Source organism: Bos indicus, chromosome 8 (genome assembly GCF_029378745.1).
Source record: "Bos indicus isolate NIAB-ARS_2022 breed Sahiwal x Tharparkar chromosome 8, NIAB-ARS_B.indTharparkar_mat_pri_1.0, whole genome shotgun sequence".
NCBI lineage: Eukaryota > Metazoa > Chordata > Mammalia > Artiodactyla > Bovidae > Bos > Bos indicus.
In genome coordinates, this window is record NC_091767.1 from 43312353 (window position 1) to 43384441 (window position 72089).

Sequence of the window (72089 nt, forward strand, 5' to 3'; positions counted from 1 at the left end):
ATGGTAGGAAAACCATTTAAAGTGTAATCTAAGTCTTAGTTTTGAATGCAGGTCCTGCATTTGAGTTAACAAGTGCATACAACTCGCAGTCAAGTCCTATCGCTTCTCTAGTCTGCAGCTTCCGCAGCTTTCAAAAGTTAAAATATGACTGGAGGATTGAGGTGAACAATAGATATAAAAGTACATGTTACATAAATGTATTTTTTTTTTCCAACACAGCTTTTGGAAACAAGAGACTGTGAAAAAGCTGAGCTGCCTTGAGATAAGTAAGGGGCTGAAAGAGATTTGGTCTGTGAGCCACTTGGCCAAAGCAAGGGCACCACATCTGCCATCATCCATAAATTAAAAACTCCAGCAAGGAGGGGGATGGTTGAAATTTTGACAACTCAAGAATAAGAAGTAGAAAGCATACATTAATTCACAACAGGAAAAGAAGTGTAATTCATGGCAGAAAAAAAGAATACTTTAATATTTTTATTTAATTTAATATTTTTATCTATACATTAACACCACATTGTCACTTACGAAGTCTAACTTGCAATTTACTCCAAGGCCTAGAAAAAGAATTGCAATATAAGATGCCTGTGGAGTGCCATTCTCTTTGCCCAAAGATGGTTCATGTCCATCAACAGCTTCTGGTGTCACTGATCACAAGGTTTTGGTGATTCATCTGCTAGTTTTTTTAGGGGGTAGATGAGTCACCTTTCTGAAGCCCTTGTCTCTTCTCTCTTGGGAATTTTCAAAGGACTTGGAATGCAACAAATGCTTTCCTGGGCCCTGTGTGGTGAGTTTCCATTTTATCATCACTCATTCAAGATTCAACATAGATAGGCACCCAATGCAGGAAACCAGAATATAGATTCATGGCTGCAGAGTCATCAGAAAATAGAAAGCACAGCTCTTCCTGTCCTTTCTGTTGTATCCAAGTGGGAAGATTTGCTCCCTAAGCAAATCTTTTTCATCAGAAAGTAGATATCCAACTAAACGGAAAACTGCTCTCAGATGGCACCATTCAGGAGTGGAAGATCAGCATATTGGAATTCCAGGATCTGATCTATAACTCTCTGCATGATCTTTATAAGTCCCTTAATCATTCTGATCTCAGTGTTCTTATTTGTGAAATTACAGGATTCAGTGAAATGGTTTCTATCTAACCCCATGACCCTATCCAGTAACTTTCAGGGTAAACTGGATTGGGCAAAGCTAAAATACTGATTTTTTATTAGACTCATTACATTATTTACTCCAAGAGAAAGATTCCTCCTTTCTAAAAAGTAGAGTAAGAAAAATCAACTGTTAGCTCTGGAGATGTAATGTTATTTTGTTTTTCATATGTAGTCCACGGTGGACTTTAGGATCAGAATGGTGAGTGTAATCTTAAACCTACAATTAAACATGGATTTAAAGCACCTAGCCTATGGTCAGATCCAAGCAAATTTTATTTCTCCTTATATGACCTTTCCCAGGGTCTTCCATGTGCTGCTGAAATTGAAACAGTGAAAGCTGCTCAAATATCTGCATCCAAAAACACATCTTACCCATGTGATGCCAACAATAGCAAAAGAAATCCCAGTTTTAAGGCAGATGTTGCAGACACTCATTGCTTCTTTGCCTGCTGGCACAGGAACTGAGATCTGATACTTAGGGCTTCATTTTTCCTTTGCACAAGAAGAGCATTAGGTCCTTGCTAAGAAACAGCTCAGTTGATTTGTCTCCAGGATGACATGCATGATAAAGAGAAAAATAATTTAAGAGAGGGGAGTTTCTTCTTGTCTCATAGTCTTGGAGTACTTCTTTCTGCTCAACTTCATTTCCCTAAAGGTAGGGTAGGAGCGTGGAATGTGAGAATACTCAAAATCAGGGCTACTTTTGGAGACCCTATATTAAAAACTAAGCCCTTCCTGCTGTGCCGTGAGAGAGAAGAACACAGAGGGGAGAAATCCAGACAGGGTTTTCTGATAGTTCCTGCACTGCAGTAAGAAGATAGCTCAATATCTGAATCTTTACATCAAAAAGTTCAGTTAAATAGGATAACAAAGCACTGATGCCAGATTTCATAAAGCTTCTCATTCCTGGACTCAGATTTAGAAGCAAAGACCCACAGTGCTGATGAAACCAGTATCTAATAAACAATACAATTTTAATAAGAAACACTAGAGACCAATAGAAAAGAATCCAGCCTCCGGGTGCAAAGACACACAGCCCCAGGCCAGACACAATCATTTACAACAAGGGTAAAGAGGTTCAAGCTCTCCCAACGTGTCTGATAAGGAAGCCCAGATCAGCTGATGAAAGATGACAACTAACTAAGGGCTCCTCTCCTTGGCACTGAGCAGAATTTGAGGGGCTGCCTGTCATCTTTGCAGCCCAGGCCTACTTTGGGCAGTTCAATTCAGTTGCAAGAGGCTGCTTGCTGGACACCAGAGGACACAACAGAACTGGCTCTGCTCAACACCCCACAAAGGTCACGACCACAAAGCATTTGAGGAAAACCCAGATGTCAGTGGTCAAAGAAGACCAGGGAGTCACTTGCTAAGGCTGCGCCCCTGCTTTTATCCAACATAATCTATGTTTATTATAGAAAATAAACAGGCTGACACTTTGAAAAGCAAAAGCACCCATATCTTCACTGTCCATAAATAACCATTTTTGCAAGCTTATATATGCCCTTGTAGAATTCATTCCCACAGAAATATATAAGCAAACTTGCATTTTATAAAAATAGGATTATATTATATGTATAGACTGTGCTACACTTCTTTTTCGGATTTAGTAATACACAACAGTCTATACTTTTTAAAACATCAAATCCCCTACTTGGCACATTTAAGATGCTTCCAACATTTCTCTGTTAAAATGTGAGACACGCAGATTTGCATAATATTTAATTCGCTAAAGGATATGTATTTTTTAAATTATACTATGATAAACATCTTTTAACATGTATGTTTTCAATGAATATCCTTTTGCTGATTTTTTTTTCTTTAAAGTATTCCAAGAGGGAGAATCATGGATACTGAATCTATGCACGTTTTTAAAGCTACTGAGACTTCTCCCTAAAGTGTAGCACATTTTTCTTCAAGGGGAGCCCTCTGCTTAGTCAGGTGGCATGCAGGATGCCCAGGATTGGATGTTAAGTGGCATACAAATCCCAACTGCCAAGAAGCCAGTGGGAAACAAATTGGAACACTTTCTAAAGCATTAAGGTGATTACGGCTTAGTACCCAGAAATCTTTCAGCAATTTCATATAAAATATTCCTCCATGTCAGACCCATAATCACCTTTTCAAAACTGTGCCGTGGAGAGTCGTCGATATGTGTTCAGCGTGCAGGGCATAAATCTCTCAGATCTGCACTGCAACCTGCAGAGCCTCCCCTCCCACAGGAGTAGAGCTGCTCCAGGGCCGGCCGGGGCAGCTGAAAAGCATATGTTCTGGTCCTCCTTTCTCACCTCCTCTCCCACACCCTCCCCCAGCTTCCTTCTACCTCTGGGCTTGCACATTGCTCCTGTGCTTTCAGGAAAATATTTCTAAGATGCTTAACTATGCAAATCTGTCTTTCAAAACAGTACCAACACCCAGACCTGAGTACACAAAAGTCTACATTCATTGGCCATCAAACAAGCATGACAGGATGACCAAAGAGGTGGGGATTTGATGAGAGCCAACAGAGAGCCCAGAGCCTTTCTGGCCTGAGTTATTTGTCCAGAGGAGGGGAATGCAGATGCTATGCCCTTCCATTGAAGAGCTGCACACACAAACGGGGACCCAGGAACACATGGATCAGGCACGTGTCATTTCCTACGAAGGTGGTGTGAAAGTTGACAACAGAATCTTTGTCACAGTTCTAGGGTGTTCACCATCAGGCTTGTCATGCTTTACTTCACTAAGAAAAAAATAATCCCTCTCAGCTCAGTTTCCCAAGCCCTGTGCTAAGGAGTCCAGCTTGTCCCAAAGCTGCCGAGAGTCCCATTCATGTTTCCCACTGTTCTCTGTGTGCAGGTAGGCTTGGCTGCCCTTCCTTTGACACCCAGGCTTACCCAACCCTGGCTTGTGTGCATGTAGTATTTACTAACATTCCGACACATCGAATAGCTCTGCTGACCAGGGTGGAGTGGGAGAGGGATAAACTGGGAGACTGGGATTGACATATACACACAACTATATATAACATAGATAACTACTTACAGCACAGGGTGGAGGTTTAGTCACTAAGTCATGTCTGACTCTTTGCGACCCCACAGACTGTAGCCCACCAGGCTCCCCTTACATGCAATCCTCCAGGCAAGAATACTGAAGTGGGTTGCCACTTCCTTTTCCAGGAGAAAACACACCCCTGGTGAATGAGTATCTTTCTCCAACCAGGCTCTCAGGAAGAGGTGAATGCTTTTATCTCAGCTCAGCAGCCCCAGAGTGATGACAAGTTTATCAGCCAGATCCCCACACCCAGAATAGTCTCAGTCTCTAAGTACCATCTCCTGTGAGTCTCTAACTCACTGATGGGTCGACAGCAGTGATAACATCAACAATAACAGCATCTGTGATGCGTGGAGTAATACATACCACTGTACACTTCTTTGTAACTAAAACTGTACCCAGTTTTATTTAATCCTAATATCTTTGTAATCTGGGTATTATTATTCATCCCTTTATATGTAATGATCCTTGGGCTAAGAGAGGTTACATTGACTGCTCAAGTCAAACAGCCAGTAAATGGCAAAGTGGGGTTGGAATCCATATCTGTCTGACTTTGAAGCAGTGCTCTTAATCTCTGTGCTAGGTACACACCTATCCATTCACTCAAACCATACATACACCAAGGGCGTGTACTAAGAAGACAAACACATTCACAAGTTATTCCCATTGGCATTTTACCCAGTTCATATATCCAAAAGGCTCACTGGGCCACATCACTTGAATGATGCCCCCAAACCCACACCACCACCCAATATGGTCTCAAACAAAACCATCCTCTTTCATCCAAACATTTATTCAGTTCTGACCATGGAACCACCATTATCCACATAAAACAGGTGTGAAACTGCAGTCACATTTATCTAACCCTTCTTCCTTATCTCCACGCAGTCAAGTAAGTCTTGTCTTTTCTCCTTCAAAATGATTCTTCAAGTCAGATGATTGCTACATCCTTAGTCCAACTGCTTTGGAGCTGTGCTCCCTGCCTCCAGCCTCTAGCCCCTCTACTCTATTCCAAATACCAATTTCAGACTAGATTTCCTTCAGCAGTGCTTCTGCCATTTCATACTTCCCTCTACACCTACAATCTCAAGGCTAAATTCCTCTGTCTGAATACAAAGGCCCCCATGACTGGGCCCATCCTGCTTTCTGATATTCCTTAAGGACACCCTTTGTTCTGCATAATGAGATCACCTCACCTCCACCAGTCTTCTCACCAACAAGACGACCAGTCAATCTGTACCAGTCAAACCCAAACCACTGTCTAAGCCCCATTCTCTTGATTCAGTTCAGTTCAGCTACTCAGTTGTGTCCAACTCTTTGCAACTCCACGGACTGCAGCATGCCAGGCTTCCCTGTACGTCACCAACTTTCAGAGCTTCCTCTAACTCATGTCCATCGAGTCAGTGAGGCCATCCAACTATCTCATCCTCTGTTGTCCCCTTATCCTCCCCACTTCAATCTTTCCCAGCATCAGGGTCTTTTCCAAAGAGTCAGTTCTTCACATCAGGTGGCCAAACTATTGGAGCTTCAGCTTCAGCATCAGTCTTTCCAATGAATATTCAGGACTGATTTCCTTTAGGATGGACTGGCTGGATCTCCTTGCAGTCCAAGGGACTCTCAAAAGTCTTCTCCAACACCACAGTTCAAAAGCATCAATTTTTTGGTGCTCAGCTTCTTTATAGTCCAACTCTCGCATCCATACATGACTACTGGAAAAACCATAGCTTTGACCAGACGGACCTTCATTGGCAAAGTAATGTCTCTGCTTTTTAATATACTGTTTAGGTTGGTCATAGCTTTCCTTCCAAGGAGTAAGCGTCTTTTAATTTCCTGGCTGCAGTGATTTTGGAGCCCCAAAAAATAAAGTCTGTCACTGTTTCTATTGTTTCCGCATCTATTTGCAAGGAAGTGATGGGACCGGATGCCATGATCTTTGTTTCCTGAGCTTTAAGCCAACTTTTCACTCTCCTCTTTCACTTTCATCAAGAGGCTCTTTAGTTCTTCACTTTCTGCCATAAGGGTGGTGTCATCTGCATATCTGAGGTGATTGATATTTCTCCCGGCAATCTTGATTGCAGCTTGTGCTTCATCCAGCCCAGCATTTTGGATGATGTACTTTGCATATAAGTTAAATAAGCAGGCTGACAATATACAGCCTTGACAAACTCCTTTCCCAGTTTGAAACCAGTCCATTGTTCCATGTCCAGTTCTAACTGTTGCTTCCTGACCTGCATACAGATTTCTTAGGAGGCAGGTAAGGTGGTCTGGTATTCCCATCTCTTTCAGAATTTTCCACAGTTTATTGTGATCCACACAGTCAAAGGCCTTGGCATAGTCAATAAAGCAGTAGTAGATGTTTTTTTGGAACTTCCTTGCTTTTTCGATGATCCAATGGATGTTGACAATTTGATCTCTGATTCCTCTGCCTTTTCCATAACCAGCTTGAACATCTGGAAGTTAACAGTTCACGTACTGCTAAAGCCTGGCTCAGAGAATTTCAAGCATTAGTTTGCTAGAATATGAGATAAGTGCAATTGTGTACTAGTTTGAACATTCTTTGGCACTGCCTTTCTTTGGCCAAATATTTCTTAAAATATTTACTCTTTTACAATTTATTAGTATATCCACTTCTGCTTCCAATAAAGGATTTGAAGGTAAGGAGTCAAAGAAATTTATTTCTCTAGAGATTGTAAACCTCAACCTCCTCTTTGCTGGATTTCTTTCCTTCTCCAAATTCACTGCAAAACTTCAAAGCTAGTGTTGGTATCCATTTCTTCATCCTGCTTAACAGTTTTGAAGTCTATATACATTCTGACTAAATGACTGCTTCTTCTGCACTTCAGTTCAGTTCAGTTCAGTTGCTTAGTCATGTCCAACTCTTTGTGGCCCCATGAACCACAGCACACCAGGCCTCCCTGTCCATCACTAACTCCGAGAGTCCACCCAAACCCATGTCCATTGAGTCAGTGATGCCATCCAACCATCTAATCCTCTGTCGTCCCCTTCTCCTCCTGCCCTCAATCTTTCCCAGCATCAGGGGCTTTTCAAATGAGTCTGCTCTTCGTGTCAGGTGGCCAAAGTATTGGAGTTTCAGCTTCAGCATGAGTCCTTCCAATGAACACCCAGGACTGATCTCCTTTAGGATGGACTGGTTGGATCTCCTTGCAGTCCAAGGGACTCTCAAGAGTCTTATCCAACACCACAGTTCAAAAGCATCAATTCTTCTGCACTACTCAATATCTATAGAACAGTTTCCATTTCTTAAAGTCTCTGGGTTACTGTCATACTTCTCTAGGCCAAACTGTTAGAACCACTGTGCTACAAGTTGTAGGGGACATAACAGTAGCATAAGACAATGTCCACTGACTGCATGGAGCTCACCTCATCCTAGAGGAGCCAGATCTACACTCCTATGGAGTCAGAAGTTAGAATTCACAACCAAACTCTGTGACCTGACAGGTGATCTTAGAGCCCTTCCTTCATCTTGACATTGACTTTCTGCTTTGCATTTTCAGTAGAACAGCTTAGAGGAAAGATGAATATATTTCCAAGGCAATAAAAACCTTCATCAGGGATAAGCTGTGGGTACATCATACCTGTAAGTATCAATGATATGGTTGAACCTGAGCTGTCTGTGACCTTAAGTAGAGAAATGTGGAACATTTCCATTCTGAGGGTCTCTATAAAGAGCTTACTCCAAGTCATCCAAAACTTGTGTTGTTTCTAGAAGAACTCAGAGGAAAATATTTTAATTAATGACCTGGTCTAGAAATCAACTGTGGTCTAATTAGCTTGGAATTCTGAGTTTGGAGCAGTTTGGGGTGGTCTTGATCAAGTCTGGAGCAGTCCCCATTTAGGTCAACCTGTTAGAATCTCTGTGTTTAGAGTGTAACTTTGGAGGTTGGTGGGGTGGCAGGGGTTGAGGGTGAGGGAAGGTTCTTTCATGAGTTAAAGTAAAGAGCAGATCTAGGCCCTGAAACACCATGTTCAGCAAAAACTGCAGTTCAGTATATGAAGATGTAGTTCACCACTACAGGCGAAGCTGGGAAACAGAGTGGAAGGAAGCCAAGAATAAGAAGACCCAGGGACCTAGTCCCTTCATTTTGAACAACTACTAAATCAACATCTGAAAAGGTGTTAAACAGTTTATGAAACAGTATCACATGAATTGTTTAATTCTCACAAGCGTCTTTTGAACTGGGATCTCTGTCTCCTATTTATAGATTGAAAAACGACAACTCAGAAGTAGAGGTTAAAATGGTTTTTCCAAGATCCCACAGTTCTTAAGTGGCAGAACCAGGACCCAAACAATACTCATGGATCCAAATTCCACATCCTTTTCCTCTTCCTACTATTGCTATCTCTACTCATTGGGTGGTAGCAAAGAAGTCCAGTCAAAAATTAAAGGTGAAAAAGCAGCAGCAATTTTATGCTAAACCACCATAAGGGCCATTACAGTGTCAGCAGGCTGCAGAAATAGCCCACCTGCTCCTGACTCATGCAGTCCTCTAGGTCTGTGCCATCCCTTGCCCCAAAGCAATAAGCCCACTATTTCAAATTCACATAGCAGTGGTACATCCAGACAGTGGAGTATTATCCAGCACTAAAAAGAATGAGCTATCAAGCCATGAAAAAATGTGGAAGAGTTTTAAATGCATGTTACTAAATGAAAGAAGCCAATCTGAAAAGGCTGCATACTCTATGATTCCTTCCACGTAGCAGGAAAAGCAAAGCTAAGGAGACAGTTCCAAATAGGAAAAGGAGTACGTCAAGGCTGTAAATTGTCACCCTGCTTATTTAACTTATATGCAAAGTACATCATGAGAAACGCTGGGCTCGAGGAAGCACAAGCTGGAATCAATATTGCTGGGAGAAATATCAATAACCTCAGATATGCAGATGATACCACCCTTATGACAGAAAGTGAAGAAGAACTAAAGAGCCTCTTGATGAAAGTGAAAGAGGAGAGTGAAAAAGTTGGCTTAAAGCTCAACAATCAGAAAACAAAGATCATGGCAGCCAGTCCCATCACTTCAAGGCAAATAAATGAAGAAACAGTGGAAACAGTGGCAGACTTTATTTTTTGGGCTCCAAAATCACTGCAGATGGTGACTGCAGCCATGAAATTAAAAGACGCTTACTCCTTGGAAGGAAAGTTATGACCAACCCAGACAGCATATTAAAAAGCAGAGACATTACTTTACCAACAAAGGTCCATCAAGGCAAGGATGACTACTACATCCAGTAGTCATGTATGGATGTGAGAGTTGGACTGTAAAAAAAGCTGAGCGCCGAAGAATTGATGCTTTTGAACTGTGGTGTTGGAGAAGACTCTTGAGAGTCCCTTGGACTGCAAGGAGATCCAACCAGTTCATCCTAAAGGAAATCAGTCCTGAATGTTCATTGGAAGGACTGATGTTGAAGCTGAAACTCCAATACTTTAGCCACCTGATGCAAAGAAGTGACTCATTGGAAAAGACCCTGATTCTGGGAAAGATTGAAGGGGAGAGGAGAAGGGGATGACAGAGGATGAGATGGTTGGATGGCATCACGGACTCAATGGACATGAGTTTGTGTAAACTCTGGGAGTTGGTGATGGGCAGGGAGGCCTGGCGTGCTGCAGTCCATGGGGTTGCAAAGAGTCGGACTGAGCAACTGATCTGAACTGAAGGAGACAGTAAAAAAAAAAAAAATCAATGGTTACCAGGGTTTGAGGTGAGGGAAAGGATAAAGAGGCAGAACAAAGGATTTTAAGGGCAGTAGAACTATTCTGTATGATACAATGGTAGATGCATTTTATTACACATTTGTTAAAACCCAAGGAATATACAGCACCAAGTAGTGCAGCCTAATGTAATCTATTCACTTTGAGCGATGATGCATCAATGAAGATCGACCAGATGTGAGAAATGGACCATTTTGATGGGAGATATTGATAGTGGGAGAGAGTAAACTGTGTGGGATCAGAGGTTTTATGGGAAATCTCTTTTCCTTCTCTTCAATTTTGCTGTGAACCCAACACTCCTCTAAAAAAAAGTCTGTTTTTCTTTTAAAAAGTTCACATATCCAAGTCATTTCAAACATACTTAAAAATTATCCAGCAACTTACTTGCTTAAGTTAGTTAAAAATAAATAAAATTTCAAATTTAAACGAAAATCCTATGGAAATCACCTCAGAACCCCATCCTCATTTTTTTTTTTTTTTTTTGGTAATTAGAGACTTCTTACAGTCCAATCTTCCAGAAGCAATACACCATTCTGAGAATCCATTACCTAGATTTGGAAAGCCTTTCCCCAGTCCAGGGGATGTACATGAATATCCTAGTGAAAGTGAGTTGTTGACAATTGGAACACTACCAAAATATGGAACCATTCAGAAATGGAAATAAGGAACCATCCATGCTCCCTCTTCACAGCATCATCCTTATTAGCAAGGGGAGTCTGTGGAGGCGTCTGATGGAAGTGGAAGCACATTGCCAGGTTGCATGAGTCATCCTAGTCCAGCTGGCATCTACTTCTCCCACCAGAATAGGGCTTCTTCTGCCCCATTCACTCCTGAAAAACACCTCCTAATGATTGTGGATGGTGCCCATGAGAGGAGGAGAAGTCACCTTCCTGACCCGACAAGCAATCTGTTCACACCTGGCAGCGTGAGCTTTGATTATCCTCAACTCAGGTTGTATAACTACAGATGTCTCTAATTTTCACAAAGCAAAGGAGCTCTTGTCTGGAATAAATGAGATAGATAAATTAGACGGGGAAGGGAAAGAGCCAAAGGTGCCCCCCTCCTCCACTTTTCATCTGTGGTGTTCTGGGCTCTCTAATCTATTGTACAAATGTCTGCACACAGCATGCCAACACTTGCTTGTAAACTCACGAGAGAAATATCACCTGGAGACAATGAATAATGTCTGCTTCATGCCGTTCTCCCCTAATATACTTTTTGTTTTGAAGGCATCATATGGATTAAGTTAGTAACACCCATCCTCACGTTTTCAAGCCGCTATCTCCCCCTAAATCATCTCTCTTTGGAACTTGACAGGTTATCACACCTTGTCTCATTTCATGCTGCAGCTTCCCATGAGCAGATTAGTCTTGCTTCACAAATCACAGGCTCCTTTCCTGAGTGAAACACCTTCAAAATTACAGCAGCCTTCCCCAAGGGGTATCAAAATTCTTTTTTCCAAGGTTTGTGGTGTTCCACTTGGGGGCTTCGTTGCTCTGAAGCACCGTGCCTTGGATCATCTCCTTGGTTGAGCGTATTATCATAAAACAGCAAGAGAAGAATTCGCCAAGCCCATGATAACTTCATCTCTGCATTTAACAGGGTGTCCTCCGGGCAGGGCTCCAGGTGGCCTCAGCCTTGTGAACCTTCAGAAGGGCAGGCAATGCCTGGAGCTGCTCTCCCAGGCCCAAGGTGTAGAGGGAGACAGGAGACAGACCATAAGCAGCATCCCAGTGGTTCCATGGTTGATGAAATACAAACACAACTGCTTGCAATTTGCAACTCATTCCAAACCATGGTAGACCAAACACAACCAGATGTGGCAGATCTATACAGACAGACACCATAGAAGCATCAAAGAACGTGCTTCCGCCAAGTACTCCTATGATATTCTTCATACTTGTAGTGGCTATCTACTGCTTCTACCCACTCAATATGCATTCCTTTTCTTGTGCTACTGGTACCTTAGTTTCTCCTGGGGAATCTTAGTTCATAAAATTTGGTGGGGCCTACCCCTTGGTCCTAGCACTCAAGGTGAACATTTTACCAGATCTAATCAATGAGAAGACTCTATTACCCTGGCCACAGTGAATGATTCAGTGACAGCTGCGTGACCCACCTTTAAGAACTTCTTCAAGAACTATTATGAAAGAAATGATCCCTTTCCACAGGAGTTGCTAAGCTGGTAAGATGTAACTGCATCTGAGAGTGACTATCTTGCAACCACAGGATGAGGGTTGGGGAGATTCTATGTGAAAATGTTGCCCTTGAAAAAGGAAGTGAGAGAAATACATGAAAACACTGTTTGACACCTGGATCCAACCATACCTGAAGTCACTGCCGCAGTCTAATCACAAGAACAAACAAATTCTCTTTCTCTCACAAGATAGTTTCAGCTGGTTTCTCACTTGAAAACAAGAGTTCTGATAAATATACTACCCCATAACTTGAAGAAAATAAAATATATCAGCCATCCCAAATGATTCATGCATTGATTTATGGTAAAAGATAAAGTGGACATGAATGTGAGCAAATCCAGAAGGTGGTGGAGCACAGAGAAGCCTGACAAGCTACAGCCATGCGGTCACAAAGAGTCAGACATGACTGATCAACTGAACAACAACTAAAGATAGAATGAACAACTGACCTACCTCAAGCTCTGTGTTTGGTATTAGGGACACAGTGGCAAACAGGATACAACCCTTGCCTAAAAGGTGTTACAGTCCTTGCCTAAAAGGTGTTACATTCTAGTATCCAGTTTAGCAACAAAATCCACAATTTCAATAGCCCAAGGGAGACTAAAGATTCTTGACTTAGTTTTTATTAAGATAAAAAATAGCATGGATTAGCACAAGTATCTAGCAACTTCATATAATCCAGGTGAGTATGCCTTAGTACCTAGAACGTAACTTACTTCTATTCTTTTTTGAGAAGAGATAAATGCTTATCTAAACAGTTCTGGAAAAAGAAATATGGTGGCCACAGGTTGTTTATGTTTGTAGAGAGGCCATTCCTTCTGATAATGAATTTGGGAAACCATCTCTACCACTGCCTGCAGTATGGGTGAGTCTGTCAACTTCATAAGACTTTTCTTACCACAGGTCAAGTCACGGCCACAAAACATAAGTTTGTCCAATCAGTGAGACTACTCGTTTCTCAGTTCCCTTTTTAAGTCCTCCCTTCCCCTGTATACCTGCCCCAGGCTCCTTCTATGTTCCATCTGCCTTCACTCCTAAGTTGATCTCAACCAACCTCATGGCTTTAAACACCATTCACATACTGCTATCTCCTTTATTAACATCTCCATCACAGATCTCTCCCCTGCACCCCAATCACCTACTTTCAAGTCCAACTGCCTACTCTTCATGCTCCCACCTGGTCTCGCCCTTAACATGCCCCAATCACATTCCTGAGTCCTGCAGGCCAGCTCTTACTTAATCTTTTTCATCTTAAAAACGGCTCAGATAAAAAAAACCTAGGTGCTGTCATTGATTCTCCCCTTGCTTTTCACACTCCATATCGAATCTGACAGCTCTTCCTTCACAAGAGATCCAGAAACTGATCACTTCTTATTATCACCTCCACTAAGATCACTCTTGCCCAAGCCCAAATCATGTCCCCCCTGGATGACTGCAGAAGCTTTCTTATCAGGGACCATGATTCGGCTTTCAGTATATTCGGTATATTATAAACAGAGCAAACAGCATGATCCTAAGTCAACACAATTCCCTTTGCCAGGAAAGCTCATCTCCCAACATTCACTCAAAATTCCAATCTCCTTTAGGTCTTGACTCAAACATCACCCTCTAAGGTCAGGAATTTTCTGGCCACTCTATGTGACATGCTATCACCCTCCTGCTGCAAGTCCCAGTAGCCATTCCCTTCTCCAGGGGATCCTCTTCACCCAGGGATTGAACCTGGGTCTCCTGCATTGCAGGCAGATTCTTTAAGTCTGAGCTACCAGGGAATCCCCTTATCCCTCTATATCCTCCTTCATTTATACTCCATAAACTTATTGCTACCTAACATACTAAATATTTTAGTAATTTTGTTAGTTTATTATCATCTCCCTCAACTTGAATGCAAGCTCCATGAGGGTAGGGCTTCTGTCTGTTTTGTTCATTGCTGTAACCATAAAACCCAGAAGAGTGCCTGGCACTCATTACATAATGAATGAATGAACAAACGAACAAACAATGAGCACAGTGTTGTCTTTAGAGGAGATCCAGTGATGGAAAACAATGCAGGCTCATTCTGGGACAAGATCTTCTGAGCTGTCCTTCTATCATCACTACCATCAATCACTACAGACCAGTTCTTCTTTGATTCTATGAGCTGCTCCTATCCAACCAGTAAATTTCCCATTTTATATAAGCCAGGGTCAGTTTCTGCTACTTGCAACTAAAGATTCCTAGTTGACTCAAGAAGCCAAATATCTAGTCTTTCACTATAACACCATTTATTGTCGTAAATATACAGCGATGTGGTGACCTGGTTCTGGGTGTCCCTCTATTCCACAATAAGTGGTAAGGCTTTACCTGAAAATGACACAAGAAGAGCTGCTTATAACTTCAGTTCAATTCAGTTCAGTCGCTCAGTTGTGTCCGACTCTTTGCGACCCCATGAATCGCAGTACACCAGGCCTCCCTGTCCATCACCAACTCCCGGAGTTCACTCAGACTCACATCCATCGAGTCAGTGATGCCATCCAGCCATCTCATCCTCTGTCATCCCCTTTTCCTCCTGCCCTTAATCCCTCCCAGCATCAGAGTCTTTTCCAATGAGTCAACTCTTCGCATGACGTGGCCAAAGTACTGGAGTTTCAGCTTCAGCATCAGTCCTTCCAAAGAACACAGGACTGATCTCCTTATAACTTAGATTTACACAAATTATTCACTTCTGAGTCTTTTCTAAAATGACTAATTTGCTTATTTTAAGCCAGCAAGACTTCATTCCTTTATTAAGTATATCTTAGTGCTGTTATTCATGGGGTCGCAAAGACTCGGACACGACTGAGTGACTGAACTGAACTGAACTGAATAAAGCAAAAATATATGCATAAACATTCTAGAGAGGTTTTATAAGGTAATGGTGAACAGCAGATTCAAGAAGACAGCAGAGCACCTTCACTTCCACATTAGCGATCAGAACCCTGACAGCAGTAAATCTGAGATGATAAAACATGAAGGATATGAAAAACAGCATACAATTGAGTCCAACTTTTGTCGAAAGAGAGCTAAGAAAAAGAAATATACTGAAACACTAGCAACGGTCCTAAGTAGAAGAATGGTGGTTATTTGTATTTTTTCATTTAACCCTTCCTGAATTTTCACAAGCTTAGTAGTTAATAAACATGATTATTATTTTTAACAAAGATATTTGTTAAATATAAAATATTTTAACTATTTAACAAATAAATAGTATTTCTTTGGAATTTTAAAAAAATAAAAATATTTAAGAGGTAAGGGAATCTGAAAACCAGTGTACCTTTTGGCGACACCTTCCAGCTACTAACATAAAGTTACAGGAAATGAAATAAGATACTCACCTTCAGAAACTCCTTTCCTTCTACAAATCACCAGAACACTGGAGCCTATTATACAGCGTGAAGCAAGTCAGAAAGAGAATAATAAATATTATATATTAATGCATATATATGGAATCTAGAAAGATGGTACTGATGAGCCTATTTTTGCAGGGCAGCAATACAGATGCAGACATAGAGAACAGACTTATTGACAAGGGTAGGGGAGAGGAGCGAGAGGATGAGATGAATGGAGAAAGTAGCATGGAAACATATACATTAACATATGTAAAGAGATAGCCAATGGAAATTTCCTCTATGACTCAGGGAAGTCAAACTGGGACACTGTAGAAACCAAGAAGGGTGGGAAAGGGTGGGAGGTGGGAGGCAGATTCAAGAGGGAGGGGACATATGTACATCTATGGTTAATTCATGTTGATATATGACAGAAATCAAACCAATATTGTAAAGCAATCATCAATCAATTAAAAACAAATATTTTAAAAAAGGAAGGAAAGGAAATAAGGGAACAGAACAAACTATGAATCAGTACTTCTCAAACGACACTTAGAAAACCATATGTAACAGAATCACCAGAGGATTTGTTAAAAATAGTTTCCCAACAGCCATTTCAAACCTGTTGCACCAGAACCTCTGAGGGTCATACCCAGGAATCTGCATTGAACAATCTGCCCAGTAAGTCTGACGCCTGCTCAAGTCTAAGAATCACTGGAAAGATGAAGGAAGCTACCTGAAGCTCCTTGGGGATTCACCCAGCCTCTGCTTGAATGACTTCAACTGAATAATAAAACTTAAGTCAGTAGAGAAAAAGAATTCCATCAGTCAGAATCATCACCAGGTTTCTACTTTGTTTTCTGTAGTGTGGACACAATCTATATCATATGCCAGTAGCATAACATCTGCAGGCCCAACCACTCCATAAATCCATCAGCCAGTTGCTGGATCACATAGTGGAATCTTCATTATGAAAGCATATTGACAAGTTCTGCTAATTGAGAGCTAAACTGTTTTTCCCATTAAAAAAGCTATCATCAGTGAAAGCCCAATCTAACCCAATTGGCCTCAAACGTATTTGTTAGTCCTCTTCTCAGTATTTTAAAAGAACAGCACTGTAATATTTAATCAGTTCCATAACTTGCCTGGTCGTTCCCCATATTTTCACTAGAGATTTTCCAGCCAGAATAAATAAACTCTTCAGAATGTTCTACACCTTGCTCCCTGGATATGCCACAACCATTCCCACCTCTGTGCCTCTCCCTGAATGTCCCTCCCCTTTCCACTCTGCTTTTCTGGTTCCCCTCTTTATAAACACCCTGTCATTTAGGACTTGGCTACCTAGAGTACAAACCCAATAACCATGGCTTAACCCAAGAAGCAATGGCTTTTCTTACCATTCAGGGCCAGTACAGGTGTTCAAGATGTGATCGAGGGCCCAGCCCCCTTCCCTCCTCTGTCCACCCTGCTAAGCATGTAGCTTGTATCCTCTAGGCTTTAAGATGGTTAATCCCACCCATGAACATCACATGTGTTTTACAGACAAAAAGACAGAGGCGAGGACTAAAGGCCAAGGTCTTTTAAGCTTAACTAAAAGACTGGCTCTTTTTTTCTTCAAAAAAAAGAACAAAACCAAAAACGGATCCCTGGGAACTCCACCTTGCTCATATAATAGCCAGAAATATGCAACTTTATCATTTAAGCTGTAAGGGACTAATTTTTTAGCTAGAGTTGACTAGAACAAAAGACTGAAAAGACAACTAGCAGTTTCTGCCACAAATATCTGTAATGAAGCTTTTGAAATACCTGATTTCTCCCACTGTAAAATTTCTTCATCATTTACTATCTGCGTTCTTCCCGTTGGACGTACAACCATAATCATGAATCTAACAGTGATTTATTTACATATACAGTAGATGTAAATTTCAACCTAGAATCTTGATGCATAACATGGTAACTCCCTTTTCTTGAAGTCAGATTGACTTTGACTTTTTGGCTTTATCCCTATGGACATCAGCCATTACGTGAAATGAAGGACACTGCTAGGCCAAAGACAAGACATTTGCATGTTATCATAAATCATCCAGCCCATCACTGTTCTCACCAGCACCCTTTTGTCTGAGCCCAGTCTATTCCATTGAAGTTGGACGCTCTGAATACAAGTTACATGTGGGCTACAGGGATTCTTGGAGATAGGAGTTCTAGGACACAGAGCCAGCCTCACTAAGGGTGCCATGCAGATATTTCCCTCTGACATTTCCATTGCCACAGACCTAGAGATGAGCCCCACTGTTTATTCACTCACCTCTGATTTTTTGGGTGAGACAGGGATCTCAGAAATCCCTGTCCCCTACTGTTTTCTTCAATGTCATAATATATAAAATCTTCCCCATCCACTCCAATAAGCCTGGACTAAGAAAAGTCAGGAACAGATGTGTCTTGAAGTCAGTCTATGCTTCAAAACCTATAAAGGGGATCCATGAAGGCCTAACTACCTTTGTAGATCAGGGAAGGGAGAAATACAATATGGGATGAAAATATGTCTCCTACTATGCACATGACCTGTGTCCTCATCTAGGGAGAGGCTCCCAGGCCCCTCAGAAGACACTTTGGTTTTCCATACCTAATTTTTCATGAGCATTGCATGCACAATAAATGACTTTCCTATGATAGTGAAAAAGTCACCCAAAACAAAGTTTTGCTCAGTCACTTGAGAAATAGAGTACCCACAGTGTCTAAAGATAGTATAATTAGCTACTGACTTGATGTGACTGGGTTCTTGAAGCATATTTTCTCGGACTTAGCTGTAAGTAATAGGCAATGTCCGAGGTCAGGGGCAGCAGCCGGGAGGAGATACCCCACGCCCCAAGCCTGAGGCCAGGGGCGGCCGGCTGGAGGAACTACCCCACGGCCCTAGGCCTGAGGCCAAGGACGGCGGGCGGGAGGAGATACCCCACGCCGGAGGCCAGGGGCGGTGGCCGGGAGGACCAACCCCATGTCCAAGGAGCCGTGGCTGCGTGGGCGCAGGAGGGCCTAGAGGAGCTATCCCATGTTGAAGGTCAGGAAGGGCGGCAGTGAGGAGACACCCCTCATCCAAGGTAAGGAGCAATGGCTGCTCTTTGCTGGAGCAGCCGTGAAGAGATACCCCACACCCAAGGTAAAAGAAATGCAAGTAAGACGGTAGGTGTTGTAAGAGGGCATCAGAGGGCAAACACACTGAAACCATACTCAGAAAACTAGTCAATCTAATCACACTAGGACCACAGCCTTGTCGAACTCAATGAAACTAAGCCATGCCCTTGGGGCAACCCAAGACGGGCGGGTCATGGTGGAGAGATCTGACAGAATGTGGTCCACTGGAGAAGGGAATGGCAAACCACTTCAGTATTCTTGCCTTGAGAACCCCATGAACAGTATGAAAAGGCAAAATGATAGGATACTGAAAGAGAAACTCCCCAGGTCAGTAGGCGCCCAATATGCTACTGGAGATCAGTGGAGAAATAACTCCAGAAAGAATGAAGGGATGGAGCCAAAGCAAAAAGGATACCCAGCTGTGGATGTGACTGCTGATAGAAGCAAGGTCCGATGCTGTAAAGAGCAATATTGCATAGGAACCTGGAATGTCAGGTCCATGAATCAAGGCAAATTGGTAGTGGTCAAACAAGAGATGGCAAGAGTGAATGTCGACATTCTAGGAATCAGCAAACTAAAATGGACTAGAATGGGTGAATTTAACTCAGATGACCATTGTATCTACTACTGTGGGCAGGAATCCCTCAGAAGAAATGGAGTGGCCATCATGGTCAACAAGAGAGTCCGAAATGCAGTACTTGGATGCAATCTCAAAAACGACAGAATGATCTCTGTTCGTTTCCCAGGCAAACCATTCAATATCACAGTAATCCTAGTCTATGCCCCAACCAGTAACGCTGAAGAAGCTGAAGTTGAATGGTTCTATGAAGACCTACAACACCTTTTAGAACTAACATCCCAAAAAAAGATGTCCTTTTCATTATAGGGGACTGGAATGCAAAAGTAGGAAGTCAAGAAACACCTGGAGTAACAGGCAAATTTGGCCTTGGAATACGCAATGAAGCAGGGCAAAGACTAATAGAGTTTTGCCAAGAAAATGCACTGGTCATAACAAACACCCTCTTCCAACAACACAAGAGAAGACTCTATACATGGACATCACCAGATGGTCAACACTGAAATCAGATTGATTATATTCTTTGCAGCCAAAGATGGAGAAGCTCTATACAGGCAGCAAAAACAAGACCAGGAGCTGACTGTGGCTCAGACAATGAACTCCTTATTGCCAAATTCAGACTTAAATTGAAGAAAGTAGGGAAAACCACTGGACCATTCAGGTATGACCTAAATCAAATCCCTTATGATTATACAGTGCAAGTGAGAAATAGATTTAAGGGCCTAGATCTGATAGATAGAGTGCCTGATGAACTATGGAATGAGGTTCGTGACACTGTACAGGAGACAGGGATCAAGACCATCCCCATGGAAAAGAAATGCAAAAAAGCAAAATGGCTGTCTGGGGAGGCCTTACAAATAGCTGTGAAAAGAAGAGAAGAGAAAAGCAAAGGAGAAAAGGAAAGATATAAACATCTGAATGCAGAGTTCCAAAGAATAGCAAGAAGAGATAAGAAAGCCTTCTTCAGCGATCAATCCAAAGAAATAGAGGAAAACAACAGAATGGGAAAGACTAAGGATCTCTTCAAAAAAATCAGAGATACCAAAGGAACATTTCATGCAAAGATGGGCTCGATAAAGGACAGAAATGGTATGGACCTAACAGAAGCAGAAGATATTCAGAAGAGATGGCAAGAATACACAGAAGAACTGTACAAAAAAGATCTTCACGACCCAGATAATCATGATGGTGTGATCACTGACCTAGAGCTAGACATCTTGGAATGTGAAGTTAAGTGGGCCTTAGAAAGCATCACTACGAACAAAGCTAGTGGAGGTGATGGAATTCCAGTTGAGCTATTCCAAATCCTGAAAGATGATGCTGTGAAAGTGCTGCACTCAATATGCCAGCAAATTTGGAAAACTCAGCAGTGGCCACAGGACTGGAAAAGGTCGGTTTTCAGTCCAATCCCAAAGAAAGGCAATGCCAAAGAATGCTCAAACTACCGCACAATTGCACTCATCTCACACACTAGTAAAGTAATGCTCAAAATTCTCCAAGTCAGGCTTCAGCAATATGTGAACCATGAACTTCCTGATGTTCAAGCTGGATTTAGAAAAGGCAGAGGAACCAGAGATCAAATTGCCAACATCTGCTGGATCATGGAAAAAGCAAGAGAGTTCCAGAAAAGCATCTATTTCTGCTTTATTGACTATGCCAAAGCCTTTGGCTGTGTGGATCACAATAAACTGTGGAAAATTCTGAAAGAGATGGGAATACCAGACCACCTGACCTGCCTCTTGAGAAATCTGTATGCTAGTCAGGAAGCAACAGTTAGAACTGGACATGGAACAACAGACTGGTTCCAAATAGGAAAAGGAGTACGTCAAGGCTGTATATTGTCACCCTGCTTATTTAACTTATATGCATAGTACATCATGAGAAACGCTGGACTGGAAGAAACACAAGCTGGAATCAAGATTGCGGGGAGAAATATCAATCACCTCAGATATGCAGATGATACCAGCCTTATGGCAGAAAGTGAAGAGGAACTAAAAAGCCTCTTGATGAAAGTGGAAGTGGAGAGTGAAAAAGTTGGCTTAAAGCTCAACATTCAGAAAACGAAGATCATGGCATCTGGTCCCATCACTTCATGGGAAATAGATGGGGAAACAGTGGAAACAGTGTCAGAATTTATTTTGGGGGGCTCCAAAATCACTGCAGATGGTGACTGAAGCCATGAAATTAAAAGATGCTTACTCCTTGGAAGGAAAGTTATGACCAACCTAGATAGCATATTCAAAGGCAGAGACATTACTTTGCCAACAAAGGTTCATCTAGTCAAGGCTATGGTTTTTCCTGTGGTCATGTATGGATGTGAGAGTTGGACTGTGAAGAAGGCTGAGCGCCAAAGAATTGATGCTTTTGAACTGTGGTGTTGGAGAAGACTCTTGAGAGTCCCTTGGACTGCAAGGAGATCCAACCAGTCCATTCTGAAGGAGATCAGCCCTGGGATTTCTTTGGAAGGAATGATGCTAAAGCTGAAACTCCAGTACTTTGGCCACCTCATGTGAAGAGTTGACTCATTGGAAAAGACTCTGATGCTGGGAGGGATTGGGGGCAAGAGGAGAAGGGGACGACAGAGGATGAGATGGCTGGATGGCATCACTGACTTGATGGACGTGAGTCTGAGTGAACTCCGGGAGTTGGTGATGGACAGGGAGGCCTGGGGTTCTGCAATTCATGGGGTCGCAAAGAGTCAGACACGACTGAGCGACTGATCTGATCTGATCTGAATAGGCAGTGTCAATAGGCATTGAAAGTCAAACCTAGTGAGAAATTATTAAAAGACCTCTGGATGTAGAAAGGCCATTAAAACCACAACTGAGAGATAAAGACAAATTGAGGCTAAGCCAACCATAGAGTACAGAGAAAAGCACATGGATCTCAGAGGTCTAGGAGACCTCGCTTTCAATACTACCCTGTGAATGAGTTGCTAAACCTATCTAATCCTCTCTCTCCTTACCTGTGAAGTAGGGATAAAGCCTTCCTGAGCCTTCTAACCTGTATATCCTAACCTAAATTTAAAAAAAAAAAAAAAATGGTGAAGTGTCATAAAGATGAAGATGAGAAAGCATGCAAAAAACACATGGCTTATTGTCCAGGAGTTGGTAGAATCTTCAGGAAATAATGTTTCTCCATCTTCTTTTTTTCCTCCAGCAACTCTAACCTTGGGCTCCTAAGCAGTGCAAGACACTGTCAAAACGATTGCCTTTCAGTTAATATCCCAGCTGATTAATATTTTAAGCATCAAACCCCACATACCACTGAGATGAACCTAAGAATCATCAATGATTTATTTCCTCCTACCTTTGGGCACTTTCCCTGTATATTCCAGAACCTTCATAAAACCTCCTTTTGTGAAATTAAGCTTGGCATCCTCTTTCTTCATCAAAACCCTCTCCATGGAATCCCGTTTCTGCTGGCCCCAGCTGAGGCACTAGTTTTGCCAGCTTTCCCTTCTCCAGATCTCTCCTAATTATCTGCTCTGTTCATTTCCTTCTGGTAACTCCTGAGTCTCAGTTCCCTTCACCTCACACCCAGAGTTGCCAAAGCTTCTCAAATGCTTTGCTTGTAATGATGCCTGAATTCGCCAGCAATCTTTTCACCATCTTTCAAGTATTTGAGACTCACCAGAATTAAGCAAAGTGTCTCTTCTGCATTAACCAAGTGCAGACACAGAAGGTATCCTCAAGAAATACTGGCTGTGTTGCACACATGTTCCTCAGCTATGCACTTCCATGGGGGAGCTGCACTTATATTAACTGGTGATTTCCCTTTGTACGACATTTGTTCCCGAAATTTTTTACTAGGTTACAATCTTACCTTCCAAAGATGCATTCTTTTAAAAGTAAGTGTACCTTCTCACTGCTATATTTAAAATGGATAATCAACAAGGACCTACTGTATAGCACATGGAACCGTGTCCAATGTCACGTGGCAGCCTGGACGGGGAGGGCAGTTTGGGGGAGAATGGATACATGTATATATATGGCTGAAACTGTTAACCTGAAACTATCACAACATTGTTTGTTAATCAGCTATACCCCAATATAAAATAAAAAGTTTTAAAAATATAAGCATTTTATATTTTATTTAACAATTCACATGAACTTAAAAAAAAAAAATCTCTTGGCATCTTCTTGGCAAAAGTCTGATTTAAAGGAGTCATATCTTATTTTACCCTTTGAAAATGCAATTGCAATTATATTTTCTCCCTCACAAGCATATTATTTCTCTTTGTTGGTAAGGTTTATCAATCCTATATAGGAATCAATGTGGTCAACATATTTTTTTTTCTTTAAGCATCTTAACAGGCCAATCCAACAGCCTCTATCTAAAGGTTGGGTGTTTTTAAATGCTACCAGTGGATCTTATGTTGAAGGTTCCCTTTTCCATGATCTGAAATGTGAAAATGTAATTATTATCTAAAAATTCGGTTTTCCCCAAAATATAGGCAAAGCTTCACTGTTCATCTCCCTTTCCCTCTCACTGTTGTCTGACCAACCCTGTTACCTATTTTATGTAATGTTTCAGAAAAAAACAAGATGTTTTGGGATGTTTGCTCTGTAAACAGCACTTGGTGAATAAATTTTAAAAGAGCTTAATGTCTATCCATAAACACCTCCTCTGTGATTGCAACAAGAGTCATGGTTGTAAACAGTTTATAGTCAATTACTCGATCAACAGTTGCTAAAATAAAAGGTATTCTGGGTTCTCTTGGTGCTTCTGCGTTCCACACTCCTCCCTTCCCCAGCAGAAAAAGGCCTTTAACCAACTGCAGAAGGACTTGTTCACAAGTGTTTCTAATTCAGCTAAACATCTTGATAGGAAATATCATAAATTATACATATAGGCCTGTCAGTACAATTTTCAACAGGAGTAATATGAGTTCAGTCTGAAATAAAATGAAAACTTCAGACCAATTTTTGAACTTGCTACTTTAAGTTTTAATCCAAAACCTGACTGAAGAGAAAGAGAAGGCAAAAATTCTAGACCTCTTGGATAAAAACCTACCACTGAGAAAGATACTTACAGTATCTTGAATTTATTTTTTTATACTCTTCCGTGATCTGGAGGGAAAATATGCAAAAGCATAAAAATATTAAGGTAGAGAACCAGACCTCACAAGACCTTTGGTGCACTTAATGCCACTGCACTACCCAAGTTCATGCTCAGACTCCACAGGGAGTCTTGCGGATTTCCCCATCCTAAACAATTAGGAAAGGGCCTCCTAGGGGCAACTGTATGTGACCGTACTTGACACTAAAACTGAAGAAAAGAGGAAAGGAGAAGCTAGATTAGGGTTGACGATCCTGAATATTAATCACTTGTAATATGCACTTTTAAAAGTTTATTTGCACAGACTAACACAACATTGTCAGCATACAGGAACATCTCCCTTTGTTGTGGGATTGTCTAGAAAGAAAAAGCATATTAAGAGCTGCTTTAAAGAGCAAGTTCAACTTACTAGAAAATCAGTGCAATATAGAAAAATATAAAATCCACATTTTTTTCTTTTCTTAGTGCAAGCACATGTGTACATGTGTATTCTGCCTCTTTTGCTTATGTATACGGTGAAAAAATTTCTTTCAATGCCCCATTCCTAGAGAATAATCCTATACTATTTGAAATAATTTTTGTTTTTAAGATATAAAGTGAAGAGAAAGGTTTAGGCTGACAGATTATGACCGTAAAAGCAAATTTTCTTCTCAATTTTCACTCACAAAGAAACCTACCTTAGAAACCATTTCAGTTCAGTTCAGTCACTCAGTCGTGTCCAACTCCTTGCGACCCCATGAATCGCAACATACCAGGCCTCCTTGTCCATCATCAACTCCCAGAGTTCACCCAAACTCATGTGCGTCAAGTCAGTGATGCCATCCAGCCATCTCATCCTCTGTTGTCCCCTTCTCTTCCTGCCCCCAATCCCTCCCAGCATCAGGGTCTTTTCCAATGAGTCAACTCTTCACATGAGGTGGCCAAAGTATTGGAGTTTCAGCTTCAGCATCAGTCCTTCCAATTAACACCCAGGACTGGTCTCCTTTAGGATGGACTGGTTGGATCTCCTTACAGTCCAAAGGACTTGAAAGAGTCTTCTCCAGCACCACAGATCAAAAGCATCAATTCTTCAGCACTCAGCTTTCTTCACAGTCCAACTCTCACGTTCATACATGACCACTGGAAAAACCATAGCCTTGACTAGATGGACCTTTGTTGGCAAAGTAATATCTCTGCTTTTGAATATGCTATCTAGGTTGGTCATAACTTTCCTTCCAAGGAGTAAGCGTCTTTTAATTTCATGGCTGCAATCATCATCTGCAGTGATTTTGGAGCCCAAAAGAACAAAGTCTGCCACTGTTTTCACTGTTTCCCCATCTATTTCCCATGCAGTGATGGGACCAGATGCCATGATCTTCATTTTCTGAATGTTGAGCATTAAGCCAACTTTCTCACTCTCCTCTTTCACTTACATCAACAGGCTTTTTAGTTCCTCCTCACTTTCTGTCGTAAGGGTGGTGCCATCTGCGTATCTGAGGTTATTGATATTTCTCCCGGCAATCTTGATTCCAGCTTGTGCTTCTTCCAGCCCAGAGTTTCTCATGATGCATTCTGCATATAAGTTAAATAAGCAGGGTGACAATATACAGCCTTGACGTACTCCTTTTCCTATTTGAAATCAGTCTGTTGTTCCATGTACAGTTCTAACTGTTGCTCTTTGGAGGCTATTAAAAATCTAAATTTATATAACAAAAAAAAAAATCCATCCAGGAAGATTCAGTATAATTGACACCAATATTTTCTTCCTTTCTTAGCAAAAGCATTTTATACTAGCTTCAGAAACACAATCCCACAAGTTTAGTGTATAGATATGGATAACAGTATAACAAACTTAATTCCTTGCCCAGGTAACCAAGGAAAATTAAGAGTGCACTGGCATGTAAATTTCAGTTGCAGGAACTGAAATGTACTTTAAAATATCTATTACATCCTGTACAATTTCATTTCTGTGACATTCTTAAAAATGTAAAACTGCAGGAATAGAAAACACATCAGCCAGAGTCAAGAGACCAGGGAAGGGGACTGACCACTGAGGGGCATGATGGGACCTTTTCAGGTTATGCAACAGTTCTGTATCTTGATTGTGGTGGTGGCAAAATAATCATTTGTGTCAAAACTCAAGAACTATAAAGTTATATAATATATGAAAATTATACTTCCATGAAGCTGACATTTAAATCTACTGAGGCTTCCTGGTGGCTCAATCGGTAAAGAAACCACCTGCAATGCAGGAGACCTGGGTTCAGTCCCTAGGTGAAGATCCCCTGAAAAAGAAAATGGCAACCCACTCCAGTATTCTTGCTTAGGAAATCCAACGGACAGAGGAGCCTGGCAGGCTACAGTCTGTGGGGTCACAAGTCAGACATGATTTAGTGACTAAACTACCACTGAGAAAACAATTTGTTGAATAGTTTGAACACAAAAATAAAATTATAAAATTTAAGTTAACCAAATTTTTCAAACAGATTTAAAATAGTGTTTGCATGTAAAGGGTATGACCCACTGAGATATCAGCATAAGGAACAAAGACTAGGCTACTGCTGATATATGCTAATAACAATGCCTTCTTCAAGAAGAACTTCTGCTGACATTGGTAATGAATCTATTTTCCCTTTGTGTACTTAACTGGAGATCATTTCAGTTTAAGGTACACTGCAATCAAGTCTCAGAGAAGGCAATGGCAACCCTCTCCAGGACTCTTGCCTGGAAAATCCCAAGGACAGAGGAGCCTGGTAGGCTGCAGTCCATGGGGTCGCTAAGAGTGGGACACGACTGAGAGACTTCACTTTCACTTTTCACTTTCATGTATTGGGGAAGGAAATGGCAACCCACTCCAGTGTTCTTGCCTGGAGAATCCCAGGGATGTGGGAGCCTGGTAGGCTGCCATCTATGGGGTCGCACAAAGTCGTATACGACTGAAGTGACTTAGCAGCAGCAGCAGCAGCAGCAGCAGCAACCAAGTCTAGCTTTTCCTCACTTGCATGAATTAGTGATGTTTTAGTCTAAGCCAGAGGCTGACCAACTTTTTCTGTAAAGGGGTTAGATGGTAAATGTTGCAAGCGACCACCAAAGCAGCTGCAGAAAACAATAAATGAATGAGTAGCTATGTTCTAAGACTTTACAGACACTGACATTTGAAATTCACACAATTTTCATGTCACCCCCAAAAATTATTCTTTCTTTGATTCTTTGCAACCATTTAAAACTATAAAACTTTCTTAATTCTGAGCTATACAAAAACAGACAGTACATATATTAATAGTATACCAATCCCTGATCTAGGCTATTAGTTGGACTAATATAATGGCTTCTTCCTCACGTGAGTTTCTGTATACTACAAAGAAACTTGGGATGGACAGCCTTAACAGAAGACTGTCCATCCCAAGAGCCACTGTTTTAAAGTCCCAGAACTGTGCCTCTAAATATCAGAGAAGATAAAAGGTGAGGAAATAGACGGACCATGAAAAAAGAAATTCTGCCTGCTGTAAAAGGAAGCAGAAGAAAAACACTGTATCCACAGCTTTCCAACCAAGGTTTTTCAGGTATTCAGAACAAAGTGCCTAGGAAGTCAGGTCCAAGCACCTTAATTTACGCCCCACAATGTATAAGGGGTTAATGTCACCTGTTTGTGTAATAAATTGCTAGTATTAATATTTTTTCAAACAGTGGTTAGACCAACCATAACTTACGAACTTCTGTATTTTTAGATATACAGAATGACTTGACTATTTTTTTTTTCTGTTCTCTTCTTAGTGAGGACAGAAATGGAGCACATTTATCTGAAACAGATTTGTATGATGGAAACATTTCCAGCTGCACAAGTGCTGTAACATCTACACCCAAATTAGCTCATGAGTCAACATATCTCGTTTGGTTATTACATTTATTGCATCAATTATCTACAAATGAAATACAGCTGCATTCTCAGTATCCCCACGTTCGAGCATCTGCTTAATGAGCTTGCAAGGTACGAAAGATCAGGAGCCCTTGCTGACAACAAATAAAGAGGAAATCCAATCCTCTTGCTCTGGACAGACACTGCCCAGCTGAAATTCCTTTCATTTATGGTCAGTAGCAGTCATATTTTAAGAGACTTTAATCAGGTATTTATCCCAAACATGAGCAGCAGTACATTCAATTTATTTACTAAATAAAAATTGGGTAAATCTGGCATCTGAATTGCAGTCACCACTTTGCCCTACAGCCCAAGGTCGCTTGGGTCACCCTGACGGGGAAGGTGGGGGGAACAAGGAAAGGGACAAGAGAGGCTTTTCCAGCAGGGCCATGCCCACTCTGACATTTTGACAGAGTTTCTCTAATGCTTTTCACATTTCTTTCTACGGAACAGGATGATGGAACCATATGCTCCCAGTTTCCCTGAAAGTTTTCTGGAATTTTTTTTTTTTTTTAAAGAGATAGGTCTGGAGGCCTGGATCTAGGTAGACTCAGAGCTGGGAATTATCTCCATATATCTACCAGTTAAAAGATTCTCCAAAGATCTCCCCAATTGCCAGTATATATTTTATAGGCACTGGGTAGACACCTGTTTTTAATCACACCTTGAGATCAGAGGAGCCCACGAGGAGTGGCCTGCAAGCTCAGGCCTGGCCCAGAGCAGAAGGAACAGTTGCCTTCCCAGGGCTGTCTTTTCTGTGTGTTTTCTAAATGATTTCTGAGCCACGTGTGGGAGAAAGGCCTGCCTGAGCTCTCGCTTATATCATGCATGTGGAACTCAAGTCTCGCCATAGGAATGCTATAGAGGAGGACATTTGTTTAAGCTGCTGGTCAGCTGGGGTCTTCCTCATTGCAAATGGATTTGGGCTCGTAAACTACAGAAGATTAGTTTTAAGCCCTCACGGTAGACCTTGCTGAGCAGATGCCAGGTGACATGAAAGGCAGAGGAGGGGCACAGCCCCTTTGTGGCCCCACACCCCCCTCCAGATGTCTGGACTCAGAAGGCAGGGTGTCGAGATGGATGTCCAGGGCAGCCAGATCATGAAGACCTGGCCAGGGCAGGTTCTAGCTAATAGCAGCCACGTGTAACACACCTTCTCCACCATGAAAAAAAAAAATTCACTGGAAAACAAGACCGTTTCAATTCAAGGTGTAGGTGGGAGTGTCATTAAGGCACAAGGCTGCCTCCTCTGGAGGATCTGACCTCTAACACACAGGCTGGAAAAACTTCCCAGCCACCAAGTCCCTTAGGACCAGAACACAGGATTTAGGATATTGATTCCCTGGCTTAGTGACACTTGGGTTCAAATCTCACCTTGACCACTTTCTAGGTGTGTGAGAGGATGAGACAACTTCACGATCTGTAAACCAGCGCATGATTGGTAATTACCTACTGCAGACATTCCATGAACGTGAAGCCCTAGGGTGCAGCTGAAGCTATCACATTCCCTTTGGCCATCTGGGTCGCAGCAAAAGCTGGACTTCGGGTCCTCACATGATATGCCCCCTTGTGTGGTTACCCTCGCCTTCTTTCCACTGTCCAAGCTTTCCTGATACCAAACCCTGGACTTGACTCTCCCTGCTCCCCACAGCTAACTGTGGTTTCTCAGCCTCAGTTAGGTTAGGAAGATTCAGATAAACCAATTCTGTTCATATCTGAGAATAAATGAATAGGATGCTCATAGTAGACCAAGAAAACACCTTAACCCCAGAACAGTCAGAACAAAACATAATCAAGGACTCAGTTTGAGAGTGATCAAGACAGGGAGACTTGCTAATGCTAAGAACTTGTGAACCAGACCATCTCCATCACACTCAGGCCTTCACCTTCTAATCCTTTCGGGATCTAAAGAGAGGCTGTCCAGTCAACCAATGGCAGTATCAGGCGAGGCAGTGATGGCTGTGGCTCCTGTCCTGAGATCCCAAATCCCACTGTTATCACAGCAATGACTGTCTTTCACCCTCTCTTTGCACTGCTCTTCCAGGTATTGATACTTCAGAAAACACTTTAGGCTTTGGGATGCTTCAGGCAATTTTCTTTTGCCCATCCCAACTACCTTTCCCTCATTTCTCTTCTCAATCCCACCAAAGATGAGGACCAGAGTTTGGGATGTGCCATCAACTAAATACGTGTCCAACTCCTCCAGATTCATATGCTAAAATCTAGCCCCCAGTGTGATGTGTTTAGAGGTGGGCCTTTGGGAGGTGACAACATGTCATAAAGATGGAGCCCTCGTGAATGGGATTAGTGCCCTTAAAAAAGAAGTCCCAGAGAGCTCACAGCCGTCTAATGCAGAAAGTGCAGCCTCACCAAACACTGCATCTGCAAGCACCTTGACTTCAGACTTCCTCTCCAGGACTCAGAAATACTTCTCCGTTCTTTATAAGCTACCTAGTCTATGGTATTTCTGTATCAGCAGCCTGAAAGCACAAAGACAGGATACAAATGGCAAGGCCACTAGCATTAGTATCTGTCACCTCTGCCCAAGAGATAATAATGCTAGTGGCCTTGCCATTTGCATCCTGTCTTTGTGCTTTCAGGCATCTGTCACCTCTGCCCTAGGGGCTTCCCTACTAGCTCAGCTGATAAAGTATCCACTTGCAATGCAGGAGATCTGGGTTCGATCCCTAGGTTGGGAAGATCCCCTGGAGAAGGAAATGGCAACTCACACCAGTATTCTTGCAGGGAACACCAGTATTCCCACCAGGGAAATCCTGTGGACAGAGGAGCCTGGCAGGCTACAATCCATTGGGTCACAAAAGACAGATGTGACTTAGCAACTAAACCACCACTACCACCTCTGCCCAAGCTTCGCCCATATTCTTCTTTGCACAATTTCATTTTATTTTTGCAAAAGAATAAACTCTATGCCTGGAGGCTTAGTTAACTGGGCTGTAGCTCAGAGAGAAGTATGTAATTTGATTTTCATTGACACTCACGTTAAAGTGTTGGTTAATCATAGTAAAATACCCAGAGTTTACATTCCTATTCACAAAGGGTTTCAGAATGAATCCCCCAGTGTTTTCCTTCCCATTGTCATTGTTTTATAGCATGTAATTCCACTCAACTTAAAAAAAAAAAAGTTATTTTGACTCCTTTTGATCTGTCATCGTGGGGTTGTTTTCCTTCTCGCTCCCACACCAAAGTGTACAGAGTCTCTCCCTCCACCCTAATTGCATGCTCACACCCACATACATACACACACACACACACACACACACACACACACATTCAATGTAGACCTGCCCTTCAAACACCAAAAACAACAAGATCAAAAAGTCGTAAGTGGAGCAGATGTCAAGTGGTCCCCCTGGACTCCTACTTAACCCCTTCCAGAGATCTGGCTGGAAACTGACAAGGAATTGATTTGGTGAGGAAGGCAGAAGGCTTGGTAAACATGACCTCACTCTTCTTATAAATCTCTGAAGTTAAGGACAGGGCAATGATTCCATATAACTGCCATCTGCTCCTGGAGAATGGGACACACAACTGCTTTTCACAAAGTAACTTTAACTGTGAAAAGACTTGGCTAATTGGAGTTACTTATGATCCAACTGTAATGAAATTTGATGTTGCAAACTGGAAGTGTTTTTGCTTGTTTTGTTTCCTTAGATCTTCTTTTCTTCCTACTCTAGAACTATCAAAAACCAGGTGTGGGAAATGTCTGAGTAGACGTCATGGGGCCCTTTTATCTACCTGACAGAGATACATGGGGAATTTTAAGACCTAGTGATTATAAATGGGCAGGAAATTAGCATGAAGGAACTTTCCCATATCTTACCCCCCAAACAGAGTTGTTGTTGTTGTTTAGTTACTAAATCGTGTCCGACTCTTTTGTGACCCCATGGACTAGAGCTTGCCAGGCTCCTCTGTCCATGGGATTTCCCAGCCGAGGATACTGAAGTGGGTTGTCATTTCCTTCTCTAGGTGTGCATCCCTAATTTATTATATTAGACTTGGGCCATATTGTGTTGGCCTGCAACTCTTTCCTACAATGAAAAAAAAAACAAAAACCTGCAAACCATTTTGAAAGGCCTCAAAAGGCATCTTCTCAAATTGCAGCTCTTTCCAAAACAAAGGGAATATTACCCAAGTTGTATACACACAATAAGATGAAAACGGAAATTTTCCGAGGATGTTTGGTTGGAACAAGCTTACAAAATATTGACAGTAACCAGAATGATCAAGTTAGTTTCCTGTAATCAGATAATTTTTGACTTCAGTTGAGTGGCCACTTGGTGAAGGAGCAACTATGTTTGCAAATCAAACATAGATTGCAACCTAACATTGGACAACTTTCCAACTCCCAGAACTATAGTTCTAGGGTTTACTAAATAACCCTCCAAGGTGCAAGCAACGTCCTCGCCTTAAAAAAAAAAAAAGAGAAATTCGCTTTCCGTGTGGCTTTAGATTCATGCTCTTTTTAATCAAAAGCATTTGATGGGCATTAATTACATGTTTGTCAGAAATTCTAGGATGTTTCAAACACTGTTCTTTGAAAGGGAATATCACGTTCAAGGGCACTGCCAGTCAACAGAGGGTTTTATTGCACTTTTACTTCACCTTTTCCCCAGTGTCAAGTGATTCAGGTTGCATGTGAGTTGACAAGCAGGAGCAATGGAGAGTCTATGGGGGATGATGGACAGTGGGGTTTGTAACTTTCAAAGATGCGGGCTGCCATATTTCAGGGGCAGGCCCCAGTGACGTGTCTGCTTTCATTTAATTGTCCGTGAATGCTTTGGTCCCAGGGATCAGTTATGGGTTTTGACATCTCCCAAGGTTCTCCAGAAAGCCATATCCAAGCAAAAATGTGTCAAACGACAACTTAATCATAAGCAGAAGATGGGGCACTGCCTGATGGGCACCCCATTCCCGAAACCCAGCCTGCTCCCACTATTGTTTTCAGGAGGCAGAAAGCAATCCTTTAGGAGAGGGCCTAACAAGAAGAAACCACAAAGATCCAAGTTCCAAAGGTAATAGAACAACAAGAACCACCCACACATTAGGAGTGTAAAAGAGAAGACCAAATTTGATTCCATTATTTTTTTTTTCTTTTACTTTAACCTTTGCATTCAATTGCTTTTTGCTACCAGGTAGTCGCTAAGAGTCGGACTCGACTGAGCGACTTCACTTTCACTTTTCACTTTCATGCATTGGAGAAGGAAATGGCAACCCACTCCAGTGTTCTTGCATGGAGAATCCCAGGGACAGGGGAGCCTGGTGGGCTGCCGTCTCTGGGGTCGCACAGAGTCGGGCACGACTGAAGCGACTTAGCAGCAGCAGCAGCACTCACTAAAAGAACGCTGCCTACAGCTTCAAGTATAGATAATGGCTCTTCTCCAGGAGCCCCACCTCCCATGCCTGAGCTTACACTGAAATACCTTTGTTTAGCTCAGAGGAAACATCCTGACCAGGCCCACCTGTGAATGGCTATAGGAAAAAGGAAATTAACACATGCCCTCCAGAGTCTGGCCAAAGCCAGGCAAGATCTGGAACAACTTAACCATTTTTACTCTACCTCCTTCCCTCCCCCTCTTTGCTACCTAGAAGAAACTAGTATCCAAACCTACGCTAGATGGCTCTTTGGAACATAGGTCCACCACCTCCTCGGTGTGCTGGCTTTCCAAATAAAGTCACTGTTACTTCCCCCAACAATTCATCTTTTGATTTATTGGCCTGTCATGTGACAAGAAGACTTCCCAGATGGCTCAGTGGGTAAAGTATTGGCCCACAATGCAAGAGACACAGGAGATACAGGTTCGATCCTCAGACTGAGAAGATTCTCTGGAGAAGGAAGTAGCAACCCACTCCAATATTCTTGCCTGGAAAATCCCATGGACAGAGAAGCCTGGTGGGCTACAGTCCAAAGGGTTGCAAACAGTCGGACACAACTGTGCGACTAAGCACACACACATATGGCAAGCAGTATGAGCTTGGACTCAGTAACAGGTGGACTGAAGAGGAACTACAGTCTTGGGTTTCGTCCTAACCAGCCCACGTCAAGTCTGGCCAGTCTCTGCTTTTCCCTTGGACTGACTTGTATAACACAGTTGGCACGGCCGCTGATGATGGTGACGGACCCTGCCTCTTCCATCCTCGGTGCCTTGGCCCACGCTCATTCTTCCTCCTGGAATATCCCCTACTGTTCCCCATAGCCTCCTGCTGAAGTCTAAGTCCCAGTTCAAACCACATCTCTCCCAAGAGCTTTCTTAACATCACGCAGGTGTTATCGGGGGTCTCTTTCTCCTTGGAGAAGCTAACCTCGTGGTAACCATGAATTCCTGTCACTTATTTCTTCCAGTTTCACTATAGGCAAAATAGCTCCATTCTGCCTCATTAGAGCCAGAACATACAATTCAGTCTAGGGAAATGTATTTATATTCATCATTTAATAATCTTTTTAGGCATTACTGAAGATTTAGCAATTCTTAGGAATTGCTTAGGAATTCTTAGCAATTATACTGAGAAGCATACAGGCTTGCATTGCCTCCTGGCTCCATGTCAGGTTCTCCCTCCCTCCTTCCTTCTCTTCCTCTGTCCCTCTTACAATCAAAAAAAAAAAAATAATAATCTTGCTTTGTCCTGACTGCTGCTGCTACTGCTGCGAAGTCACTTCAGTCGTGTCCGACTCTGTGCGACCCCATAGACAGCAGCCCACAAGGCTCCCCTGTCCCTGGGATTCTCCAGGCAAGAACACTGGAGTGGGTTGCCATTTCCTTCTCCAATGCATCAAAGTGAAAAGTGAAAGTGAAGTCACTCAGTCGTGTCCGACTCTTAGCGACCCCATGGACTGCAGCCTACCAGGCTCATCCGTCCATGGGATTTTCCAGGCAAGAGTACTGGAGTGGGGTGCCATCGCCTTCTCCATTGTCCTGACTAGGGCAATTCATTCAGGACACATGGGATCTCAGCTTCCACTAATGATGAGTTGTCAAGAAGTTTCTTTTTCTTAATTAATTTATTTTAATTAGAGGCTAATTACTCTACAATATTGTAGTGGTTTTGCCATTTCTTTTGAAAAAGTAACAGGGTTTCCCAGGTGGCTCAGTGGTAAAGAATCTGCCGGCCAATGCAGAAGACATGGGTTCAATCCCTGGTCTGAGAATATCCCACATGCTATGAAGCAACTAAACCCATTTGCCCTAACTATTAAGCCTGTGCTCTAGAGCCCAGGAGCCAATTGAACCCATATATTGCAACTACGGAAGCTTGCACACCCTAGAGCCTGTGCTCGGTATACAAGAGAAGCCACTGCCATGAGAAGCCGATCCACTGCAACAAAGAACAACCCCCACTTGCCACAACTAGAGAAAAGCCCACATAGCAACAAAGACTCAGCACAGTCAACAAATAAATAATTTTTAAGAAGTAACAGCACTCATCCTGAAAAAAAATTCCTCTCAAAACCATTATCATCAGTTGTGTTGCCTTCGGAATTACTATCCCTCCTAAACCCCCAAGTTGTATGCTTGCATGCCATTGATTCTACATACATAGTCTATTTTATTTGAGTTTTTTATGCAAGTGTCTTATTCTTTCATTATTTTGAAAGCACAAACCATGCATATTCACTTCTGTATTCCCTTAAAGTACCTAGCACATTGCTGTGCCCATGTAAGACTCCCAGTTTCTAGAATGATATCAGAATAAGAGTAATATCATTCTTACTGGTGTATCATTCAGTTGATACTGGTGTATCAATGGTGTATCATGCTTCCAAGTAATGTCCAACTGGTTGAGTTTTCTTAAAGTGACATTCCTAGAAGGTAAGCTCAAATACCACCACTCCCATGTAGTTAGAATCCAAGTAGACAGAAGAGCCCGTATGTGTTCATCAAATCTGTTTTTAAACACATTAATATTTTAAAAAAATAATTTATCTTTAGATTCAGTACAAAGATAACTAATATTCTTTATGGTTTCCTGTTTATTCATCCTCTTAAATTCTTCCAATCTATCAAAGTCAGCTTAGAGTTCCATTCCCTCTACAGAACCTTTTACAGTCACTCCAATATACTGGTTCTCAGTAGCCAGACAAGACAAAGATCAGGAGGGCATCTCGAGATCTATGAAGGGAGGAAGACAACACCAAAAGGGAGAAAACAATAACAACCATCAGTCCAACTTAAATTTTCCAGTAAATCTGTTTTTTCTCCCCAACTGGGCTGTTTGTTTTTTTCTATCAGTTTTCCCATGGACTGCTCCCTAAATTTGAGGTCTTGCAAATGCTTACTCTGGCTGTGAATATCCATACTTGCTTCCTGAATAGTCATCTCCTGCTCCCAATCTCTGTTCTCTGGTCCACACACTAGGCCAAAATGGGGACTTTCTCAGTCCAATATTAACCATTCGCTTAGAACCAGAAAATTTAGCTTAAATGTCACCACCATATATTATGGGAAAACTTAAAAGTTTAAGCCCTGTCTTATCAACTAGATTATAAATTCTTTGAAGATAGCTCTTTCTTCATGCCCCACTCCACTTTTTAGACAGTGTAATGATAACAATGATAGCATTAATAGCACGTAAAACATAAGAAAACTGAGGTCCAATAGAAAACAATGCTAATAGGACATTTAAATCTACTTGATAAACATTTGCAATGAAATTAAAAATAAATAATATTCTCAAAGACAATACATGTAACCCTCTAGGTTATTTCTTCTCAATAATTTTACAAAATTATCAGAGTGCTAAAAGCAGAGGTATTCATCTCACTTCAACTTTTCTGAAACAGGAAACTTTACAGAAATGCCCTAAGCCCCCAAATATAAGAAAAACATGTCTCTAGCCATATAGGAATCTTTATAAATCTTGATTTATAAGACACACACACACATATATATAGTTTAAGATTCCATTACTATAGTAAGAGCTTTTTCTTGCCATCAAAAATGGAGAAGGAAAGTTTATGAGGACCCATATCCTCTTTTCCTTGTTACTAACAGTCTTCTGATTGCTGACCCAAAAGAGCTAGTTCCCAGACCTGTAGTTCACCTCCCATAAACATTGCACAAGCTAAAGTCACAACATTATGGTGCCAGAAAGAAACACTGAAAAAGTATGCAACATTTATCAGGTTGATTTTCTGGCAAAGATAGTCGAAATATCTGTTTGACAAGAAAGCTATAGCTTTCAGCAATGAAAATGCAATCTGGTTTGTGAAGCCAGATAATTCCTCCCCTGGATAGGAAGGAACTGCTTCCCTACCTATAATACTCATATCCTTGGCAAATCGTGGTTCAAATAGTATTCTTTCAGGTCCAGCATGAAGCTTGGGAAATTCAAGGGGTAGAGGACACCTCTATTGCTAGTCAGTTCAATGGAATCGACAGTAGAAACCGTCACAGCCCCGCACTGACACTGGCTTTGCACTTGCTGTTGATTATACAGTACTCATTACTGCTGCCAGAGGGGCTATTGCTCCCATATGATTTCACTTACAATGAAGATTTCTTCCAGGTACTTCTAGAAATAGTGCCAAGAAATCCTGGAGAATATCAAGTTATTGCAACAGAAAGATCAACAAAAAGTTCAAGAATCAAAGGTGAGTAGTGACTCCAGAGGACTCTCAATCCTGGTTCACCACACTGCCCCAGTCCACTACCTTCCTGAACATTAGATGCACGTGCTTGGCACTGAAGTAACTGCTGGAGACACTGAGTCATATTTGGAGGAATGACCTTAGGCTTGACCTAGGATATAACAGGAATTTTCTTCATACTCAAGAGGAAGGAGGGAAATGAGTAAAATCTGAAGCAAATTTTATCAAGAAAAAAATAACCTCGATTTTTGTCCTCTAAGCTCTAAGTCAAAGTTCACCACATCAACTTACTAGTTGGTAAATTTAAATTCCAATTTGAGATACAGCTTAAACAATGTACAGTGGGCCAGCAAACTCAGTCTTATGGATAAGTAAGTTGTACTGTTGTCTCTTCTCCTCTAAATGAACCTATATTCACAATAAGGGAACCAAATTTTCCCTAGAAAATCAAGTCAGTACTTCGATGGTCTCAGTGTGTGGAACCACCAATGTGATCACCTCTTAGTCAATTAGATTTGATATAAAGTTCCCCAAAGGACTCAATGACTGTGTCACCATTTGCCTTTTGCTACACCCTACATTTCCTTAATACAAAAGGATGACAACATCTACTTCTTCAGGGTGGCAATGTGCAAGCTAGTAATGGCAATGCTTTTGTGTGTGCTCAGTTATGTCTGATTCTTTGCAACCCATGGACTGTAGCCTGCCAGGCTCCTCTGTACATAGGATTATCCCAGGCAAGCGTACTATAATGGGTTGCCATTGCCTTCTCCAGGGCATCTTCCCAACCCAGGGATTGAACCCACATCAGCTGTGTCTCCTTGAACTGGCATGTTGGATTCTTTACCACTGAGCCACCTGGGAAACCAATAATAGCAAAGGTATGTATAAAGCATTTCTCATCTATGATAATGAATGTTTCAAAGTAAAGAAAATTATATAAATTGTAGAGTTGGTATCAGTAGGTTAAATTTTCACCAGACTCGAGAAAGAGAGTCAGGATGCATGCTACTTCAAATTCAGATTTATTTCAGAGAACTTCTCTAGTTGGTGTGTTGTGAATAGAGTGACCAGCTCTTTCCTGTTTTCCTAGGACAGCCTCTGTTTTAGCACTGAAAGTCCCACATGCTGGAATTCCAGTTAGAGTGACCAATTTGATCCAGTTTGAGATTGTGTCAGTTTTAAGACTTAAAAGTCCCACCTTCCAGAAATCCCATCAGTCCTAGGAAAATCAGGATGGTTGTTCACCCTACTCATGACACAAAAAGTAAGAATGCTATAGGCATATATTTCATCCATCTTAAAAATCTGCTTTTCTGGTAGACTTATATGTATGCATAAACAATAATAATACTAGGCAAATATAGAACATACGAACACACTACTAATCATTTATTTGTGTAATCTTCATAATAAGCTTATAAATAAGATAAGCAATATATTTTTCTCATTTTGCAGATGAGAAAAGTGAGGGAGCAGACAAGAAACCTTCTCGATTTATTATATAAAAAACATAAGCTAGACCAAAGAATAACGTGACTCAAAGATAAGATACTTCTGTTTTCTCTCAGCAGTACAGAGATTGGCAGATCACTAGGATTAGTAAGGAGCTCTGTTCCATGTGATCATTCAGGGACCCAGGTTCCTCCTACATTGTCACTCTGTCTCCTTCTCTACACTGCGGTCCTCACCGGCCTGGTGAGAGGTGGCTTCTCAGGGCCACATCACTGTTTCAACCCATCAAAATGTGTACAGGCAAGTCTTGTGGGAGGACTGGCTGTTTCTTTAAGGAGGCGACACTGATACTTCACATACCACTTCCACTCACATTCCTCTGGGAGAACACAGTTATTTGCCAACACCTCAATTCAAAAGGATTGTGAAATAGAGTCCCAACCTGAAAAGTGATGTATCCCATTCTTCTATTTTCAAAAGAAGGTAGGGGAAATGCATACTTGGGTATTACTAGTTGTCTCCAAGGATTAAACAGCTGGTGTTTGGAGCTATTAGGATCAGAACTCAATTCTGTCAGTTTCTAAAAACTACACTTTTCCCCTCATGCCTTGCTGCCCCTAGGACAACTTTTTGCTATTGTTTTGCCAGGAAACATGTCAGCCAATGAGAGTGCTTCTCAGAGCTTATCTTAGGGAAAACAAGCCATTCTAAACACCCAGAGACCACCTTTTCTTCCAACTTCTCCTGAATAAAGCTTAAACAAACTATACCCTTTCACTCAAACTCTCACAGAGCTCTGCCTCTTGAGTGTGAAGTGAAACCCCAGGTCTGTCTACTTCAGAGAGTGATGTTTATACAGAGATGTGAGCAGCAGAGAGCACAGAGGTTCTGCTAGAAAAACAGAAAAATACAATGAAGAGTTTCTCTAAGCAAGGCACCCAGAAAAGAGAAGGAGGCATGTGGTGGGTGTATGCATGATGAAAGTCTACTAGAAAAGGGAATAGCTTAGGACTTAGTTCTTACTGGTAACATTACCCATAAAGAATATTCCTGATTCAGAAGTGACTTGGGTTACTTTTTAGCCTTTTCGATTGCTTCTGAAGGTAACATGAGCCTTACGATGGAATTTCACTTTGAGTTTATCCTAGCTTCTGTTGCCACTGGACAAACCTAATTTACACAAGACAAAGCTATCTGTTGTCACTGTTACTCTCATCCCGTTTGGTTTTCTCATTATTCATAGCCACTTCCAGGTCCTTCCCTGTATTATGGCTCATTACTGAGCCCCTTAGAACTCCAGCCTCTGTAACACCAGCTTTGTAGCTTGCTGTGAGGAGGTGAGGACTCAGTAAGGATGGGTCTGCAAAAGATTCACCCCTTAAAAAGGGACAACATAAATCAGAGGTTTGTTGCCGGAAAAGATATCAGGGAAGAATGTTAACTGCATTTTTTCCACTTAATACAGCTTTATAGAGCCCTATGGAATAAATGCACATTCTTATACTGATACATACACACACTCGTGCACAGACAACACATGCCAGGCAGATGAGGGCTGCACCACAGAATGGTGAAGTTGGAGCAACAGCATCAGATGAAACCTAACCAACCAAATGGAGCAGAGGCACCCACCCAGCCCAGCCCAACTCAGGACTATTAATTGAAAGATATTACTTCTGTTTGTCTTTGATAATGAGAAAATTAGAGGTCTATGAACCATTTATTTATATGATTAGTGGTAAAAAAAACTTTTCCAATTGGCATACATTTCAGTAATAAGTGGGATTCTGTATATCAGTGTCCATGCCTGTCAGCATCTGTTTACACATTCTGTAGACATCACATAAACACACACACACACACACACACACACACACTTCCTTGCCATTCAAAGCCACGTTCAGATTCATTACATTCAAACCCAAGACTGATGAGATGTAGCTTTCAACTGGGCTCTCTATTAAGTAAAGCATGATGTGGGCAGAGCAATTTAAAAGTTGTAGACTTCTGAAGTCACAGAAAAAGAAAAAAATGTCCTCACATCCTCTAAACACATCTCTAGGGTATCTATGTCTAATATTCTGAGGTTAGGGCAATTTGATTTGCTCCAGTAGAGGCATTTAATAATATAAAAATATTATCCACACAATAGAAATAAAAGCAAAAATAAACAAATGGGACCTAATCAAACAGATGACCTTTTTCACAGCAAAGGAAACCATAAACAAAATGAAAAGACAACCTACAGAATGGGAGAAAATTTTTAAAATGATGCAACTGACAAGGGACTGGTTTCCAAACTACACAAATGGCTCATACAATTTAATAACAAAAAAGACTATAATTTGAAGAGATACATGCATCCCTATGTTCATAGCAGCACTATTTAGAATACTCAAGACATGAAAACAACCTAAATGCCCACTGACAGATGAATGGATAAAGAAGTGCTACATATATACAAGGGAAAACCACTCAGCCATAAAAGAGAATGAAATATGTCATTTGCAATTACAGGGGTGGACCTAGAGATTACTGTATTAAGTCAGAATGAAAAAGACAAATACCATATGTGTCGCTTATATGTGGAATCTGAAATACGACACAAATGAACTTGTGCAATCCCTATCAAATCACCAATGGCATTTTTCACAGAACCAGAACCAAAAAAAAAAAAAAACTTTAAAACTGTATGGAGACACAAAAGACCCTGAATACACAAAGCAATCTTGAGAAAGAAAAATAGTACTGGAGAAATCAGGGTTACTGACTTCAGACTACACTATAAACCTATAGTAACCAAAACAAAAAAGTACTGGCACAGAAACAGAAATAGAGAGCAATGGAACAGGACAGAAAACCAAGAAACAAACCCACACACCTATGGTAAATTAATCTATGACAAAGGAGACAAGACTTTACAGTGGTGAAAAGGCAGTCTCTCAATAAGTTGTTCTGGGGAAAGTGGGCAGCTACATGTAAAAGAATGAAATTAGAACACATTCTAACACCATACACAAAAATAAACTCAAAATGGATTAAAGGCCTAAATGTAATGCCATAAAACTCGTAGAGGAAAACATAGGCAGAACACTCTGACACAAATTGCAGCAATATCTTTTTTGATCTACTTTCTAGAGAAATGAAAATAACAACAACAACAACAAAAATGGGACCTAATTTAAACTTAAAAGCTTTGGTACAGCAAAGGAAACCATAAACAAAACGAAAAGACAACTCACAGAATGACAGAAAACATTTGCAAATGAAGCAACTGTCAAGTATTAATTTCTAAAATATACAACTAATGCAGCTAAATACTAAAAAAATAAAACAACCCAATCAAAAGACGGTGGACCTAAATAGATATTTCTCCAACGAAGACATACAGATGGACAAGAGGCACATGAAAAGGTGCGTAAAATCACTAATTATTAGAGAAATGCAAATCAAAACCACAGTGAGGTACTACCTCATACCAGTCAGAATGACCTTCAGAAAATGTAAAAACAATAAATGCTGTGAGGGTGTGGAGAAAGGGAACCCCCCTATACTGCTGGTGGGAATGGAAACTGGTATAGCCATTATGGAGAACAGTATGAAGCTTCCTTTTAAAACTAAAAATAGAGTTGCCATATGATCCAGCAATCCCATTCCTGGGTATATATCCAGACAAAAATCATAATTCAAAAAGAAACATGCACCTTAATTCAAAAAACCTCTTAAAGATGGCAGAGTAGAAGGACACACACTCATCTTCTCCTATGAGAATTCCCAAATTGCAACTTGCTCCTGAACAATCATCCACACAAGAATGCTGGATCCCACTAAAAAAAGATGCCCCATGTCCAAGGACAAAGGAGGAGTCCCAACAACACAGTAGGAAGAGCAAAATAACTTTTAGAATCAACCTGATACCCACCGCAGACACTTGGAGGGTTCAAACAAAACTTTATGCACACCAGGACCCAGAGGTCCCACAGAGACTGCGCCAGACCTGCCTTTGAGTGTTTAAGGGTCTCTTGCAGAGCCACAGGTCAGCAGTGGCCTGCCGCAGGGGTAGGGGCTCTGGCTGCAGCAGACCTGGGAGGCACAGCATGTGGCATAAAGCCTCCTTTATGAGGAGGTCGCCATTAGCCCCACCATAGAGCTGCCAAGAAGATGACTCACAAACTGGAGAACAATTAAATCAAAAAAGTTCTTGCACTGTTGGAAAATTTCTAGGGCCCACAATAGATCCCCCAACCTGGGGGTCCAACAAAGGGAAAGAGAAGCCCCAGGGAAGGCCAGTGGGATTTGATTACAAAACTTCCACAGGACTGGGGAAACAGACTCTTGGAGAACACAAAACCTTGTGAACACCAGGACCCAGGAGAAAGGAGCAGTGACCCCATGAGAGACTGAGCCAGACTTGTCTGTGAGTGTCCAGTGGAGGCATGGGTCGACAGTGGCCTGCCATGGGGTTAGGGACACTGAATACAACAGTCCTGTAAGCCACAGGGTGTGCTGGCATAAGTCCTTTTGAAAGAGGTCACCATTACAGGCCAAACTACAGTCAGGGAACACAGCACCACCCATCAACAGAAAATTGGATTAAAGATTTACCGAACATGGCCCCACCCATCAGAGCAAGATCCAGATTCCCCCACAGCCAGTCCCTCCCACCAGAAGCCTCTTATCCTTATCTATCAGAGAACAGACATAATGAAAATGACAATCACAGAAAACTAATCAAACTGATCACATGGATCACAGCTTGTCTAACTCAGTGAAACTATGAGCCATGCCTTGTAGGACTACCCAAGATAGATGGGCCATGGTGGAGAGTTCTGACAAAATGTGGTCCCCTGGAGAAGGGAATGGCAAACCATTTCAATATTCTTGCCTTGAAAACCCCATGAACAGTATGAAAAGGCAAAGATAGGACACTGAAAGATGAACTCCCCAGGTGGGTAGGTGCCCAATATGCTACTGGAGAAGAATGGAGAAATAACTCCAAAAAGAATGAAGAGGTTGAGCTGAAGCAAAAACAATGCCCAGTTGTGGATGTGAGTGGTGATGGAAGTAAAGTCCAATGCTGTAAAGAATAATATTACATAGGAACCTGGAAAGTTAGGTCCGTGAATCAAGGCAAGTTGGAAGTGGTCAAACAGGAGATGGCAAGAGTGAACATCGACATTTTAGGAATCAGTGAACTAAAATGGACCGGAATGGGTCAATTAATTCAAATGACCTATAGGCAAGAATCCCTTAGAAGAAATGGAGTAGCCCTCATAGTCAGCAAGAGAGTCAAAATGCAGTACATGGGTGGAATCTCAAAAACAACAGAATGATCTCTGTTCATTTCCAAGGCAAAGCATTCAATACCACAGTAATCCAAGTCTATGGCACAACCACTAATGCTGAAGAAGCTGAACAGTTCTATGAAGACTACAAGACTCTCTAGAACTAACACCAAAAAAAAGACGTGCTTTTCATCATAGGGGACTGGAAAGCAAAAGAAGGAAGTAAAGATATAAGAGTAAAGGCAAGTTTGGCCTTGGAGTACAAAATGAAGCAGAGCAAAAGCTAACAGAGTTTTGCCAAGAGAATGCATTGGTCATAGTAAACACCCTCTTCCAACAACACAAGAGATGACTCTACATCTACATATATACATGATGTCTATACATGGACATCACCAGACAGTCAATACTGAAATCAGATTGATTATATTCTTTGCAGCCTAAGATGGAGAAGCTCTATACAGTCAGCAAAAACAAGACCCTGAGCTGAGGACTGTGGCTCAGACCATGAACTCCTTATTGCAAAATTCAGACTTAAATTGAAGAAGGTATGAAAAACCTCTATACCATTCAGGTATGACCTAAATGAAATCCCTTATGATTATACAGTGGAAGTGACAAATAGATTCAAGGGATTAGATCTGATAGACAGAGTGCCTGAAGAACTATGGACAGAGGAGACATTGCACAGGAGACCATGATCAAAAACATCCCCAAGAAAAAGAAATGGAAAATGGAAAAATGGTTGTCTAAGGACCCTTCCAAATAGGTGAGAAGAGAAGCAAAAGGCAAAGGAGAAAAGAAAAGATATATACTCATATGAATGCAGACTTCCAAAGAATAGCAAGGAGAGATTAAGAAAGCCTTCCTCAGCGATCAATGCAAAGAAACAGAGGAAACAACAGAATCGTAAAGACTAGACATCACTTCAAGAAAATTAGAGATACCAAGGAAACATTTCATGCAACAATGGGCATAATAAAGGACAGAAACAGTATGGACCTAACAGAACCAGAAAATATTAAAAAGAGGTGGCAAGAAAACACAAACAAAGTATACAAAAAAGATCTTACTGACCCAGATAACCACGATGGTGTGGTCACTCACCTAGAGCCAGAAATCCTGGAGTGTGAAGTCAGATGGGCCTTAGGAAGCATCACTACAAATAAAGCTAGTGGAGGTGATGGAATTCCAGTTGAGCTATTTCAAATCCTAAAAGATGATGCTTTGAAAGTGCTACACTCAACATGCCAGCAAATTTGGAAAACTCGGCAGTGGCAAAGGACTAGAAAACATCAGTTTTCATTCCAATCCCAAAGAAAGGCAATGCCAAAGAATGTTCAAACTACCACACAATTGCACTCATCGCACACGCTAGCAAAGTAATGCTCAAAATTCTCCAAGAAAGGCTTCAATAGTACATGAACCGAGAATTTCCAGATTTTCAAGCTGGATTTAGAAAAGGCAGGGGAATCAGAGATCAAATTGCGAACATCTGTTGGATCATCAAAAAAGCAAGACAATTCCAGAAAAACATCTATTTCTGCTTTATTGACTACACCAAAGCCTTTGACCGTGTAGATCACAATGAACTGTGGAAAATTGCCTTACCTGCCTCCTGAGAAATCTGTATGCTGGTCAAGAAGCAACGATTAGAACCAGACATGGAATAACAGACTGGTTCCAAATTGGGAAAGGAGTATGTCAAGGCTGTATATGGTCACCCTGCTTATTTAACTTCTATGCAGAGTACGTCCTGCAAAATGCCAGGCTGGATGAAGCACAAGTTAAAATCAAGGTTGCTGGGAGAAATCAATAACCTCAGATACACAGATGAAACCACCCTTATGGTAGAAAATGAAGAGGAACTAAAGAACCTCTTGAGGAAAATGAAAGAAGAGAGTGGAAAAGTTGGCTTAAAACTCAACATTCAGAAAACTAAGATCATGGCATCCGGTCCCATCACTTCATGGCAAATAGATGGGAAAACAATGGAAACAGTGACAGACTTTATTTTCTTGGGCTCCAAAATCACTGCAGATGGTGACTGAAGCAATGAAATTAAAAGGCACTTTCTCCTTGGAAGAAAAGCTATGACCAACCTAGACAGCATATTAAAAAGCAGAGACATTACTCTGCCCACAAGTAAAGGTCCATCTAGTCAAACCTATGGTTTTTCCTAGTAGTCATGTAAGAATGTGAGAGTTGGACTATAAAGAAAGCTGAGAGCTGAAGAATTGATACTTTTGAGCTGTGGTTTTAGAGAAAACTCTTGAGAGTCCCTGGACTGCAAGGAGATCAAACCAGTCTATTCTAAAGGAAATCAGTCCTGAATATTCATTGGAAGGACTGATGCTAAAGCTGAAGCTCCAATACTTTGGTCACCTGATGTGAAGAACTGACTCAGTGGAAAAGACCCTGATGCAGAGAAAGATTGAAGGCAGGAGGAGAAGGGGACAACGGAGGATGAGATGGTTGGATGACATCACTGACTTGATGGATATGAGTTTGAGCAAACTTTGGGATCTGGTGATGGACAGGGAAGCCTAGCATGCTGCAGTCCATGGGGTGCAAAGAGTCAGATATGACTGAGCAACTGAACTGAACTGAATGTTCATACCGGCATTATTTACAATAACCAAGACATGGAAGCAACCTAAATGTCCATCAACAGAGGAGTAGATAAAGAAGATGTGATATATACATACAATGGAACATTATTCAGCCATAAAAAAGAATGAAATAATGTCATTTGCAGCAACATGGATGGACCTAGAGATTGTCATACTAAGTGAAGTAAGTCAGACAGAGAAAGACAAATATCCACATATTGCTTATATGTGGAATCTAAGAATATGGCACAAATGAACTTATTTACAAAACAACAATAGAGTCACAAATGTAGAAAACAAACTTGTGGTTACCAGGGGGTAAGAGGAGGGGATAAACTGGAAGATTAAGATTGACATAAATACACTACTATATATAAAACAGATTACCAATCATGACCTATTGTTTAGTCGAGAGGATTCAACTCAATGCTCTAATGATCTATATGAGAAAAGAATATTTAAAAAGTGGATACTGCATATGTGTAATAAGTTTAATTTGCTGTACATTTGAAACCAGTACATTTTAAATCGACTAAATTCCAGAAAAAAAATAAAAACAAAAAATATACAAAGAACTCATACTATCAACATCTTGATAATAATAGCTTGATAATAAAAATAGGCAGAGGACCTGAATAGATGTTTTCTCAAAGAGGATACACAGATGGCCAACACATGACAAGATGCTCACCATCACTAATCAGGAAAATCAAATCAAAACCAAAATGAGATACCACCTCACACCTGTGAGAATGGCTATCATCAAAAAGACAACAAATAACAAGTGTTGGCAAGGATGTGGAGAAAAGGTAACTCTAGTACACTGTTAGATTATAAATTGATACAGCTATTATGGAAAACAGTATGGAGATTCCTCAAGATTTCAAAATAGAACTGTCACAAAATCCAATGATTTCACATCTGAGCATTTACCCAAAGAAAACTAAAACCCTAATTGGAAAAGGTATTTGCACAGCAATATTCACTGCAGCATTATTTACAACAGCTAAGATATGGAAGCAAACCAAGTGTACACTGACAGACAAATGGATCAAGAAGATACAACACACACACACACACACACATGTGTGTGCATGCATACTGGTATGTATGCAAATGTCAAATCATTATGTAGTACATCAGAAACTAACATAATATTGTATATCAACTATATTTCAATAAATACAATAAAAATTTTAAAAAATAATAACACACAATAGATGTCTTTAAAAAGGAGTGCTATGCAATGGTTCACTTTAAAAAGGAGTGTACGCAAAGAGATTCATCCTCTTCTTTTGCCTTAACGCCTGCAACACAGATTATTGGACACATCATCAGACAGGGTATCTTATACCTAAGGGAAATATGAGCTCACAGGTACTGCTGCAGAACAAATTTGTAATGTACAAACTGAGCAACTCTTCGGATGACAGAAGAATAAAGAGATAGAAAATCTAAAAGAGCATCTTTGATCTGTGAAACAAGGGAAAACTGTCTATAACTGGATAGCGGGCCTTTTAGAAAGAAGGACAAAAGTAAAGAGGAGAAAATATTTGAAGAAACATTGAGGATAAATTTCCTAGAGATAAAGCTAGATAAAAGATCTGAAATTTAAAAGACCCACAGAATTTGAAACAGAATGTATAAGATAAAGTACACCTCTATCAAGAGGTATAATTTAAGATTAGCGAACACAAAGCAAACATTTTAAAAGCATATGGATTGAAGAAGCAGATCACCTATTTAAAAAAAGAAGAATCATATCGTAATTATACCCATTAACCTTAATACAAGGTACAGGAAATCAGCAGAGCAGTTATTTTTAAAGTACTGAAGAAAGATCCATTCAAAACAAGATTTTTTTCAAACAACCAAATTGCTATTCAAATATGAGCACATAATTAAATATCCTTGGGCACACAGGCTTCCAAAGCTTTGCTGCACACACGCACCCACACACAAAATAAGAATGTGTACTTCTGAAACACATTCAGAAGTATAAAAATATGGGAAGTAAATATGGGATAGCAAATTTCTTGGTAAGACATATTGCTATGCAACCAATTTTTAAGGACAACGAAGAAGAGAATGTACAACTCTAATAAACTAGAAATAAAATTCTGGAAAATATCAACATGATGGAACTGGTGGAGATAAGAAATATAAGAATGAATATAAATATTCTCTTGTTAAGAGAAGTATGTAAATATTGACATATTTAAAGAATCAGTGGAAATAAACATGAGTCTTGTGATGAAGGCAGCTACCTGAAGTAAAAAATATAGAATAACTTTTCAAAAAACAAAACTTTTAGTAGATTTTCTGCTTCACTTTTCATACTTAAGACTTTGATGCACCTAAAATCTTTGTATATGGGACCAGAGCTGCATCAGGTGCTTTTTAATATGGAAAGAAAAGCATCAGTTAATGAAAAGATTATCTTATCCCTAAAGCTCTTCAGTGCCACCTTTGTTTTAAATCAAATGACCCCATGAGCATCTCTTGGATGTTCTAGTCTGTTCAGGGATATATGTCTATCCTGGCACCAAAAACATGATGCTTTAATTCTATAGCTGTGTAAGAAATCTTGGTATCTCCTAACTTCATTCTTAAAGAAAGTCTTAGCTATTCTTGGGCCTCTGAATTTCCATATACTTTTTCAAATCAGTTTGTCAACTTCCATACACACACACAGAGAAACTTGGCAAACTGGAAGAATTACATCTTTACACTGTTGAGTCTTTCAGTCCAGGAATATGACACGGCTATTTATTTAGGGCTTCTTTTAATTTCTCTTAATAGTTTTCATTTTCTGAGAGCTCATAAATTTTTGTTAGATGAACTTCTATATAGTTGATTTCTTGAAAACTGAATAATTTTTATTTTCTAATAAATTATTGCTAATATACCCAGTATATAATTTTGTATATTGACCATTTATTTGGTAAGCCTGTTAAACTAATATATTCTTCTAAATAGTTTATCTATATAGTATCTTGGATTTTCTACAATGCATTAAGAGTTTCATTTCTTCTATATGCATTATTTTCTCTTTTATTTTTCATTGTTATTAAAGTGGCTGCCTAGGCTCTTTAATGCAAATGTTGAATAGAAAATGGTGATAGTGGATAAATTTGTTTCTTATTTCAAAAAGGAGACAGAGTTTTCAGTATTTCACCACTGAGGGTAATGTTTGTTAGAGATTATTGGTGAGTACTCTTATCAAATTGAGGAAGTTTTGTTCTATTAACAGTTTTCTACAATTTTATTATCATAAGAGAATATTCATTTGTAATGGACTTTTTTCATCTATGGAGATATTCTTATAACCTTCCTCATTTGTTCTTTCATACAATATATTATATTGTTTGATATTTGAATTTTGAACCAACCCTACATTTTGGGCACCAAAAAAAAAAAAAAAAAACATGCAAACCAAACAACTTGGTCCTGATCACTAAGTTGTGTCCAACTCTTGAGACTGCATGCACTGGAGCCTGCCAGACTCCTCTGTCCATAGGATTTTCCAGGCAAGAATACTGGAGCAGGGTTGCCATTTCCTTCTCCAGGGTATTTTCCCAGCCGAGGGATCGAACCCAGGTCTCCTGCACTGCAGGCAGATTCTTTACCAACTGAGCTACAAGGGAAGATCCTGATATATATCAGTATCTTTTTTATACATTGCTGGATTTAGCTTTCTAATATTTTTCAATCTATATTCATGAGTGAGGTTGGCCTGTAATTTAACTTTCCCATAATGGCTATATCAGATCATGTTATCAAGATTAACCATGAGCTGGGTCCAGAAGAGTGAGATTGCTTCATGCCTCACAAAGGAGCCATCAGCCACCAAGCCAAGGCTGCCTGAGGCTGCATGATGATCTGAGCAAGCTGCACCTGGCCATGCGGTGAAGTGACCATTCATCTAGCTGGTGGCAATGAGTACCTGGCCAGATAGGAGCTGTGGTCTAGGACTGTGGAGAGGGGAGCTGACCAGGGCACAGATAGCTGAACAGGCATTGTGACATTTTCTCTCTCCTCATCTGTATACAAAGCACTCATATTCTTCAGAATAACAGCGTTTGCCTGCATATTCTGGGTTTCTTTTCTAGTAGAATATAACAGAGTTGCAATTCTTCATGTGCCATCCCTGAACTGAGTTAAAAAACTTCCAGCAGAGATGATAAAAATGACAAAATCCATAACTTTTCAAGGTTATCCACCAAATTGTCACTGAATTTACTGCTGTATCCACTGCAAAGCTCATTTAGCATCATGCTGTATTGACTATCCTTTCATGTTAGTCAACATCAATCCCACATCTTTAATTCTGGGTGCAATGTGGGCTGTAGCCCAGAAGACGACCAGCCCCCTCCCTGGTGAACATGTTCTGGTGGGTTTCTATTGTGAATATTATAAAATCACTCTTGGTTGGAAATATGAACTTGCCTTTGCAAGCAGCAGCAATATAAGAGATGAAAGCGTATTACTGAGCTTGTGTTCAAAGACAATGGTTGAGAGTGAAAACTTTCCATTCTGAGTCCATTTTTGTGAAAGAGACTGTAAACAAGATGGAAACAAAGAAGTATGGTGGATGACAACATTTCTTGAACTTCAACTTCACAGACTAGCAGCAAATCTCATGACATTATCTATGGTTTCTTTGGTTATTCTTGGATAAGATAGCACCTTCTTGTATTAATATATATCCCCTCATTTATGAAACTATGTCTAAAGTTCCTAATGAACTTTAAAATAAAAAAACACGTTTCAGAGAAAGAATGAACTGATGCTTCATCCATCAACTATCTTCCTTTAAGCTGTTTTTTAATGAAGAATTTGGTTATGCATGAAAATGCCTTTGGGGGCTTCCCCAGTGGCTCAGAGGTAAAGAATCCTCCTGAAATGCAGGAGATAAATGCCTTTAGTAATGTTCAGCAGATAAAATGATAATTTCTAAAGAACACTGGAACGAAGTCTCTTTTGTATAAAAATGTTTCACCTCTACCCCTTGTTAAAGGCAATGAAGTGTTGTAATTCATACAACAAAAGCTGCAAATGCTGTAAATTAAATGGGTATTCATCTTGGAGATTAATTGTTAAAGTTACAGTGCTCACTTAAGTACCTTTCAGGATCTATCACTAAATTTATGCATCAGCGTTTTTAGTTTTGCTCAAAAACCGAGAAACTCACAGTTTTATACAGGCTGTTAATGGAGATATGTGTCAAGTGTTAATATCTTGTCTCTTTAAGCAATGAGGTACACTATCTAAAAAGCAAGTGAACTAACTTATAAATGACTGCCTACATAGACAGAGAGATGCATTCATTATTAAAGAAATATTTGTCTCTTGTTCAGTTACTGAAATTGGAAATTGTACCTTTAATGGTGAAGTCATTCAGTCATGTCTGATCCTTTGCGACCCAATGGACTGTAGCCTACCAGGCTCCTCCATCCATGGGATTTTCCAGGCAAGAATACTGGAGTGGGTTGCCATTTCCTTCTCCAGGGGATCTTCCCAACCCAGGGATCAAACCCAGGTTTCCCACATTGCAGGCAGACGCTTTACCATCTGAGCCCCCTTTAATGGTAGCAGTAACTTAAACTCAATAGATTATTTTATGACTGGTTCAATGAAGAGTTCAGAGTCTACAATTTACTTTTAATAATTAGTTTTGCAAATCAAAGGTGCTAGAACCAAAAGGAAAATTAAATACCCTACACTTTATTAAATTCTTTTTCAAAAGGTTAAAACTACAAGATAGGTTTTGAACTTCTAAGTGAATTGATATTTGATTTTTGGATTCATTTTTTAAACTGAATTGGGAAGTTTTCCCTTTTCCTACTTACTAGAAGAGAATCTGTAAACTTGGGACTGTTTCTTCAAGTAATTACTAATAGTCAAACTCAGAGAAGCCATCTGAGCCTGGAGTTTTGAGTGTAGATTATCAATTACTGATGTTTTAAAAATTCTTGTAACATTCTTCAGATTTTCTTAAGTTGTGTTATTCTAGTAGATTTTCCATTTCATCTAAATTTGGTACTTTTGCATTTCTAGTAACTTGTCTATTTCATCTAAATTTTCTTATATATTGTCATATGTTATTCATAATACTTTTATGTCATTTAATGTCTGCAGGATACACGGTGAGATCTCATTTTTATCACTCCCTTTTTGTTGCTCAATTTTGCCAAAGTGTTTATTATTAATTATTCAATGAGCTTGGGGCTTCAATAATCTCTATTGTACATCAGGAAATGTTTTCATTAATATCCACTCTAATTTTATTATTTTTCTTCTGAGTTTAATTTGCTGTTCTTTTTTCCCCTAACTTATTATGCTTAACTATTTATTTTAATAGATGCTTAGTTCACTTACCTTTAGTTTTTTCTCTCATATGCATCTAAGGCCATAGACTTTCCTTTAAACAGAGTTTTAGCTGTGTCCTACAAAATATCATATCAAAATGTCCTATTTTCATTTCATTTAGTTGAAAATATTTTCTAATTTATATTGTGATTTCTCCTTTGTCCCACAGATTTTTAGAAGTATACTACTTAGTTGTCATTTACTTAGGACTTTCCTATTTTTATTTATGGATTTCTTTTCACTGGTCTAAATAACAACAATCCCTATAATTTTAATCTTTAAAATTTGCTGAGATTCATTTATTTTATGACACAGCATATGTTCGACTTTGAATTTTTCAAGTGCATTTAGAAAAAACATGGATTTTGCAGCCACTGGGTACAGTGAAGGGAGGCCTATTCTGTCATTTTTCATTGTATTGCTCAAATGTTTTACATCTGTATTGAACTTTTTAATTGTTCTATGTTACTAAGAAAAAAGTATATTAAAAATTTCCCGCTGTGATGGTGAATTTCACTATTTCTCCTTGATTGTGTCATTTTTTGCTTTTAATATTTCGAAGTTAAATTATTAGATATATATAAATTTAGAATTACTATATCCTGGTGAATAAATTTTATCGTTATCAATATTCTTCTATATCTGTAGTATACTTTTTTCTTTAAAATAAACTTTCTACTTGTACTTCATTAGTTCACCTGTTCTGTGTTCTGGGTTTATACTTTCTTGCCTTCTATTAGGCTAAGTGGTTTGTTTTATTCAGTTTTTTCTCTCCATTATGTTAGTTTATATACATACATTCTTTTGTCATTGGTTTAATGATTACCTTAGCGATTACAGCTTTGACATTTAAAATCTTTTATCACTTTTCAACGCAAATCCTTTAGAATACTTCAACTCTATTTACTACCCACTTGACAGAGAGATGGGAATACAAGACCGCGTGACCTGCCGCTTGAGCAATCTGTATGCAGGTCAGGAAGCAACAGTTAGAACTAGACGTGGAACAACAGGCTGGTTCCAAATAGGAAAAGGACTACGTCAGGCTGTATGTTGTCACCCTGCTTATTTAACTTATATGCAGAGTACATCATGAGAAGCGCTGGGCTGGAAAAAGCACAAGCTGGAATCAAGACTGCCGGGAGAAATATCAATAACCTCAGATATGCAGATGACACCACCCTTATGGCAGAAAGTGAAGATCTCAAGAGCCTCTTGAGGAAAGTGAAAGAAGAGTGAAAAAGTTGGCTTAAAACTCAACATTCAGAAAACGAAGATCATGGCATCCAGTCCCATCACTTCATGGCAAATAGATAGAGAAACAGTGAAAACAGTGTCAGACTTTATTTTGGGGTGCTTCAAAATCACTGCAGATGGTGACTGCAGCTATGAAATTAAAAGACGCTTACTCCTTGGAAGAAAAGATATGACCAACCTCAGTTCAGTTCAGTTGCTCAGTCGTGTCCGACTCTTTGCAACCCCATGAATCACAGCACGCCAGGCCTCCCTGTCCATCACCAACTCCCAGAGTTCAATCAGACTCACGTCCATCGAGTCAGTGATGCCATCCAGCCATCTCATCCTCTGTCGTCCCCTTCTCCTCCTGCCCCCAATCCCTCCCAGCATCAGAGTCTTTTCCAATGAGTTAACTCTTCACATGAGGTGGCCAAAGTACTAGAGTTTCAGCTTTAGCATCATTCCTTCCAAAGAAATCCCAGGGCTGATCTCCTTCAGAATGGACTGGTTGGATCTCCTTGCAGTCCAAGGGACTCTCAAAAGTCTTCTCCAACACCACAGTTCAAAAGCATCAATTCTTCGGCGCTCAGCTTTCTTCACAATCCAACTTTCACATCCATACATGACCACTGGAAAAACCATAGCCCTGACAAGACAGACCTTTGTTGGCAAAGTAATGTCTCTGCTTTTCAATATGCTATCTAGGTTGGTCATAACTTTTCTTCCAAGGAGTAAGCGTCTTTTAATTTCATGGCTGCAGTCACCATTTGCAGTGATTTTGAAGCCCCAAAATATAAAGTCTGCCACTGTTTCCACTGTTTCCCCATCTATTTCCCATGAAGTGATGGGACCAGATGCCATGATCTTCGTTTTCTGAATGTTGAGTTTTAAGCCAACTTTTTCACTCTCCACTTTCACCTTCATCAAGAGGCTTTTTAGTTCCTCTTCACTTTCTGCCATAAGGGTGGTGTCATCTGCATATCTGCTACTGCTACTGCTAAGTCACTTCAGTCGTGTCCGACTCTGTGCGACCCCAGAGACAGCAGCCCACCAGGCTCCCCCGTCCCTGGGATTCTCCAGGCAAGAACACTGGAGTAGGTTGCCATTTCCTTCTCCAATGCATGAAAGTGAAAAGTGAAAGTGAAGTTGCTCATTCGTGTCTGACTCTTAGCGACCCCATGGACTGCAGCCTACCAGGCTCCACCGTCCATGGAATTTTCTAGGCCAGAGTACTGGAGTGGGGTGCCACTGCCTTCTCCTGCATATCTGAGGTTATTGATATTTCTCCCAGCAATCTTGATTCCAGCTTAGAAAGCATATTAAAAAGCAGAGACATTACTTTGCCAACAAAGGTCCATCAAGTCAAGGCTATAGTTTTTCTAGTAGTCATGTATGAATGTGAGAGTTGGACTATAAAGAAAGCTGAGTGCCGAAGAAGTGATGCTTTTGAACTATAGTGTTGGAGAAGAATCTTGAGGGTCCCTTGGACTGCAAGGAGATCCAACCAGTCCATTCTAAAGGAAATAAGTCCTGAATGCTCCTTGGAAGGACTGATGTTGAAGCTGAAACTCCAATACTTCAGCCACCTGATGGGAAGAACTGACTCACTGGAAAACACCCTGATGCTGGGAAAGATTGAAGGCGGGAGGAGAAGGGGACAACAGAGGAGAGATGGTTGTATAGCATCACTGACTCAATGGACATGAGTTTGACTGAACTCCATGAGTTGGTGATGGACAGGGAGGCCTGACATGCTGCAGTCCATGGGGTCGCAAAGAGTCGGACACATCTGACTGAACAACTGAACTGAACTGAACTGACAGATATTTTAATTACATATGTATCTTTATGTCTCCTTCAGTTTTGAAAGACATTTTTTTAATTAATTTATGTTTTAATGAAGGATAACTCTTTACAGAATTTTGCTGTTTTCTCTCAAACCTCAACATGAATCAGCCATAGGTATACATATATGCCATTCCTTTTGAAGCTCCCTCCCATTTCCCTCCCCACCCCACTCCTCTAGGTTGATACAGAACCCCTGTTTGAGTTTCCTGAGCTATACAGCAAGTTCCCGTTGGCTATCTGTTTTACATATGGTAATCTAAGGTTACATGTTACTCTTTCCATACATCTCACCATCTCCTCCCCTCTCCCCATGTCCATAATTCTATTCTCTATGTCTGTTTCTCCATCGTTGCCCTGTAAATAAATTCTTCAGTACCATTTTTTTTAGATTCCATATATATGTTTTAGAATATGGTATTTATCTGTTGAGGTCTTTTAATGGACTGGAACCTGGTGGTCAGAGTTGACTAACACGAAAGTAAAGGAGAGAGAAAGAGGCTGATATTCCTTGGTTTATGCAGAAAGCCAATAAAGCCCCTGGCACAGGGCTGGCTCTGTTCACAAAGGCCTCAGGTGCCCTCTCGACAGGGTGAAGGCACAGAGTACCTTCTTGAGAGGGTCTTAGAAGCCAGGGCAGGAAAGTGAACCCAGAGTACCTCTGTGCTCCAGGGGATCAGCCTGAAAAAGAGAGAGAGAGAGAGAAAGCAAGACATGAGGACCAAAGCTCTGATGGAGCAGAGGTGTTTAATTCAACATTGTGTGAGTATTTATACTGTCTTACAAGGCAGCTATTTTCAGCAGAGATAAAATCAAAACTTACAAGTTATCAAGGAAACATGAGGTCATCCATATGAAAGAGAGAGGGTTATAAATAATCACTTTTACCATATGGTTCATAAAAAGGAAGAGGGTACTTATCACCATATAGAAAAACTAATGAAGGAAATGCCTGGATTCCTCAGCCCCCAGGAGAGGTTTGCCTCTCCTCTTAATTCCTGAATATTCAGGAATTAATAAGGAACAGAGAATTCCTGACAGATCCAAAACAGCACACAGGAAGCCTCCTGTTAAATGCTTCCTGACATTTATCTTTCTCTTTCTAATTATACTCTGATTATACTCTGTATAATAGCGCCTTCACCCCATCGAGAGGGCGCCTGAGGCCTTTGTGAACAGAGCCAGCCCCATGCCAGGGGTTTTATTGACTTTCTGCATAAACCAAGGAATATCAGCCTCTTTCTCTCTCCTTTACTTTCGTATTGGTCAACTCCGGACCATCAGGTTCCAGTCCATTAAAGGACCTCAACAGATAAATACCATATTCTAACACATATACCTAATCTGATGAGGTAGATTAATCCACCTCATCAGAACTGACTCAAATGTGTTCCTTTTTATGGCTGAGTAATATTCCACAACTTCTTCATCCATTCATCTGTCGATGGATATCTAGGTTGCTTTCATATTCTAGCTATTGTAAATAGTGCTGCAATGAACAACGGGATACCTTTGTCTCTTTCAATTTTGGTTTCCTCAGGGCATATGCCTAGGAGTGCGATTACTGGGTCATATGGTGGTTTTATTCCTAGTTTTTTAAGGAATCTCCATACCTTCTTCCATAGTGGCTGTATCAGTTTACATCCCAACCAATAGTGCAAGAACGTTCCCTTTTCTCCACACCCTCTCCAGCATTTATTGTTTGTAGACTTTTTGATGAGGGCCATTCTGACCCGTGTGAGATGATATGTCATTGTAGTTTTGATTTGCATTTCTCTCATAATGAGCGATGTTGAGCATCTTTTTCATGTGTTTGTTAGCCATCTGTATGTCTTCTTTGGAGAAATGTCTGTTTAGGTCTTTTTCCCACTTTTTGATTGGGTTTTTTGCTTTTCTGGTATTGAGTTGTATGAGCTGCTTGTATATTTTTGCAATTCATCCTTTGTCAGTTGTTTCATTTGCTATTATTTTCTTCCATTCTGAGGGTTGTCTTTTCACCTTGTTTATAGTTTCCTTTGCTGTGCAAAAGCTTTTAAGTTTAATCAGGTCCCACTTGTTTACTTTTGTTTTATTTCTGTTACTCTAGGAGGTGGGTCATACAGGATATTGCTTTGATTTATGTCACCGAGTGTTCTGCCCATGTTTTCCTCTAAGAGTTTTATAGTTTCTGGTCTTACATTTAGGTCTTTAATCCATTTCAAGTTTATCTTTGTGTATGGTGTTAGGAAATGTTCTAATTTCATTCTTTTACATGTAGCTGTCCAGTTTTCCCAGCACCATTTATTGAAGGGGCTCTCTTTGCCCCATTGTATATTCTTGCCTCCTTTGTCAAAAATAAGGTACCCATAGGTGCATGGGTTTATTTCTGGGCTTTCTATCTTGTTGCATTGGTCTATATTTCTGTTTTTGTGCCAGTACCATACTGTCTTGATGACTGTAGCTTTGTAGTATAACCTGAAGTCAGGAAGCTTGATTCCTCCAGCTCCATTCTTCTTTCTCAAGACGGCTTTGGCTATTCGGGATCTTTTGTGTTTCCACATGAATTGTGAAATTTTTTGGTCTAGTTCTGTGAAAAATGCCATTGATAATTTGATAGGGATTGCATTAAATCTGTAGACTGCACTTGGTAATATAGTCATTTTCACAATATTGTTTCTTCTAACACAGGAACGTCGAATATCTCTCCATCTGTTTATGTCCTCTTTGATTTCTTTCATTCAGTTCAGTTCAGTTGCTCAGTCATGTCTGACTCTTCATGACCCCATGAATCGCAGCACGCCAGGCCTCCCTGTCCATCACCAACTCCCAGAGTTCAATCAGACTCACGTCCATCGAGTCAGTGATGCCATCCAGCCATCTCATCCTCTGTAGTCCCCTTCTCCTCCTGCCCCCAATCCCTCCCAGCATCAGAGTCTTTTCCAATGAGTCAACTCTTCGCATGAGGTGGCCAAAGTACTAGAGTTTCAGCTTCAGCATCATTCCCGCCAAAGAAATCCCAGGGCTGATCTCCTTCAGAATGGACTGGTTGGATCTCCTTGCAGTCCAAGGGACTCTCAAGAGTCTTCTCCAACACCACAGTTCAAAAGCATCAATTCTTCGGCGCTCAGCTTTCTTCACAATCCAACTCTCACATCCATACATGACTACTGGAAAAACCACAGCCTTGACTAGACGAACCTTTGTTGGCAAAGTAATGTCTCTGCTTTTGAATATGCTATCTAGGTTGATCATAACTTTCCTTCCAAGGAGTAAGCGTCTTTTAATTTCATGGCTTCAGTCACCATCTGCAGTGATTTTGGAGCCCAAAAAAATAAAGTCTGCCACTGTTTCCACTGTTTCCCCATCTATTTCCCATGAAGTGATGGGACCGGATGCCATGATCTTTGTTTTCTGAATGTTGAGCTTTAAGCCAACTTTTTCACTCTCCACTTTCTCTTTCATCAAGAGGCTTTTTAGTTCCTCTTCACTTTCTGCCATAAGGGTGATGTCATCTGCATATCTGAGGTTATTGATATTTCTCCCAGCAATCTTGATTCCAGCTTGTGTTTCTTCCAGTCCAGCATTTCTCATGATGTACTCTGCATATAAGTTAAATAAGCAGGGTGATACTATACAGCCTTGAAGTACTCCTTTTCCTATTTGGAACCAGTCTCTTGTTCCATGTCCAGTTCTTATAATTTTCTGTGTACAGTTCTTTTGTCCTTAGGTAAGTTTATTCCTAGATATTTAACTCTTTTTGTTGCAATGGTGAATGGGATTGATTCCTTAATTGCTCTTTCTGATTTTTAATTGTTAGTATATAGAGTTAGTGATTTCTGTGTATTGATTTTGTATCCTGCAACTGCTACATTCACTGATTAGCTCCAGTAATTTTATGATACTATCTTTAGGGTTTTCTATGTACTGTATCATGTCATCTGCAAACAGTGAGAGTGTTACTTCTTCTCTTCCAATCTGGATTCCTTTTATTTCTTTCTCTTCTCTAATTGCTGTAGCTAGGACCTCCAGACGGAGAAGGCAATGGCACCCCACTCCAGTACTCTTGCCTGGAAAATCCCATGGACAGAGGAGTCTGGTGGGCTGCAGTCCATGGGGTCGCTAAGAGTCGGACACGACTGAGCAACTTCACTTTCACTTTTCACTTTCATGCATTGGAGAAGGAAATGGCAACCCACTCCAGTGTTCTTGCTTGGAAAATCCCAGGGACGGGGGAGCCTGGTGGGCTGCCGTCTATGGGGTCACACAGAGTCGGACACGACTGAAGTGACTTAGCAACAGCAGGACCTCTAGAACTATGTTGAATAACAGTGGTGAAAATGGATACCCTTGTCTTGTTCCTTATCTTATGGGGAATGCTTTCAGTTTCTCACCACTGAGAACATGTGTGCTGTAGGCTTATCATATATGGCCATTACTATGTTGAGGCACTTCAAAAGTAGATTAAAATTTTTAAGAGTTTTAATCATAAATAGGTGCTGAATTTTGTCAAAGGCTTTTTCTGCATATATTGAGATTATCATATGGTTTTTATCTTTCAATTTGTTAATATGGTGTATCACATTGATTCATTTGTGTATACTGAAGAATCTTTGCATTCCTGGAATAAACCCAACTTGATTATGGTATATGAGCTTTTTGATGTGTTGCTGAATTCTGTTTGCTAAAATTTTGTTGAGGATTTTTGCATCTATGTTCATCACTGATATGGCCTGTAGCTTTCTTTTTGTGTGTTGTCTTTGTCTGGTTTTGGTATCAGGGTGATGGTGGTCTCACAGAATGAGTTTGAAAGTGTTCCTCCCTCTGCAATTTTTTTAAAGAGTTTTAGAAGGATAGGCATTAGCTCTTCTGTAAATGTTGGATAGAATTCTGTGAAGCCATCTGGTCCTAGGCTTTTTTTTTTTGGGGGGGGGGTAGATTTTTGATCACAGCTTCAAAGCAATTTCAGTGCTTGTAATTGGATTGTTCATAAATTCTATTTCTTCCTGGTTCAGTCTTGGAAGATTGAACTTTTGTAAGAATCTGTCCATTTCTTCCAGGTTATGCATTTTATTGCCATATAGTTGTTCACAACGGTCTCTCATAATCCTTTGTATTTATGCAGTGTCTGTTGGAACCTCTTTTTCATTTCTAATTTTGTTGATTTGACTCTTCTCATTTTTTTCTTGATGAGTCTGGCTAAAGACTTGTCAATTTTGTTTATCTTCTCAAAGAACAAAGCTTTCAATTTTATTAATCTTTACTATTGTTTCTTTCATTTCTTTTTCATGTATTTATGCTGGAATCTTTATGATTTCTTTCCTTCTACTAACTTTGGGTTTTTTGTTCTTCTTTTTCCAGTTGTTTTAGGTGTAAAGTTAGGTTGTCTATTCGATGTTTTTCTTGAGGTAGGATTGTATTGCCATAAACTTCCCTCTTAGAACTGCTTTTGCTGCATCCCATAGGATTTGAGTTGTCGTGTTTTCATTGTCATGCATTTCTAGAAATTTTTTTTATTTCCCTTTTGATTTCTTCAATAACCTGTTGGTTATTTAGAAACGTGTTGTTTAGTCTCCATGTGTTTGTGTTTCTTATACATTTTTTTTCTTGTAATTGTTATCCAGTCTCATAGCATCGTGGTCTGAGAAGATGCTTGATATGATTTCAATTTTCTTAAGTTCACTGAGGCTTGATTTGTGATCTATCCTGGAGAATGTTCCAAGTGTGCTTGAGAAGGAGGCGTATTCTTCTGCATTTGGATGGAATGTCCCGAAGATATCAGTGAGATCCGTCTCATCAAATGTATCATTTAAGACTCATGTTTCCTTATTAATTTTCTGTTTTGATAATCTGTCCATTGGTGTGAATGGGTGATAAGGTCTCCTACTTTTACTGTGTTACTGTCAATTTCTCCTTTTATGTCTGTTAGTGTTTGTCTTATGTATTGAGGTGTTCCTATGTTGGGTTCATAGATATTTACAATTATGTCTTCCTCTTGGATTGATCCCTTGATCATTATGTAGTGTCCTTCCTTATTTCTTGTAATCTCCTTTATTTTAAGGTCTATTTTGTCTGATATGAGGATTGCTACTCCAGCTTTCTTTTGCTTTCCATTTGCATGGAATATATTTTTCCATCCTCTCACTTTCAGTCTATATGTGTCTTTAGGTCTGACGTGGGTTTCTTGTAGACAGCATACATATGGGCCTTGTTTTTGTACCCATTCAGCCAGTCTGTGTCTTTTGGTTGGAGCATTTAATCCATTTATATTGAAAGTAATTATTGATATAGATGTTCCTATTGCCATTGTTTGGGGTTTATTTTGTAAATATTTTTTCTTCTCTTGTATTTATTGACTATGTAAGTCTGTTTAACATTTGTTGTAAGGCTGTTTGGCGGTACTGAATTCTCTTAACTTTTGCTTGTCTGAAAAGCTTTTTATTTCTCCATCAGTTTTGAATGAGATCCTTGCTGGGTACAGTAATCTTGGTTGTAGATTTTTCCCTTTCAGTACTTTAAATATATTCTGCCATTCCCTTCTGGCCTGCAGAGTTTCTGTTGAAAGATCAACTGTTAAGTATGTATGTATGGGGTTTCCCTTGTGTGTTACTTGTTGCTTCTCCCTTGCTGCTTCTAATATTCTCTTTGTGTTGTCTTTGTTAGTTTCATTAGTAAGTGTCTTGGTGTGTTTATCCTTGGGTTTATCCTGTATGGGATTCTTTGTGCCTCTTGGATTTGATAGACTATTTCCTTTTCCATGCTGGGAAAATTTTCAACTATAATCTCTTCAAAAATTTTCTCATACCCTTTCTTTTTCTCTTCTTCTTCTGGGACCCCTATAATTTGAATGTTGGAGCATTTGATACGGTCCCAGAGGTCTCTGAGACTATCCTCATTTCTTTTCATTCTTTTTACTTTATTCTACTCTTCAGAAGTTATTTCCACCATTTTATCTTCCAGCTCACTGATTCATTCTTCTGTGCTTCAGATATTCTGCTATTGATTCCTTCTAGAGTATTTTTAATTTCAGTAATTGTGTTGTTGTCTGTGTTTATTCCTTAATTCTTCTAGGTCTTTGTTAACTGATTCTTGCATCTTCTCCATTTTGTATTCAAGGTTTTGATCATCTTTACTATCATTATTCTGAATTCTTTTTCAGGTAATTTTCCTATTTCCTCTTCATTTATTTGGACTTCTGTGTTTCTAGCTTGTTCCTTCATTTGTGCAGTATTTCTCTGCCTTTTCATTTTTTTTAAGTTATTGTGTTTGAGGTCTCCTTTTCCCAGGCTTCAAGGAAAGTAGAATTCTTTCCTTGAAGAAGGTTGAATTCTTTCTTCCTTTTGGTTTCTGCCCTCCTAAGGTTGGTCCAGTGGTTTTTGTGAGCTTTGTATAAGGTGAGATTTGTGCTGAGTTTTTGTTTGTTTGTTTGTTTTTCCTCTGATGGGGAAGGCTGAGTGAGGTGGTACTCCTGTCTGCTGATGATTGGGTTTGTAGTTTTGTTTTGTTTGTTGTTTAGATGAGGCGTCCTGCACAGGGTGCTACTGGTGGTTGTGTGATGCTGGGTCTTGTAGTCAAGTGATTTCCTTTGTGTGAGTTCTCACTATTTGATACTCCCTACGGTCAGTTCTCTGGTACTCTCTGGTCTTGGAGTCAGTGCTCCCATTCCAAAGGCTCAGGGTTTAATCTCTGGTCAGGAACAAAGATTCCACAAGTGGTTTGTTATGGTATTAAGGAAGAGTAAAGCAAATATCCAAAAATGAGAAACCAAAGATGAACCCCAGAAAGATGGCAGTTACAAAATCAGGCAAATAATAATTAAAATAATGGAATATACACATATACATATACACCCATGAGCAAAGTCAAAACAGTCCAACAAAAATAAAATACAGTAGTTGATCTGGCAAACAAAGAAAATAAAAAATTATATTTACCAGTTAAGAACAAAACTAACTTAAGCTCAAATTGGAAAACAAAACTAAAGCAAAGTGCCAAGTGGGGAATAAAGCAATGAAAACAAAACTAACAAATATGTTGAGAGGAAAGGAAAGAAAGAAAAGAAAGAATAGATATGCAAAGTTAAATAGAGGTAGACGAAGAAGATTTATACACATTAAAGACTAACTGCAAGGGGAAAAGAACAGTAGGAAAGGCAAATGAAGGAATAAATGTAGAAAAAATATAATAGGTTTTAAAAAATTAAAATTATAAAAAAGAGAAAATAGAAAAAGCAGAAGAAAGAAAAAAGGGGAAAAAAAGGAAAACTCCACAGAACTGCAAAAGCCCAATATAGAGGTAGAGGTTTATGACAACAATAAAAAATGTGACTGATTACAAAAAAAAAAAAAAAAGATCAAAGCTTAATTTGATTTCTTAGTGCCAATAAAATGGACAACTACAACAGAGAGGGGAAAAAAGAAGAAGAAAAAATCCCAAAGAATCTACAGAACAAGTCAAAAAATAATAATAATAAATGTTTTTCTTGAGTCTCTGCCTTTAGAGTCCTTTTCCACACTGGGAATCATGGTCCACCTTACCTCCCAAGGATGCCCTCCAACACTGTACTGATTGATCTCTGGACCCGCTGTAGGGGCTGCTCAGATTCTAATCTGGTCCTACTTCTGTGTGTTCTTGCCTCCAACGTCCACAGCTATCAGAGCTAGTGCATTTTCTTTTGTGGGAGCTCTTAATGGCATTTTATATATTTCATAGACACAGAGTCTGCTTAGTTGTGTGGATTTAATCTGCAGCTTGTACAGCTGGTAGGAAGGTTTTGGGTCCTCTTCCTCAGCAACACTGCCCCTGGGTTTCAATTGTGGTTTTATTTCCACCTCTACATGTGGGTTGTCCGCTGGGGTTTAGCTCCTGATGCTGCCCTCAAGGGCCTGGGTTTGCCTCTGTGAGGGCCAGGTGTGGAGGTGGTGCAGCTGCTTGGGTTGCAGGGGTTCTGGCAGCACAAGGTATTCAGGGGGATTGGTGGCTAGGGCAGCAGGAAATACAGTGTTCTAGAAGGGTATGGCAACCAGTATTGGCCAATACACTGCAGTATTCTTGCCTGGAGAACCCCCTCTCTGACAGAGAAGCCTGGCAGGCCATAGTCTACAGGGTTACAAAGAGTCAGACAGGACCGAAGCAACCCTGCATGCATAAACACACAAGACTTTTTTTTTTTTGCCTGTGGCAGCTCTGCCCCAGTGAGAGTTGAGCTTGAAGGTGGTGCAGCTGCTTGGCTTGGGACCCTGGTGGCGTCAAGTGTTCAGGGACACAAACTGGCTCCGCTGCAGGAGTTATGGCCCTATCAGAGTCTTTTCTCGAGCCTCTTATAGCTGGCAATCAGAAGGCCTCTTTGGCCAGTCTTTCTCCATAGCTCTGCCCGTTCAAGCACTTAAGAGGGATCCCTTGTCTGGGGTCCTTCTCTGCTGTTCGGCACATCAGGCACAGAGAGGGGGCCCCCCTGACAGGAGTCCTACTCTGTATACCGGCACATCAGGCATTTAAAGGGGCACCCTGGGTGGGGTCCTACTCTGTAGTTCAGTCTGTCAGGCGTTTGATGGGCCAGCCTCTCTATTGTTCAGCTGCTGATGCTGGCATATGGAAAGAGAGAGCGGATATGGTGATGGCTCCACCCCCTATGTGTGACTCAGCAGTATTGCCTTGCTTCCATGGCTGCCTGGCTTTCCTCCACAGGCATTTCCCACTACAATCGCCTCCCTCACCTCCCCTCAATCCATCTCTCCACAGTCAACAGCATCCCTAAACTCCAGCTGCAGCCACTGCCCGTTCCAGGAGACCCGAGTTCCTGCCCAGCATATGTATGGCTGCAGCAAGGACTGTCTGATTCTCGTTCCACTTAGGCTGCCACAGATCAGCTGTTTCACTCTCAGCCTTAAATGTTTCTCCTCTGACTCAGACAGTTGCCCCCCTGTGGGGGTTGGACCCCTGCTTCAGTTCCCCCACCCACCGAGGGTAGGTCCAGTCCTACTAACACTCCAGTTTCTCCCCCTAGTTCCTTCGTCCTACCAAGTTTTGCGTGGGTCTATATATTCTTTTCCATTGGTCAGGTCCTCCTGTCAGCTCTCAGCTGGTGTTCTGCATGCACTTCTGTGTCTGAAAGTGTATTCCTGATATATCCATGGAGAGAGATGTGCTCTATATCCACATACTCCTCCACTATCTTATTCTCCTAGTTTTCTGAAAGACATTTTTAATGGACATAAAATTATAAGTGGGTAATTATTTTCCTCCAGCACTTTAAAGATATTGGTTTGATGCAAAAGTAATTGCAGTTTTTGCATAGTTGAGATTTGCCATGATATTGGAATATATTCTAGATGAATGTGCTTATGTTATACATCATTTTAATGCATTCTTGCTTTATACTTTTTCCTAATGACTTATTACTTGCTGTTTATTTTATATTTATTTTAGACTATAGAAATGATGTCAGACAAAATGCAAATTCAAGAAATTGTCTTATTTGAGTTCAAAATGGGTTATAAAGCAGCAGAGACAACTCTCAACATCAACAACTCATTTGGCCCAGAAACTAACAAATGTACAGTGCAGTGGTGGTTCAAGAAGTTTTGCAAATGAGACTAGAGCCCTGAAAATTAAGAACAGCCACTGGAAGTTGGCAATGACAACTGCAATCACCGAAACTGATCCTCTTACAACTACACAAGAAGTTGCTGAAGAACTCAATATCAACCACTCTATGGTTGTTCAGCATTTGAAGCAAACTGGAAAAGTAAAAAAGCTCAATAAGTGGGTGTCCCATGAGCTGAGTGAAAATCAAAAAATTCATCATTTTGAACTGTCATCTTATCTTCTACACAATACAACAACAATGAACCATTTTCTCAATGGGATTGTGATGTGCCGTGAAAAGTAGACGGTGACACCCAGCAATGACCAGCTCAGTGGTGAAAGCCAGGTTCAGTTCAGTTCAGTTCATTCACTCAGTCATGTCTGACTCTTTGCAACCCCATGGGCTGAAGCACACTGGGCTTCCCTGTTCATCACCAGCTCCCAGAGTCAGTTCAAACTCATTTCCATCAAGTCGGTGATGCCATTCAACCATCTAATCCTCTGTCATCCCCTTTTCCTCCTGCCTTCAATCTTTCCCAGCATCACAGTTTTTTTCAACAAGTCAGTTCTTCACATCAGGTGACCAAAGTTTTAGAGCTTCAGCATCAGTCCTTCCAATGAATATTCAGGACTGATTTCCTTTAGGACTGACTGGTTGGATCTTGTTGCAGTCCAAGGGACTCTCAAAAGTCTCCAACACCACAGTTCAAAAGTATCAATTCTTCGGTGCTCAGCTTTCTTTATGGTCCAACTCTCACATCCATACATGACTACTAGAAAAACCATAATTTTGACTAGACGGACCTTTGTGGACAAAGTAATGTCTCTGCTTTTTAGTACGCTGTCTAGGTTGTTCATAGCTTTTCTTCTAAGGAGCAAGCCAAACTTGCACCAGAAAAAGGTCATGGTCACTGTTTGGTGGTCTGCTGCCAGTCTGATCCACCAAAACTTTCTGAATCCCAGTGAAACCATTACATCTGAGAAATATGCTCAGCAAATCAAGGAGATGCACTGAAAACTGCAATGCCTGCAGCTGGCATTGGTCAGCAGAAAGGGCCCAATTCTCCGTGACAATGCCTGACCACATGTCACACAACCAATGCTTCAAAAGCTGAACGAATTGGGCTATGATATTTTGCCTCATCCACCATGTTTTCCTGACCTCTTACCAACCAACCACCACTTCTTCAAGCATCTTGACAATTATTTGCAGGGAAAATACTTCCACAATCAGCAGAAGGCAGAAAATGCTTCCCAAGAGTTCATTGAATCCCAAAACATGGATTTTTATGCCAAAGGAATAAGCAAACTTATTTCTCATTGGCAAAAAAGTGTTGATTGTAATGGTTCCTATTTTGATTAATAAAGATGTATTTGAGCCTAGTTACAATGATTTAACCAGTCAATCCTAAGAGGAATCAACCCTGAATATTCACTGAAAGGACTGATGCTGAAGTTCCAATACTTTGGCCACCTAATGCAAAGGGCCAACTCATTGGAAAAGACACTGATGCTGGGAAAGACTGAAGGCAGGAGAAGGGGGTTACAGAGCATAAGACGGTTGGATGGCATAACCAACTCAATGAACATGAGTTTGAGCAAGCTCCGGGAGATGAAGGACAGGGAAGCCTAGCATACTGCAGTCCATGGGGTTGCAAAGAGTTGGACGTGACTAAGCGATTGAACACCAATAATAATTTAAAATTCACAGTCCAAAACTGTGATTACATTTGCACCAACCTAATACCATTCCATTCTCCTCTGATTTTTCCATTTCTGTTGAGAAATTAACTGTCAGAATCATGGCTGCTTCTTTAATGGTTGTTGTTTTTCAGTTGCCCTGCTGCTGCTAAGTTGCTTTAGTCATGTCCGACTCTGTGCGACCCCAGAGACAGCAGCCCACTAGGCTGCCCCGTCCCTGGGATTCTCCAGGCAAGAACACTGGAGTGGGTTGCCATTTCCTTCTCCAATGCATGAAAGTGAAAAGTCAAAGTGAAGTTGCTCAGGTTGTCTACTTGAAAGTTATACAGTCGTGTCCGACTCCTAGCAACCCCATGGACTGCAGTCTACCAGGCTCCTCCGTCCATGGGATTTTCCAGGCAAGAGTACTGGAGTGGGGTGCCATTGCCTTCTCCATTTCAGTTGCCCAGTCATGTCCAATTCTTTGCAACTCCATGGACTGGAGCACACCAGACCTCCCTGTCCCTCACCATCTCCCGAAGTTTGTCCAAGTTCATGTCCCTTGTATTGGTGATGCCATTCAACCATCTCATCCTCTGATGCCCTTTAATTGTAGCACATCTTTTTTTTTTCCCCTTTGCCTGCCTTTCAAATTATTTTGTCTTTAGTTTCCAGCAGTTTCTCTCTATTGTGCCAAGATATAGTTTTATTTTTCCTGTTTAGTGTTTATGTTATTTCTTAAATCTGTGATTTTATATTTTTTACCATATTTGCAAAGTTAACAGCCATTATCTCTTCAAATATTGCTCCTGCTGCATCTAGTCTCTCATTCTTTTAGAATTCAAGTTTCAAATATGTTAAAGCTTTTCATGATGATCTATGTGATTTTTAGTCTTTTACCTATTTTTCATCTTTTCATCTTCAACTGAAGATGTTTTTTTCTAAAAGACCTTCCTGATGTATCATCTAGTTTACCAAAGTTTTTTCTCAGCTTGCTTTAAACACCTATTAAACTTGATCCATTGTATTCTTAACTTCAATTAATATCATTTTTATCCCTAGACAAGATATCCCTATTTAGTTCTTTTTCATATTTTCTGGTTTTCTGCTAAATTTTAAATCCTATCTCTTAACTTCTTAAGTTTGGTTATTTACATATATATGTTCAATAACCCCATTGTCTGGTGCCCTAAGAGACTGTTCCTGTTTTCTTTTTGTCTCCTTTGATTTATAGTCTAGTTTTGTCTACTTTGAGGACTTTCCTGGTGGCTCAAATGGTAGAGAATATGCCTGTAGTACAGGAGATCTGGGTTCAATCCCTGAGTTGGGAAGATCCCCTGGAGAAGGAAATGGCAACCCACTCTAGTATTCTTGCCTGGAGAATTCCACAGACAGAGGAGCCTGGTGGGCTACAGTCCATGGAGTCACAGAGTCAGACACAACTACTTTTATACCTGGTTATTTTTTCTGGAATTTTAATTAAAAACTGTAGAGATGATTTGAACTTTTGAATATGTCAGCTTCCTAGAGAGAATTTAACTTTCTACTGGCAGGCAAGGAAATGGGGGCATTAATTATCCAGATCACCATAATCCAATTAGGGTTTGAGATTACTCAAAATCTAAACTTCAGTTTCTGCAAGGGTTGGTCTATTTCTTGAATACCCTTACTCATATAGTGGTACTGGGCTTTCTGTGGTTTTGACCCAAAGATTCCAATTTACTTGCTCCCCTTTTCTTTGAAGAGCATTAAAATCCAATTTTGGCACTACAAACCCATGAGCCTGTGGAAAATTCTATTCAGCTCTTTATCAGTAAGTGAAATAAGAAATACCTCCAGGATAAAACCACTTCCAAATGTTCAACTCTTCTCTATGCTTTATTTCCCAGACCCAGGCCCTAGAATTTCTTAGTACCTTTCTTATAGAATTGCAAGACCTTTAAAAAAGGACTTTTAAAAATTTATACAGCTTTTCTTTGTCCTAAGTGGGAAATTAGAACTAAAGCAGATTGTACCAGAAGACTTTGGTACAGACAGACTTTGGTAAAGACTATCATTACCAGAAGTCTCTTCATGGAATTTTTTAAAGCTCAAATTGCTCAATATTCTCTTAGATCCCATTTATTTTTTAAAAGATTTATTTTAAATCTTTTTCTTCACCTTATACTCACAAATAAACTGACTCTCATCTATTCCCTCAACAATCCACCAAAAAATCTAAGGCAGAAGTCATCAACTATAAGGCAGAAGTCATCAACTACCTCTATTTTCTAAGTCAACATGATCCTTTTTAGCCATCTTCTCCTTCAAATTATCAGCAACATTCATCACTACTGATATTTCCTTTTCCCTTTTAATATTTTTAGAATTTTGAATCAAGTGTCTAAATTTATTATTCAAAAATAAATAAACCTTATAAGGAAATAATCCAGCTTCATGTTTAGAAAATAATTCTTTCAGCTCAAAATTTTAAGCAATGTGAAGTGTAAATACCTCAGGAAAGGTATAGCAGATCCATATGCACTTTTGCTTATACTACTTCAACTTACTTGCTAAAGAGAAAAAGAGTAACAGTTTAAGTTCATTTCTGTCTACAACTTGTTTCATTGAAGAGTTGTCCTAGAAAAAGAGTACAATGAGGATGTGAATCAGTTGTTACCTCCTTAGTTTCTACTGTTTCTCTTTGTGTTAGCTTATTACTCAAAGTGTAACCCTCAAGTCTAAAAACACCACATTTGTGCCCTATAAGATAGGCCTAAAATATAAGCAAACTAATTTATTTTGTCAAGTCACAGAGCTGGTCTAAAACAGGCAGAGGAAATATATCTATGCTAGACTCTTCTGAAAGAGTATTTGTTTCATAAACAGATACATACATATCTGTTAATATTCTTTATAGTACCAATGGTGATTTAAGGAATTTTTATTCACTTTAAGGTCATACTTCACAATATATATAGTACAATTCTACCGTAATAATAGTCATTATTATTTATACATTCAAGTCAAAAATTATATACTGAATGCTATTTGTTAGAAATTATTTTGGCACTAGAAACCCAGAAAGCAAAGCTTGAGTATAAAATATAAGTTATAAACCAATGTTATCAACGCTATGATGACAGTCTGCAGAGCTCTTTAGGAGACAGATATACCCACACTGCTGACAGCTTTTTGTTTCCCATTTTTCTGAAGCAGCTGACTGCCGTCAAAGACCAAGAAATTAGGCATAGTTGCCTTATAAATTTGGAGACACCCGGTGTTGCATTTCAACATTGTAAGAGCCATTGAAATGGGAGACTCAGGGTAGTA